The following is a 52,580-nucleotide window of genomic DNA, read 5'->3' as shown; positions in this document are numbered from 1 at the left end:
AGGAAAGCTGGACCCCTCTGCCCTCGAGAGCAGCTGATAACCCACTGGGCTGAGCAGAAGGCACAGACGTCACATCCAGATGCCAGTAGCGCCCACGTTTGCATTCCAGGAGCCACCATGTGAGTCCCTCCAAGGCTTCCAAGTCCCACTTGATTGTTTTCATCGTATCTCTGTATCATCAGAGACTTTATAGCTAATGGTATCTATGAGATCGTCTCTACTTTTATGAGCACACATGCTCCCTGACTTACCATGGGATGAAACTGTTCCAATAAACCCAACGTAAGCTGAAAATATCCTAAATAGAAAGTGCATTTGACATAATAGTTTCAACTTACAACGGGTTGATCCAGAGGCAGCCCATCTCGGGCCAAATAATGCACTGAGTGTGACTAGTTCACACCATCACAAGGTTGAAAAAAAATCACAGATGTAACCATTGTGAGCCAGGGACCTCCTGTATTGTGGCTCCTGTCTTCAAAGACAACAGAAACCTCTTCTTAGACAAGAATCAATTTATAATCCTCAGAACGTTAAACTAAAATTAGTTTAACAATCTACAGGTTCAAACAAAGCCAAAGTAGGCCCACAAGGCCATTTGTGCCATTCGCTAACACACATGACTCTGTAATAACCCTCACCACAGTCCCTCAGGGTGGATCCCAGAGGCGGCTGAGGCTTGTGGCTACGGACACTAATGACACCAAAATCAGAGTACGCAGGTGCAGTCAAGTCATATGACTTCCGCACTAGAATATGCACAAATGTTCATCAGCAAATCTGATCTTTGCTTTATCTCCCTCCCATGACCTAAAAAGGAGTCCACCACACACTCCCCACTTCAAAAACATAATTCATACTTGCATTCAATTCTGGGCATTCGGAATAGATCTAATGGGGAATTAAACCTCTCCTCCAACCCATTACTTAGTCTTCTTAGAGGATGAAGGATTTTGCATAACACAAGGCAGAATATAAAAGATCTTGTATAGAAACATACTTTCAAGTGGTCCTCATTATAGTAATTCAACTAATACACAAAGGACCCAACACACAGCACAATGTCTATTAGAAGAATGACTAGTTTGTTCCCCTAAAAATCCTAACATCTGCACAGAGAAAATACCCTATACACATTTTATTATTCTTTACCACTATAGTCATACAAAGGAGTATCACAAAAGCAAAAGAACACATTTGGTTTGATTCGCAGTTCTAAATTTAATATAAAATTGCTAAAATCACCAAGAAAAACATGACTATGAAATATTTAACGATCTTCACCTAAATTCAAGTCACCGTTCAACCACCAATACCTCTGCTCTCCTTACAGGAACTTTTCAAAAGTAAATCCTGGAATTAACAGGACAAGTTTTTCTGTGATAGAAATTAGGAAGAAACTGGTTGAAGGCGGTTCCTTGGCTGTCAAACTTTTTCTCAATAGTATTTTGTATAATAAAAGCATCAAACAGATCTTTACATTAACTTACAATCTCTCAAGCAATACTGGAGCAAGCTTTAAATATTAGCCACATTCTGTCAGGGCTGACTGACATTAAATCAGCATCAGTCTCATGTCTTGCAGCATCCACAGCTCGTCTTCTCAAAACCACTTAAGATTTCATAATTAACTCAATGAAATAATGTAAGTCACCTCTCCTTGATCTTTGACATGAAGGGACAATTTTCCCCCAAAATAGTACCTTTCCTTGACATGATTTAATCTGTGGTTAGAGTATTTAACAGGATTTCTTTCCTTCTTAGAAAATAAAATATACACCTTTCCAATAGGAAAAACACTAACTGATAATGCTATAGCTTAACCATGTCGAAAGCGTTTTTAAGTTAAAAAAAGAACCTAACTACATCTTTGGACCTTATGTGAGGTGGTGTCCAGGGTCACTGGGACCCCTGCTTGGTCAGTGCAGCGGGTTACCAAAGACAGAAACCCAAGCGTTCAAAGCCCCTTCCCAACGGTTCATCCTAGTGGAAGCCATGGACACAAAGGAATGCGGCATTCCACGGAGGGCTTTGGGGATAGGCTGCTTGAGATCAAAGTGGCTCACGCCCCCCGAATATGAAGCCAGTGACTGCTCCCAGCTTCAATGCAGGACCATCCACAGCAGCCAAGGTCCAGAATCACCTGAGCGCTCATCAACAGGGGATGAAGGGAATGTGGCCCGAACATACACACGAACAATACTCCACCACACAGCGGAGAGCTCTGTCATCCGCGACAGCATGGATGGAGCTGGAGGACATTACATTAAGCGAACGAACCAAGCAAAGAAACGGCGCATGTTCTCATAAGCAGGAGCTGAGAGCAGATCTCATGGAGGCCAAGAGTGGGTGGTCAACAGGGCCCAGCAGAGCCCACTCATAAGCAGGATGGGCAGAGGCTGGTAACAAGCACTAACACACAGCCTAATGGGAGCACAAGACCTACTATTGACAAATCAACAGGGGCATGGCAGTGGGTCATCTACTGTGTATTATCAAAACAGCTAGGAGAGAATAATTTGAACATTACCAGCACAAGGAAAAGAAAATATTTCAAGTGAAAGACATCCCAAGTACCCAGATTTGATCAACATAGGGATGAATCAAGATATCACATGCACTCTGAAAATATGTACATATATTATGTATCAACAAAAACAAAAACCAATGACAGAACCATTTGCGAAGCACGTGCAGGAGAAGAATGGGAAGCCTGACGTGGTGTGGCTGTGTGTCCCCACCCAAATCTCATGCTGAACTGTAACCGTGTTGGAGGTGGGCCCTGGTGGGAGGTGATTGACTTATGGGGGTGGTTTCTAATGGTTTATCACAATCCCTCAAGTGTTGTCCTCATGATAGTTCTCCCGAGATCTGGTTGTTTGGAGGTGCATGGCACCTTCCCCTTCACTCTCTCTCCCCTTCCAGCCATGTGAAGGCATGCCTGCCTCCCCTTCACCTTCCACCATGATTGTAAGTGTCCCCAGATGTAGAAGCCTATACAGCCCACAGAACTGTATGCCGATTAAACCTTTTTTCCTTATTACCCAGCCTCAGGTAGTTCTTTATAGCAGTGGAAGAACAGTACAGTCCTCAGGACCAGCAAAGTTTTCCTTCTACCAAGCGGCCAACAAGGGTCCCACACCCTAGCTGATTTTCCGAAGCCTTTGCCAGAATGCTGAGGCTGTTTTGGAGATATTAACTTTCCCCATCTCTGGCAAACCAGATGGGGCATCCTATTTGCCTCTTACCGCCTTTCTCAGAGAAACCCCACCTCTGAAACAGCCTCCGCCAGGGGCCTCCTTCAGCAGCAGCAAAGCTGAGTATTCCTTGCATTTTCCTTCTTCTGAACAAGTAAACATCTTAAGCTTGTTTTTCCATCTTCCCAGCTCATTGAAAAAAATATCTTATGCTTTCTATTTTCCTCACACACACACATAGAAGAGAGGTGCCGTGAGAGCAGGGGCTCTTGTTTTCCCGGATCTGAACCTGGCCCTCAAACACTAGTCGAATTCATACTAACACGATATCCAGAGGCAGAAATGCAAATATCCCCACCACTTCAAATACCCCTAAGGATCTAACAGGCCCAGTGGACCATGTAACTATGGTTTGTGCTGGGCCATTCAACTGGTGTCCAAATCCCTGTCCAAGCGAGCTCTTTAATTTTGAGACTTTTCAGACAGCTTTTTGGTTGTTGTTCTGTTTTTATTAAAGGGATCTATTACAATTACAATCAAGAATATCCCAGGCCGAGTGTGGTGGCTCATGCCTGTAATCCCAGCACATTGGGAGGTCAAAGTGAGAGAATCACCTGAGGTCAGGATTTCAAGACCAGCCTGGTCAACATGTTGAAACCCTGTCTCTACTAATACAAAAATGAACAAGCCATGGTGGCAGGCACTTATAATCCCAGCTACTCAGGAGGTTGAGGCAGGAGAATGGCGTGAACCATGAGGTGAGGCTGCAGTGAGCCAAGATCGTGCCACTGCATTCCAGCCTGGGCAACACAGCAAGACTGTCTCAAAAAAAAAAAAAAAAAAAAAAAAAGTAAACCAATACACCCACTTAGTTCTTCACCAATGTCAGATACATCGTTAAAAGAAAAATAATATGAAAGCATGTTTTTAAATTTCAGTGTTCAATTTAACTCTATCTTTTAAGATATGAAGATAGAAGTTCCCCAAGATTCAGGGGAGAAAAAAGCAGTTAAGAAAATTTTAAAACCTCTGGAGAAAAACGAGTGTGGGGTAAGACCTCAAGGCAAAACTTTTTCTTTGTACTTCGATTTCAAAAGAACAGGGATGCCCAAAATATGAACTCTCCCATCTGCATTTTATATTCCTCTATGTCCTTTGAAAGGCTGGAGATGGGATCCCAGGTTCCAAAGTGCCTGGCCATGGCTCACATCAGGTGGCATCCTTCACAGCCTTTTACTCCCCTGACTGTGCCTAGAGAGCTCTGTGGCCCAATTTACAGAAAAAGGTCCAAATTTACACATGTTCATCACTTTGAGCAAAGTCTCAAGAAATGAGACAAATATTGACACTCCACAGAAGCAAGTATTCTCTTCCGAAAAGTCAAGTGTCAGGTTCCCATGAGCCAGGCAGTTTGGTTACAGAAAGTCCTGGCTGACTTGCTGGTTTAGTGTTAAATGCATTTACAATGTTAAGTAATCCGGCCCCCCTCCCAGTGGGTGTGCGCGTTGAGCTGGCTGCAGTAGTGATGCTCACTGACCACGTTCTTTCCTTTGGTTTTGCTTCAAGCAGCGCACCCCACATCCAAGAAGAGACCATAGAATGGCATCGAGGTCTTAGGACAGTTCTAAGGAGAGCTGCAGGCCAACTGCCTTGTCTGCAAATAGTCTCTCATTTCAGAGGAAATCACTGAACAGAGTTCATAACACGTGAATTTTAAAAATTCATATTTCTAATTTCATACCATTAGAACTTTTGAAGAACAAATGTACACCTGCTCCAAGTCAGTGAGAGGACACTCGGACAGTCCCTCACAGGTCCTCGGCCTCCACCTCCCACCTAGAAAATGTCAGCTCAAGCCGATCACAGCACAGTGCGCTTTTCTGTAAATAATGTGCACGCTTGCATCTGAGCTGAGATGTGAATGTGTGGAATGTGCCTGCCAGGCCCAGGAGGAACTGCAGCAGCTGTGGGGACACAAGCCGCTAAGGAATCCGATTTGGAAGGAAATCAAGGCAACTAAAACCAGTTCCACGGTTTTTTCTTGGCAAGGCTTGACCAGGCAAACTGTTGTCACTGTTGCTAATTCATGGTAAGTGGGATGGGGACTTAACAGTAAGTGATTAGAGCAATTACTGAATTTGCTGCTCAATTACAATGGCAGAGATTCCTGAGAATGGAAGAACTGTTGCCCAGGAAGAGTTCAACAGGTCCTCCCCACGCCCCAGGAAACATGGCATTTCCTCGCACCTCCGCTTTGGTCCCCTGGCCACCACCCTCCTGATCTCGGCCATCTGATGGCATCACTCCCCACAGCTGGAAACACCTGACCTCTTGTCACCTTCCCATCTACCCTGCCTTCCTCCAGCCCAGCAGAGTCAGGGATGCCCACATACAGGACCAGGAAACCAGGGTTATCCTAAACCAGTGCCTGCATTCAAAGTACTCCACACAGCAGGACAATCACCAATTTCCAATAATCCCAGAAACTTCCACCTCAAAACGGGAGCACATTTAGATTCAAGCTGACAACACTGCATTCTCTTGGCTATGTACACATGGAGGCATGTCAGGTTCCACCTAAAGCTATCATCAGGTTCCACGCTGGCCAGGAGCCCAAGCCTAGTCACTCTGCATGATCTCAATTCACCACCCACAGAGAAGCCTGCAGTTTTCTTCTGGTGCACGGTGTGGATGGTGGATGCATTTCCCCTGAAGACTTGGATATGGGAGCCTGGCCAAGGAGGCCAGTCAGCAAGGCCTGGACATGCCCCTCTGCTGTCTACACACAGTACCCAAGTCTAGCAGTGCTGACTCTGTGGTGGGATCCATCTGGGCCTGCAGAGGACCCGGGGCACAGGAACCGTGCAGCCCAGCTGCAGCCAGAGGCCTAAGGGATTCCCACGAGGCTCTCCAGCCAAGGTGTCCTCACCACAGGCAGAACCATGCAAGAGAACTGCCTGCTCAACTGGAAAGGTCCCAATCTGCTCAGTCAACACTGAAAGACAACAGCCACCTACAGCTGCTGAGCCCCAAAACGTGGTCACTGGGCCTGAAGGGCTGAATCTGGAATTTAATCTGTGAAGTTCTTTTCAAATGTGTTTAGCTATGTAATCAAACCTTTATTCTAATTAAATTTAAAGGAGCCTCTGGCTATGGGCTCCCTTGTCGGGCATCACAGCTCCAGGGAGTAAGAATGGGAAGGAGAGGCCCAGAGCCTCTCCACATTCTCCATGCTAATTCAACACGTCATCATAAGGAAAGGCACTCCAGCAGGAGAGGTGTGCATGGGAAGAACTGGGTTGGCCCCGACAAAAGCATGACCCCCATGGCATCACAACTGCCTCAGCCAACAGGCAAAAGACATTGATGCCCACCTCGACAGGCCACCAGATGTGATGGCGCACCCCAAGCCCTAGTCCCACAGCAGCCAGAGACCACCCGCTGCTCGTCCCAGGTAAAACAGACAGAGCTGCCCGAGCCCTCAAAAAGAGGAAGAATTAAGGCAATTCCCGTGATTCCCATGAAATACATGACACTCCTCACAGACAGACAGACTTCACTGTGAATGTACACAGGACGGTGCAGTTCCTAGGTGGGCTGCTGCTTCCATGGATCAGAGAAGAAACCAGATGTTTCCTTGTAGGAGAATCATTTTTACCATGATTAGACAGAAGACAGCAGGTGGCTGATGTTATCAAATCACCAAGCACCGCACGGCTGCTTCTCCAAGGAGGACCTGGAAACTTGCAGCCACCCGTATAGAGGCCGCAGTGTTTACAATGGAGACATGGGTGACTGAGGTCTGGCTTCCTCAGGGAAGCTAAATTTGAACTTTCACCACTGAGGAATTGGTCATTTACAGTCACTCACCCTCAATGCAGAAGAGGGCTCAAGACACTGCACCAGACTTCAACACTCAGGGTTAGCGTCAGGGTTAAATTCACAAGTTTTACAAAATGTATTTACTTGGGATGCCAGAAGAGATGTAGCTTCACAAACACCGTCCCCCCGCCCCCCATAAGGGTTTGCTTAGCCCCTTCACCAGTGGATCTCACCAACAGATGACACATCCACACCTCGTCCATGGCAGCACAGAAAACCACTTGGAAGACAGCCACTCCCACCAAGCTTCCTGGATTTGGTGTTTAAAATCTGCATCTCATATGTGCACTCCTCATACACTCCTCTGAACATCAGACATTGCGACTGTCATTTCACCCAAAAAGGCTTTAGGAAATGACACATGGCCCAGACGCCAGAGGATGCCGGCTGTCTTACTGTAGCCTAATTCCTTTGTGCCTGTATGGAGGCTTCACAGATACAGCCCGGTCACATTAATGACCGTATGAGCAGCTCAGGGCATAGACGAACTCAGTACTGAATTTTTCCACATTTATCGCCCTTTTGTTTTATCCAGAAGGCAGCTGAGAAAAGCTGGGGCAGATCATCTCCTCGAGTGTAATGACTCCAACCACTTCTCTTCACCCCAGGTCACCCCTGTCACATGCTTTTGAGAAACCAAAGCAATTCTGTTCTCTTCACTCTGGGTTCCAAGTACCAAATTCCCCCGTTTTATCAATTAGATTATCAAGCAGCCATTTGTAATCTGGAACGCAATCTGATACAAAATTGAAAGTTAATTTAGGTTGCTGTAATAGTTCCTATTTACGTTATAGACAAGGCATGAATGAAAACTAATCTGTTTGTTCATAGGACCAATTTTGTAAACAATCCAATTATTCAAGCAATGCTTGTCTTCAGTCAGATGCAAATTTGCTCATAAAAGATTTTCCAGTAGGAATTTTTAAATCCATGGTCTGTATTTCCTGAGCGTGTCTCTGCACCTCCCTGAGTGCACAGCAGGACTTCCCAGGGCATCCCATCAGCAGGCCCACTGAACAGAGTAAGCCCGCAGCCCCCAGCCCGGGAATCAAGTTCGAGCCCCAGCAGCCGCTCGTCCAGCTGGGGCTTCCTCACCCAGCACAGCACCCAGAGGTCTTCCAGGTTTAATGCCACGTGTGTGGAAAGTAGAGTGCTGGAAGGAGCACAGTGGACATTCTACAAATGCAAATTCCCTCCTGGAACAGCCCAGCAACCCTCTGTACCTTCCTCAAAGTACCCACACCAGGCAGGCGTAGACAGTCTAATGGGGTGCCTAGGAATCAGCATTTAACATGATTCTGATGAATAAAAAAGTTTGAGAGGCCGGTCAGTGAGAGGCTGCCGTGGCCTCCACACATCTGCAGGCTCTGAAGAGACACAGATTCAGGTAACAGGCCAGACAGGACAAGGATGGGGAGGTGGAGGGCAAATTCCATGGACCACCAACCACCCCACCATCCCCACTGAGACTCTGTGATTTAAGGAGAGACAAAGCCAGGGAGAAAAGATGCCCGCACCACGCGAGGGACTGAGATTTCACCTGAAGTGCGCAGCATGTGTCTGAGGGCCAAGGTTGGGCAAGCCGAGAGCACAAAACGGGGTTCACAGGCCCAGAGGTGGCCCCCAGACCCCGCACAGATCTCCCAAGCACTGCCTGTGTCTCCTGCCTGGTTTATTTCCTGCCCCCCTTCTACTGTGTTGGTTTCTCAGCTGCCCCTGAAACGCACGACCTCCGCCCCCCCACCACCCCCCCCTCTCTACAAGTTTGGTGGACTGAAAACAGCAGGGGGTGTAAGAGCTGGGCTCTGGGGCCAACGTCCTGCCTGAGACATTAGTTCCACCCCACCCAGCTGTGATGTGAGCCCCTGAGAGTTCTCAAATGTGAGATGGGAAGGTTACTGAATCCACGTCCCAGAGCGGCTGTGGAGACTGAGATCACATGCGGCCACACCTCGGCATCCAGCACAGGTGGGACCCCAGCTGTGTTGCCCCTGATGGGAATCCCTCTATGCCCCCTCTGCCACCAGAGCGAACTCCCAGCAGTAGCTGTGGAGGGTACGTCCTCTATTCCCACTCCACTCACCTCCCATCGCTCCAGTCAGTGAACTGCCACGCAGCGGCCACCAGCAAATCTGGCCCCATTAGATAACCGGCCACCACCCCTCCCCCACACTTTGGGGCGTCTTCCACTTGCGGTTGCGAAGGGGGCCCAGAAACCGCCCTCAAGGGTGCTCACCTGTTCCTTATTGCACGTAATTACCTGCCACGCAGGACCACCAGCAAACCCGGCTCCACCATCCAGACTCCGGTGGATAACTGAACCCCACCCCATCCCCCACCTTGGGGCGTCTACCACTTGCGATTGCGAAGGGGGCCCAGAAACCACCCTCAAGGGTGCTCGCCTGTTTCTTATTGCATGTAATGACCTGCCACGGAGGACCACCAGCAAACCTGGCTCCACCATCCAGGTTGGTGGGTAACTGCCCCCCCTCCCCCGCTTCTTCCTGGGGTGTCTGGGAGGCTCAGAAACTGCCCTCCCAGGGCACTCATCTGTTCCTTATTGCACTAATACCTCGTTTACAGAAATCCACTTTGACTTCCAGCACTGCAGGTGTGACAATTTAGGAATCCTGCTTGCTTGCAAGCTCCAAGAACTTGAGGTCACGTCCGCCTCACCAGCATCCCAGAGATCCAGCACTGTCCCATTCTGTGTTTAAAATTCCAAAATACGCTATCAAAATGCTATTGGCATTTGGTTTGCGCATAAAATGCTAAAAACCTTCAACTGAAACAAGTATCTTCAATAGTTTGATTCAATCCTAACATGTGAGTTACACATTTGCCAAGTTGTAAAACCTCATGCATTTATAACACTATGTATGGTCAAATAGTTCATTAATGTAAATTACAAGAATCTCTAAGAAACAGGTTTTTTTCTGGCATTAGATGACCAAAGGAAAACTGGGTTCTGGCTGGCTTGCGGGCCTGTAGAGGCAGCCATATCTGCTGACACAACCAAGCTCCTTCCCACTGACGTGGCCTCATCCCAGGCCCCTCACCCCCATCCCCGCAGGCCCCTGGAGGAGCAAGCTGACCTGCCTACATTTCTCAAATGCACAGCTGTTGCTCATGCTGCAGATGGAACTCAAGGCACGAGCAGGCCACCACGCTAAAAATACCACGCAGCGTCCACGCCAGGTGACGGTGGTTTTCACTCCATCCCAAAGCCCCATGTATGAGTTTACAGCCGTGACTACTAAATGGAATTTTAGACCCCCAAGACATACTTTGTTTGCTTTTATGCAACAAAGTTAAAAGACTATCACTCAGATATAGGCTCTGAAGCTGTGGAATAATTATTTGGGAACAGAGCCTCTGCCACATCAGGATAAGTACTTGGGACAACACCCCGTGACCTCAGTCCACAGAAACCCATCCAGACCAGAGGCCTCCCACACTTCTCTGGAATTTCTGTGGATTTCTGTAAACGAGGTATTAGTGCAATAAGGAACAGATGAGTGCCCTGGGAGGGCAGTTTCTGAGCCTCCCAGCCACACGGCCACATTCAGGCTGAAGCCGCCCCACCTCCAGAAACACTGTCCCTTGCCGAGGTGTGCCTGGCTTCTCCCTTTTTCCAGAACTCAACAAAACCTGAAAGGACAGGTCTGTGTAGAAAAACAAACTACTTGCGATTCCTCTTCCCAGTTCAGGCTACAGGAAGCTCATTTCAGCCCTCACCGTGTTCTGACTGTGGCTTGGTTCCCATAAGAAAGTCAGAATTCTAGTCCCTGTCTCCTGGGCAGTGTGGCAGGCATACATACCTTCATTTATATGAGGAAAGGCGTGGCGAGGCCCCTTCCTTCAGTAAAACTGCACAGTTCCCCGAACCCTGATGTCATCCCCCTCACACCACTGTGAACACCGGGACAGAGCACATTTCAATGCGTGCACATTAGTGGGCTAGTTTTCTATTTCTCCACTAAATCACCCCTAATTTAGCGCCCTAAACACTGACTTATTTTCTCCTATTTCTGGAAGCTGGAGTCCAAAACAGGTCCTACCAGCTAACGTTGAGGTGTCGGCAGGGCTGGCTCTGGGGAAGCGACCGTCTCCTTTCCTCCCACAGCCTCTAGAGGCTTCCGCATCCCCTGGTCCATAGGGCACCCACTGTCTTCAGGACCCACAGGGGCCCTGGCAGAAATATCAGGAACCCGGTCTCCAGTGCTAGGGCCAAGCCTCCCCCACCCTCCCAGCTCCTCACGCACGCCCGTGCAAGCTAATATAGATTCCACTTTAACTAGTGTCACCTGTGTAAGTGCCCAGCAGTGAAATGGTTAGTCTTGCCCACACAGACCCCAGGAATAAACTCACAGGCCATGGACCACTCCACAAGCAATGAGTGACCACCTGCTCGGGGACCTCCATGGCCCAACAGAGCCCTCCGGTGCCTCCCTATGGGCTCAGGGACCAGCAGCCGGGGTCTGCAGGGCCAGAGGGCCCTGGACAAAAAAGACAGCTCCCATATCAGGAGGCACCTGCCCACGGTTGGGTTCCCGGTACTTTAAATAGCCCAGGTGGACAAGCCACGCCGCGTGCAACTCCATCACCAGAATAACGACTGCACGTAGTGAGTGCATGGGTGGCCACCCCTCAGCCCAGCTGGCCGCACTAAGCACATCACCGCCGTGACACCCAATCAGACTCAGCTGCTGGCACAGTCCAGGCATCGGCCCCCCAAGAACATTCTGGATCACAATTCACAGTAGTGATTGCAATCAGGGCCACACGTGGCTGAATGTATTTACAAGAGGATGCCGCAGCCGATCTGGCTGGACTGAGAGCATTTCCCACTGTACATTCTTACAACATCATTTTATTTGCACTTTATTAAATTTTTATGGCTTTTTTCTGCCTATCTACTTTATGGGAGTGTTTCTTGTTCTTATGACTGCAGTGATACTGCGAGCTACAACTATCAATGTGTAAAATTAAACATTTCACAAGCAAGCAGCCAGAGGTACCTAACCCGGAGGCCTGTTTTCTTCTCTGAGCCAAACCTACATTGGACTCAAAGAAAACGGCACACGGAGAGCGGCTGGATCTCCAGTGCCCATTCCTAGGGGGCCTCCTGGGGAGCAGATATGGAGGAAGAAGCCCTGGGCTACTGCACTGTCCTACTAAAGAAAAGTGCATTTGGGTAAATGTAAGCACCAGACTTAAGAGATTAAGCAAACCATGAAAAGAAACCACTAACCACAGCTTCTCCAAAACAGAACTAAACTCCCTTTAGTTTGAATTGGAAAAGCAGAAGTGATGATCAGGATACAAAAAAAAAATGACAAAGTATCTGAACACAGGAGAATAAACAAGGGCCACTGTCTCTTCCTGTGTCAGTGGGAGCCTTGCATCGAAGCTGGATTTAGAAGGTTGTTACTTTGGACTGAAAGTTATCCCCAACCCTAGTTAGTAAGCAAGTTAGTAAGAACGCTTCAATTATTTCAAGGTTTAGTGGTAAAGCTCTGCAACCCTCAAAACCATTTTAATCGGTGTGAATTTTAAAGTGACTCAATCTGTTGGTTGGAGTATCTAATGGCTTAACCACGGGATCATGTTGGAAAATTATTCCAATTGCTTTTGTTTTTCCTACTGAAGATGGATTTGAACATTCTCGCAGTTTGCAGTTGGCTGGTTCTGATGTTTGGTCCTGAAGAGGCCCAAGTACCCAGAGAGGAAGAATCTGAAACCTCAAGACACTCGAGTGCTGTCTGGGGAGATGGAGACCCCAACCACAGGGCCACTGATGGACTCAGCACGGGTGCAGGGCCGCCCGACGCAAGGGCCACATATTTGCCGCTTACAAAACAACATAAGCACACACCCTCAGGTGTGCACACATGCTCTGTACACGCTCACGTCTGTCCATGCCAATACCAGCACACACCCCCAGGTGTGCACACATGTTCTGTACATGCTCACGTCTGTCCGTGCCAATACCAACACACAACCCCCGGGTGTGCACACATGCTCTGTACACATCTGTCTCCGCCAACACCAGCACACACCCCCAGGGGTGCACACACGCTCTGTACATGCTCACATCTGTCCATGCCAACAACAGCACACACCCCCGAGGGGTGCACACACGCTCTGTACACATCTGTCCCCACCAACACCAGCACACACCCCCAGGGGTGCACACACGCTCTGCACATACTCATGTCTGTCCCTGCAGCCTGAGTCAAACAGTCACAGAGAGGCAGAGGAGGAGGAGGAAGGACGCGATGGGCACTGAGGTCCTTCCTGGGCCGGTTCCCCTCCCTACCTCAGGAGAGACGCCTCATGTGATCCTGCCATCACCCACCCTTCCGCCTCCATCCTCTGTCCTCCCACATGGATCGGGAGGACGCCCACTGCACAGAGCTGTGATGATCATGAACAGAAGATGGCAGGAGCTCATGCCAAGGTGCTGAGCACAGGGTCTATAGAGTGCTTCTTTCTGCTGTGGCTGACATCATCAAACAAGAGGCTGACATGGCTTCCAGAGAGAAAGTCACTCGCTGAGAAACTGAAACGTGTGACCTAGGAGCCTGTGAAGGTCTAAGAACAAACCAACAAACCAAACACTTTTGTTTGTTTTTCAAACACCATAGCCTGTTTTTTTCTTTTTTTCTTTTTTTTTTTTTTTAATGCTCTACCTTGGGTATCATTTAGTTTAATTTCAAAGTAAGTCCAATAAATACACAAAATCACAGGACTGAGCATGGAGCATTGTTTCACTTCATGTCCTCCAGCCTTTAGGACACATAAAGGAAAGACATGATTCCAGGATTCCCATTAGAAAGACTGCCCTGAGGCACCTGCTGGGACAGCCAAATTGCAGCTGTTGATGCTGCCCCCAAGCTGCTTGGATGAAGAAGAAGATTCCGGAGGTCTCTTCTCTTCTGTCCCTCACCCAGAAGAGAAGGTGGGGGGAGAAAGGTGAGAGAAGACAGGAAGGAGGAGGGAGGGAGGGAGAGAGGAGGGGAGAGGTAGGGAGACGGGGGGGGGGCACGGGGGGAGAGAGGAGGGGGAGGGAGGGAGAGGGGAGGGGGGAGGGAGGAAGAGAGGAAGGGAGAGGGAGGGAGGAGGGGCATGTTCCATCCACCAAGACAGCTGCACTGCAGAGAGAATGGAGGGTGTGTTGCCTCTCAGGACAGCAAGTTCATGCTGTTTATAACTGTTAGCATAAACAGTGACCAGCTGAGGACAGACTTGGCTTCCATGGAATTCACAGATTCCAGTCATTAAAAATCCCTTCTGAGTTTTCATCTGGAAAACTTTGCAAATGTATTTAGGGACAAGAGGCAGAAGATGAAGCCAACACAATTGGGCTCAAACCGCCGTCCTTTTCCTTCTCTCTGCATCCAGGACCCGCCCTGAGCCCCTGAGTGTGAGGACCCGGAGCTGCCCAGCCCAAGGGCGCGGCCCCTGACCAGAGGAGGGAGCTGCACAGGGGGGACCCCAGCACGTGGATGGCAGGATCTGTGCTATCTCAGTCCCAGGGTCCCAAGCAGAGAAGGTCTGGGGTTCCCAGCTGAAGCTTTGCTGTCTCCTCTGTCACCAAAGTCCAGAAGGACTGAGTGGGACCAACGCCGGACCTGCCGGTTCCTCGGTGGCTGCCAATGTGGCCCTCAGGTTGCGGGTGAGACCCTCTAGGGGAGCCCAGACAGCAGCGAGAATCACAGGCAGGAGTGCTCCAGGGGCCCCAAAACACAAGTGCAGCCTGAGGAAGGCAGTGCCCGCTCACATCCCCGTCCAGGCTTGTGTGCCACACTCGAGAGGCACACGGCACCAGAATATGGTGCTTTAAGTGGCTTTGTGGGGTGTAGGAACACAAAGTGGGGCCTCGAGTGGCTCAGAAGTCACTCCCACCAGCCCGCGGGGACCCGGGCGGCCCCTCTGGACGTGGCTGGCGTCTCTCCAGGGCAGGCTCCAAAGTCCCGCGGAGGAGGTGAGCGTAGGTCTTGCTCTGACCTGAGGGAGGCCCCTGACAAGTATCCTGAACATGCAGCCACACAGCTGGCTGACTCATCTGAAGGGACCTGCTGAGCCATGAGCCAGGGATGGCTGGAGAGAACTCGACTAACACACGATCCCTGCCCAGGCGCCCACGTGGGGCTCCCACGAGAAAACTACGGAAGCTGTGAAGACGGAGGTGTGCATGGGGCTGGGAGAACCCAGGGAGGAGCCGCAATGGGGACAGGGAGGGACAGAGGGCTGGGCCCCACAAGCAAACGAGGGAGGCCCTCAGTGCCATGAAGTCCCCCTGCACCCACCGCTGCAGGCCTGGCTGGCAGCACGACCTTGGCTGCGGGGGCCCAGGAGCACGTGTGTTTGGCAGGAGCTGCCCTCCTGGAGCCGCACTATGGGTACCATCATTTTACAGGCAGGTACCTGATATCAATGATGACAATCAACCATGCCACCCTGAATTACAGCCATGTCCTCAGCGGGTCACTATTTACGCTGACAATTACAAAGAGCTTGAACTCGCTGTTCCAAGAGGCAACAAGCCCTTCATTATCACGGCAGCAAGCCTCTGTGCGGCCCTCCGCCTCCGCCGCTTCCCGGGGGCAACCTGAAGTCCCATGACGGTGACTCAGAGCCAGCCCAGTAGCTTCAGTGCAGGAAAAATCACAAAATCTCAAACACATCCTAAACATGGGCAGCTGGTAGGAGCTGATTCCTAAATTAAACCTGTTCGGAGGCTTTCTGGGCTAGCACAGCTCTGAACACAGGCTTGCGCTTTCTGCTCCCTGTGAAGGGCTGGGCTCTGCCATTCTGCAGGCTCCGCTAGGTGGAGTCCGCCCTGTGGCCTCGGTGGCCTGTGCCAGACAGTGTGACCGTCGCCCGCAGTGAACACTCGGCACAGCAGAGCAGGCTTGGGGAAGAACAGAAAGTGACCTCTAAGCCTGCAGAAGACGCTAAGCCACGCATGGCCTCACGCGCACTGTGTGTCAACCACGGCCTAAGCAGGAAACAGTTCTTAATAGTTCCAGTAAATGCAAAGGCCGCCCTGGAAAACTGCGTGAACCTTTTTGACTCACAGGTGGAGAGCCACTGCCTGACACACAAAGGTAAAGAATTAACCTGAAACTGCATATTATAAAACTTATTTTGAAATGATGGTACTTAATTTAAAAGACTCCCAAAGAATACTGCATTAGAAAGTGACAGAGTGAAACTGTGAGGCTGACCACAGGAGTCCCTGGAAATTTCACCAAATGTTGTGTCAAAACTGGGAAACAGAAGAACCGCACCTGACGAAACATTCGATTAATCACTCGAGTCCTCCCCACATACGAAGCTATGTTAAAAAGTGTTCCCAGAAGGTAAAGTGAGCAGGAGGGCTGTGAACACATAAAGAAAGAGCCACTTCATCCACGGACCACAACAAAAGAAACGCTAACGAGTGCCGACGACACGCTGGAGTCCAGGACTTCGGGAGCAACTGTGAAGGTGACACTCAGGGTCCCACTGTCCAGATGGGAAGTCAGGGTGGAAACACCAGGGAGCCTGTCTCAGGGTGCAGAGCCAGTGAACGGTGGTTCATACTGGGCCAATCCCAGCTGCCAGGCTTTGGGGCTCCTGGGGACAGAATCCTGTTGACTTCACTCTGGGGTGCGAGAGGTGGCAGCATCCCCCAAAGGCATCTGGAGAAGTGGTGTTACCCTCCATCCCCTGTCCCCCGCGCTACCCTCCGTCCCCTGTCCCCAGGTTGCTCACCATCCTCCTCACCTCCAGGCCCCTCTTCCTGTCCTCCCTCATTTTCCTGTTCACCCAGAGCACGTCACATGACTCTTCCCTTTTCAAGAGGCTCAGCTGCACCCAGAGGCATTCCAGCCTATTCGGGATGGGACACACACCCTGAGGAAATGCCAGCACAGGGCCAGAAGGGCCTGAGACCCTCTCACTGTTGCCCAGGAAGGATGAAACAGCCCACGGTCATGCTGCTTGTCAGGCAGGATGAAAACTTCTGTTTCCAAAATGTTCTTTCCACTAGAACTGTTCAGACCATTCGTGAATGAACCAGTTAAATACCAACAAGGGCTATTCCCACTTATTCTCTGGCTAAAGTTTTCCACCCATCAGCAACCACACTCCTAGGACTTATCCCTAACGAAGTATCAGCGCCTTGTACCTTTTAGGAAAACCTCTTTCTCTCCAGCTTTGTCTTCCTTCCATAAAAGGTGCCTCTGACTGCCTCACTCGCCGTACCAGCATTTCACTCGGCTACAGAGGAAAATCTGCATGGGGCTCAGAGGTGGTTGGTCCCCGCATGGGCAGCAGCTCTGTGACATCCTCTGAGGAGCCTGGCCCAGGCCTGCCCCACAGGCCAAGACTCTGGCTTCTGGCACTTGGGTCCCCAAAGCTGCTTTCCCTCCAGGCATCATGCCCCAGGCAAGACGGCCGGACAAGGGCTCAGGGCTGCTGTGGGTCAAGAAAGCCTCCCGACACCTCCCACTCCAGGAACCCCCATCAGCATCCCAGCATCTGGACCTGTGTCACCAGCCGCTCCGCCGTACAAGAGAATTGGATTTTCAGCTGGGTGTGCTGCTTCCCTAAACAAAGTAGGGTGTTGTTACTGAGGAAAAAGGAAAAAGCTGGCATCTTCTTGGCAACCCCATGACATCCAGCCACCGGTTTTCACCACCCCAGAGATGTCCACCCAGGGCAGATAGTGTCTTCAACCAAGCGCCACTGACCCAGAAGTGCAGTAATTAGTACACTTTCACCAGAGTCACCCACTCCTTCACCTTTACACCCAAGAAAAACATGTTTGCCAGGCAAATTAGATGTCTGGGAGGTGTAAGGAAACCCCAAGCCTGCTTTAAGCCTCAGACTTTTGAGACAGTTGAGGGCCGTGCACACAAGAGCAAGGCTGCACCCGAAAGCTCTGCTCCTGCCGGACGTCATGGAAAGACTGCACGGCTCAGCCACATGGACCCTTCCAGGACTTCACCAGAGGGACCTCCGTGGCACACACAACGACAAGCACTTTGTTCAGCCTCGAACAGACCACGCCCTCGTTCCAGGGTCGGTGATCCACCTCCTGCCATCACCTCACCGAGGGTCTGCGTCTGCCTCTGTCATAACTTTGCTGTTTTACCCGGGTACTAAAATGCAACATCGGAATGTTTAAAGGTCTTTACCAACATTCTGGGTGCAGTTCTTGGCACTTTAATGTGGTCACTCGATGCAGGCCTCACAATTCTGAGGTAGCTCATACCTTTCCTACCTAACCAAGGAAAAAACAGAGGCATGGAAGGTCTAGCTCCAAAGGAGCAGGTTAGTATTCAAACCAGTGATCTTCATCACATGCTGACCTACCTCTCAGGCTGAGATAAGGTTCAAAATTAACCAGGTAGAACAGTGTTCCATAAATCAGCTGGAAATGGTCCTTGTGGATGGGCCTGTGGTTATTCCCTGAAGAACAAGACCATTCGCCCAAAAATCCACCTGTGTCACACTCAAATGTTTACATATCCAATTATTTTTAAAATACTCCAATCAAGCATGTTTACAGCCATTTAGAGCCATATAGATTGTCTGCTTTGCTGACAATCAACCCAAGACCTCTGTCAGCAAAGGACACGGTGCCAGGTCCAGAGAAGGTGGGACAGAGACACAAACAGGAACCGCTCCGTCCCTGGGAGCCTCGCTCTGATGGGCCCGCGAGGACATGTCACAGACCACGGGGCACAGGCAGACGGCAGGCCAGGAGAAGGGGCTGTGCTGCCGGGAGGCAGTGCTTTGAGCTCTAATGGATGGAACACTGCTAACCAGCGAAGGTGGAGAGAGGGCACCCGTCTGAGAGGATGAAGAGGCAGCAAAGCACAGCTGGCCTCGGGGAACCAGAAGCCACAGAGATATCAGGCTGGGTGCTGCTATCTGCGGGCCACTGGCTGGGGGACTGTACTGGGCCTGGAGGGACATCCCTGACACTCTCCACTGGATGCCAGGGGCACCCCCAGCCCCAGGTGAGAACCACGGATCCCATGGTGAATGAGGCCAGCCTGTGGGAAGTGGGGCTGGGACAGCTCTGCACAGCCTAATACGAAAGTTGGGTTCTATTTTGTGGGGCTTTGGTGACGCCAATGGCTGGTCAGTGCTGTCCGTCAGGAAGTGATTTGATGACAGACTAGAGAAGGGGCTGCCAAGGCCAGCGGGGCACTCGCTGCCTGGGTCCAAGGAAAAGGAAATGAAGGCTGGCGATGTGACAGTGTCGGGGAGCACAGAGGGAAGGAACTGGTGGAGACACAGGGCTGGCCCTGCCCAGGGCTACGAGCAGGTACCTGGGGGTCGTCCTATTAATTCTTCTCAGGGCACCAAGAGGCAGCTGTGAGGATCCCTCTCCTGAGGACAGAACTCTCCAGAACCACACAGCGAGGATCCACAGAAGCAAGATCCAGGCCAGCTCCACAGCGGGCGATCTTGACCCCTCACCCGTGGTCCTTAGACAGGGATCAGAGCCCCCTGGACACACAGACGCTCCCAGGAACTGCAGGAAGGGGAAGCAGAAGCCCAGGACCAGCGGCAGGACCCAGGGATTCTGCCCTCCAGGTCACATGGGGACCAGCCACTGCACAGGTGGACACACGGTGCTTTAACTCGCGCTGGAGGAAGGAGCCCTCGCTCTCAGGGAGGAGACCGCAGCTCGATTGGGCCGGCCTCCCTGCTGGGCACAGCCTGAGCCACAGGACCAAGGCCAGAGAGGATTACCAAGGTTCACCTGGCCCAGCTTCCGGCAGTCCCCAACTAGGCCACTACCCTCACCTGAACAGCCCGGTCCATCACCAAGCCCCACCCTCTTCTGCCAGCCCTGCCCCCACAAGGCCCCGCCTCTCGCATGCAAGCCCCGCCCCCAAGGCCTAGCTTGCCTGCAGCCCCGCTCCACTGGCTTCACCCCATCTCCTGCAAGCCCCATCCTCAAGGCCCAGCTCACCTGCATCCCCACCTACTAGGCTTCACTCCTCACCTGCAAAGAGCCACCCCTCACTAAGCTCCTCCCATCACTTGCACAGCCCCGCCCAACATAGCACGCCCTTCTAGAAACCCTAGACACACTAGGGTTTCTGCCGCCAAACCTGATGATTCTCTGAGTGTGAGCACGAAGACTCAGTGTCCTGATCTGTTCAGTCAGGTTTTGCCATCAAATAGTTTGCTCTGAACTTCTGCAGAATCTTTCAGTTTTCTGAGCCATTTGGGTTTCAAAATTATAATGAAGAAATTGTGGACCTGTACTTACTTGGGTTTATATTAAAATGGATTCATTTGTTTTTTTGTTTTGTTATTTGCTTAAACCTTTTCCATTTTTTTTTTTTTTTTTTTTTTAGTATAGTAACTAAAAATGACAACACTTCACATATTTGGCCAGCTGTTGGCTCTGTGCTATGCTTGATGTTGTAGCAAATGTAAAAGATAAACAGCTTACTGTCTAGAAAGACTGATGCGGCTGTGACTGGAGGCACATAGTGGATGCCATGCAGAGGGCCAAGGACAAGGGCGGGAGGAGGAGTGGGAGCTGCTGCTGCTGGGGGGAGAGGGAAGAGCTGGAGAGGGTGGTGTGAGAAAGCAGCTGCCTCTGTGCAGGGCTCCAGCAAGGGAGCCAGGGAAGTGACTAGGGGGTGCCAGGCAATGTCCAGGCATGGGTGTCCTGACAACAGACTTAGTGCCTTTGTGAATCTTGCAAAGGCCGGGCAGACACCTGGGTTTATAGTACTGGCTACTATTAATAAGGGCCTCACCCAGAGTGGTAGATTCTTCTCCTTTATTTTTCAAATTGTATAGAAATGTACTTATTTTTGAGACTGGGACTCACCCTGTCACCCAGGCTGGAGTGCGGTGGCATGATCTTGGCTCACTGCACCCTCAAACTCCTGGGCTCAAGCGATCCTCTCACCTCAGTCTCCCAAGTAACTGGGACAAGGTGCCACCACGCCTGGCTCATTTTGTGTGTGTGTGTGTGTGTGTGTGTAGGTGGAAACTTTGTTGTCTAGGCTGGTCTCATCTCCTGAGTTCAAGTAATCCTATTGTCTTGTGTATTAGTCTAATCTCACACTGCTATGAAGAAATACCCAAGACTGGGTAATTTATAATGAATGAGCTAAAAAGTAAGGAAGTTGAATTGACTCACAGTTCTGCATGGCTGGGGAGGCCTCAGGAAACTTACAATCATGGTGGAAGGCACCTCTTCACAGGGTGGTGTGGAAGAGAATGACAAGTGAAGGGAGAAGCCCCTTATAAAACCATCAGATCTCATGAGAACATACTCACTGTCATGAGAATAACATGGGGGAACCATCCTCATGATTCAGTTACCTCCTACCAGGTCCCTCCTACAACATGTGGAGATTATGGGAACTACAATTCAAGATGAGATTTGGGTGGGGATGTGGCCAAACCGTATCACCTTGGCCTTCCAAAGTGCTGGGATTAAAGGTGTGAGCCGCTGTGTCCAGCCATAGAAACTTATGATAAGTCACGTTTCTTGTTTGAGAAATAGCTACCATGAATGCTATTATTAAAGCTATATATTATTAGAAAGCAGACATCTCACTGTATCTGCTGATTTTAAATGCATTGATCATCTGATACAAAGTACGGTAAGCTTGGAAACAAGTAATTTAACAGCGGTAGATAATGCAGGTCGTAGTGGGCCGCTTTATGCATGACTGTTGGATGGCAGGCTCCCTAGATTGGGCTGAGGAGACCCGAGGTCTCACCTCTGCCAGTGACTTGCTGTGTGTGCTTGGCCAGGTGACTCATGGCACCTGGACGGAGGGAGTGGCAAGTGGTGCGGTGATCACAGGGACGTGGTATGTGATTGCGGGAGAGGGCTGGGCCGGCTGGCCTGACTGGAAGAGAAGACAGTTTCTTTCATACCAAAGAGTATGGACACTTACCAGGAGGCTTGCCTAAGGTAGGAGAAGATCTTCCACCCTGCCCCAGGAGTGGGGAGTCTCATCTTTTTGGGGGGCATTTCTATCCTCCCAGCCCCTCCAGCTGTTCTGGAAGCCCCAGCTTAGTGCTTACAGCTACGACCGAGAATCCATCCCAAACTAGGAGAAGCAAAGACTGATCCTGGACCCTCTCCCCGCTGTCGCCGGCTAGCCCACTCCAGCATTGCCCGTACTGCAGGCCCGTGCTTCGCACTACAGGAGATTATATGCACAGAAACAGGAGGCACACAGCCGATGTTGGAAGGGGTGCTGTGTTACTGAGGTGCAGTACACAAAAGCAGGAGGCACTCAGCAGGTGTTGGAAAGGGTGCTGTGTTACTTAGGACTTAGGTGCAGCACAGTACCGTGGGAAGGGCAGACACCAGGGCGAATCCTGGCTCTGATTCGGGCAGCTTGTTTCATCACCCTGAGCCTCAGTTGTTTCATCTGTAAATGAGGATGAGAATACCTCCGTCACAGGATTCTATGTGACATGATTAGAAAATGCCTAGCCAAAAAAGAATAAAAAATTAAAAAATAAAAAAATGGAAAATACCTAGCCAGTAATAAGCACTCAAAAATATACATATACACACACACATTCTCATCTGCCTTCTTTAGGTCTTTCTTTCCTTGATTGTAGGATAAGGGACTTGGACAGGATGGTTCTGTTCTCTCCAGCTCTGAAATACTGGCTTCCCGGCATCATCTAATTTCAGGCAGAAAAGCCAGTTTTCTCAGTGTGTCGAAGATCACCATTTCACAGGCTATTTTGTCTACGTTTAACTGCTCGTGTTTTTCTGGTTAACTCAGGTGACATCTGTTCCCGAGCTGTTCCTGATGGCCATGAAGCTCAGCCACGATGACACAAGAGCCAGGTATTTACACCTGGCCAGAGAAGACAGGAATAATCTGTTCAGGTATGTCGTGCATTTTAAGAACATGGGTTTGAAAGTTTTATTTAAATCAAGGATTCCAATCTTTTGGCTTCCCTGTGCCACATTAGGAGAACAACTGTCTTAGGCCACACACTAAATACACTAACACTAAGGACAGTTGATGAGCTAAAAATAAATAAATAGAGGACCTCAATGTTTTAAGAAAGTGTAGGGATTGTGTTGGGATGCATTCCAAGCCATCCTGAGCATGCGGACTGCAGGCTGTGGGTTAGACAAGCTTGGTTTAAAGCACTGACTGTACGTTATGTGGTTTAAATATCATCTCACTAGTATTTTTATTGACAGAGCATCTTGAAAAATACGGAAAAGCTTACATGGACTTACAATCTCATCAAAATACAATCTTATAGTCTGAATCAATAATTTACATTAGAGTTGGGAAACCCTGGGTTGGAGGATTGTGGTGTCAGAATGATTTCTAGTAGCCTGAGGTGATGATGCATCTGGGAACTGTGTCCGCAGCACTAAGATGAACGTTTTGTATTCTAGTCATTCTCCTTCCCTAGCGTTCTGTTCCTCCCTGTCCCTGGCCTTCTGTTCTTTGTTCCTCCCCCTTCCCTGGCGTGCCGTTCCTTCTTCCCTAGCGTGCAGTTCGGCACCACTCCCATGGACAGTACCGGTGTTCCTCACATTCTTGAGCATACCATCCTTTGTGGGTCTCAGAAATATCCGTGCAGAGACCCTTTCTTCAAAATGTTGAACCGGTCCCTCTCCACGTTCATGAACGCCTTCACAGGTAAGACCAGCATCCTGAACGGAAAACCGTGTTTGGGTTTGCCAGGCACACCCACTGGAATTCAGTTAGTTTCTGAGAAGGGATGACAGGAGTGGGCAATTAATGTTCTAGAAAAAATTTTACCTCTCTCTACTTGAAGGACGTCAGAAATTTCATTCTTCAGGAAAGCCACATGGTAGCGAGATTATAAAAACTGGCGTTTGAATAAAACGTACGTGAACTTTTCCCAGAAAGGTTCAAAACAATATTTTCTTGGGGATATCATTACAATGCCAGGCCTCCAGAGTTACCACTAACATTGATGTTTGACTTTTAGTAAGACTGACGCTAGTGGATAGGGTGACGATGAACAGTGCACTCTGTGAAGGAGTGACATCGAAGAGCAAGTTAAATCCATGCTCTTACAGAATGAGGTCATCTTTGTAGACGTGTTAAAGTCTCTGGAGACACTTGAGAGAGTTTAGATGTTCGCTGCAGAAAGACCTGGTGCCCGTCCAGTGCAGATCCTGAGATGGGATGGGAAAGCCGGCACTCAGGGTGATGAGCTGGGACAGCTGCTGAGGTCGGAGGCCAGAGCATGGAGCCACTGCCCCATCTCAAGAATAGCTACAATTTACTGTCCTAGGACAAAGGGGAAATGAGGCTTGAGATTCAATAATTTTAGTAGAAATCTGTTAAATTTTACAATTTCACTTTTCCTTTGTACCCAGCTAGTGATTATACTCTGGATCCATTTTCCACACAAAATCCCAAGGACTTTCAGAATCTCCTCTCAGTGTATTTGGATGCCACCTTTTTCCCAGGTTTACGTGAGCTGGATTTCTGGTATGTCATGAGTGATTAACTAGTTGATACAGACTTTAGTATTTGAGTCACTGTCCGCTTATAATTATTTGTCCTCAGGCAGGAAGGATGGCGGCTGGAACGTGAGAACTCCAGCGACCCCCAGATGCCCTTGGTCTTTAAAGGAGTCATCTTTAATGAGATGAAGGGAGGGTTTGTAAGTTTTCTTTTTTATGTTGTGTTCAGCTTACCTTACCCATGTACCGTATCATGATATAGACACATCTGAAAGATGGTTGCTTTTTCTTCAATATTCTCATTATAGGTGACATGTTCTTGGATTAGCTGGGGTCAGTGCTGTGAGCAGAAGCCAGGGGGTAGCAGGGCCAGGCTGCTGTTCTTCCCAGCAGGTCTCAGACCATGTCTGACGACCCCCGTGTATGATCTGCAGTGAGAGAAATGCTATTTTCATACCACTATCAACACATTGTCTTTTTCACTCATTCTTGCCCAAGTACATGGTGTACTTTCTAGAGGCTGCGTGGTGAGGTGTGTGACACACAGCAAGCTGGATACAGAGCAGATGGGGGAGTCCAGCTTCACCTCTGAGCCAGACACTACAGAGATTTGCAAAAAAGGCAACACAGCATCACTCTAAGTAGTCGGTTTTTTACTTTGTTATGAGAAGTATTTTTCAAACATATTTATATTAACATGTAATGATGGCTTACCTTAATGCATAAGTATTTTTAATACTTTAATTTTTTAATCAACTTTAATTTAGAATATAGAAAAATTATATAAACACACACAGGTACCTACATAGGCAAAAAAAAGCCCACATAATCAAAAGCTGTTTGGGTCCTCATTAAAACCCATTTGTGCCTAGTGTTCCATTATTGGAATCCTAAGCTTCTGGGAGTTATTTATATCCTACAGCTCAAGGTCATTGCCAAAGTCTGATTTTTACAAAAAAACTTGCAACCTCAGGAATAAATGGGTTAATTTTTCAGAGTGTAAAGGAATCTTGAGACCATTTTGGATTAAGAGCTGCTGTCCTGGGCCAGTGTCTTCATGTCCCCTTGTGACTTTGACAACCTGCCTGTGCTGGTGTCCCTGAGGCTCATGGGTGGCCTGCTCTCTGATTTCCGTAGCCCCCCTCAGCTGGTGAACTATTTCTTACCTTTTCATTCTCAATTTGGTGGTCTTTTCTTCCAAGGAGTCTTCTTGAAACTCAAGTTGGGGTGACAGCTTCTCCCCACTTCCCTCGTGGCTGGAAGGCAGACCTGGTGATCCCTCCGATTTACAGCCCTCGGCTATGCGTTTGTTGCAACACACATCAAAAAGTCCATTGTTCTCAATCCTTGGGTCCTGTGTGTTGGTGATGAGTGATTGAATACAGTGTTAAACAATGCCTGCAGGGGTGTCTTTTGTTTGTTTGTTTGTTTTACCATTAGAAGAGTTTTATTTGCAAAGTATTACAGGCATATGCACCAGAATGTGATCAATTGGCTATATTGTAAGTAATGTAGCATGTGTGTATTATATTATATATACATATTCTTATTTATTTACTTCACATTTCAAGACAGACAATGAGAGGATATTCTCCCAGCACCTTCAAAACAGAGTTCTTCCCCACCACATGTACTCAGTGGTCTCTGGGGGTGACCCACTGTGCATCCCGGAGCTTACGTGGGAGCAGCTTAAGCAATTTCATGCCATTCACGATCACCCAAGCAATGCTAGGTAATATTTTGTTGGAAATTTTGATGGTGGATTGTGAAAAGTTGACTTGTTTGTGTTCTTACATTTTCATGACATGGCTTCTCTCACATTTAGCGATGCTTAAGAAATATCTAAGTGTAGGTAAGATTCTTGGCCTAAGTTTGCCTATCTTACTTGGACATTGATTTTGGACATTTACAATGATAGTCTTCAGTGGGCTCAGCATGGTGGTTACAAACACGGTGTTTAGAGAAGCCCAGAGAAGGGTCCTGGCCCCCAGCTTCTTGCCTCACTTCCAGCTTTGTTGCATGGAGAGTGGGGGTGCATGGATGGTGCCCACTCCGACATAGGGTGTGTGAAGCTTCGAGCCTGTCCTTGGCACGGAGAAGTGCTCTTCCGATAGTGGATGCAGTCACAGAACCTTAATCACATCCTCACTTTCTGATACATCGCTTGTTTCTTATGTCACTAATATAAGGTCATTATCATAACAATATAGTTATATGTATTATATAAAATACTAATAATTTCCATATAAATGCTAATGTAAAAACATATTTCCAAGATTATTTTACGTAAAAAGAATTATGAAAACTTTCAAGCATACAGAAAAGTAGACTAGGATAATGAGCCCCTAAACACTTATCACATAATAGATATCCTTTTCCTTGTGAACTTTTTGGAAGTAAATTATGAATGTCATCATTTACCCCTAAATATTTGAATTTGTGACCCTAAAACATGAGGATTCTTTCTTACATGAGCTAATGCCATTTTCAGTTTTAATAGAATAAACCATACTTTCTTAAAACTGCCTATTTCTTATTCCATATTCAAATTTTCTAGTTGGCCTCAAAGTGTTTGTGGCACAGGGTCCCACAGATCACAGCTGGTCAGCCCGGGTCTCTCCCGGGCACCCTCTCGGACGGCAGAGGAGTGTGCAGGCCGGGTTTCCTCCGGGCGCTCTCACTTTCCAGGTGTCCTGGCTGCTCCTGTGTGGTGTTGGGTGCCATGTTCCTGTGTTTCCTGAGAACTGGAACTTAGATCCAAAGACTTAGTTTGAGTCAGGCTGCGCCTTTTGAAGCAGAGTCCCTCGTGGGGAGCTCTGCATAGATGGCCACATCCTACCTTCGTGTGAGGCCTGCTTGCCTCCACTGGGGGGTCTCACGCCAGCGGGGTGCATGCTGAGAGTCGGCCACTGTCTTGTGAAGATCTGCCTTCTCCCTTCAGCCACGGAGCAGCTGGTGCACTTGAGTTTCTGGTGTCCTGTGATAATGAGTTCCTCATCAACCTATTAATGGTTTTCATATTCATTGAGGATTATTGCCTGAATCATTTATTAGAGTTTGTGAAGTTTTCAAATTCTATAATTCTTCATTCGTTTGCTGGACTTCTTCAAAGAAGAGCTCCACATCAGCTGGGGCTGTCGGGTCATCTTGAAATATGGTTCTGTGGAAAAGGCAGGGGCGGCTGCTCTCCCCGGGAAGTCCAGTTTGAGGAGGAGTTAGGGTGGTGCAGGAACTACCTCTAATGATGACAGAAGAGGCTGTCTTTTTTTTTTTTTTTTTTAAAGACAGGGTCTGGTTCTGTCCCCAAGGCTGGAGTACAGTGGCATGGTCTTAGCTTACTACAGCCTCAGCCTCCTGAGCCACCTCAGCCTCCTGAGTAGCTGGGACTACAGGTGTGCACCGCCATGCCCAGCTTGTGCTTATATTTTTTTGTAGAGACAGAGTCTCACCATGGTGCCCAGGCTGGTCTCGATCCCCTGAGTTCAAACAATCTGCCCACCTTGACATCCCAAAGTGCTAGGATTACAGGGGTAAGCCATTGCGCCCAACATGGAGAAGAGAGTTCTTTCTTTTCTTCTTCCCCCCGCCCCAGTCTTTTGTTTTGTGTTTTAGTACCCCTGTGACCTCACAGAAATATTTCTGTATATGTACATATTTGAGACTATGTGATCAGATGGAATTTCGTTTTATGCCCACATTTGCCCCAGCTGTTGGCCCGTTTTGGTCTCACTTCTTTGGTTTCTACGCCCCCACTCCCACTTCCCTAAAGCATGCACAGCCAGGCCCTCCCTGCTCCAGAGGCTCAACTATCTGTTTCCCAGGGAGCTCTGATTTCTGTGGCTAGTGGGGAAGCGCCTTTGGAGAGTAGCATCTGGACACTAGGGGTGGTGATTGCTTCTGGATTCTCTCAACCCCGAGAGTGTAAAGTTTGTTTCTAAATTCTAGAATGAGAAATTTCTGAAGGTTCTTTAAGATACCAGTTCCCCAAACCTTAACCATAGCTCAGGCAACATAGTAAAGAAAAAGATAAATTCTGTCATTGTAACCTTTTTCCTCTGGTTGAATAAATGTTATCTGTATTAACATGTATAACCTTGAACTTGTTGCCAAAAATGGAGTTTTGTGAAACTGTCAGTTGGATTACTCTTACTGTACTAGGGTTATAAAGTATTTTAACAAATACCTCATTTGGTTTTTGTCACATCTCTAGATGAAGTTTAAAGTGAAAGATCCATGTTTGGCTAGGTGTGGTGGCTCATGCTTGCAAATCCAAGCACTTTGGGAGACCAAGATGGGAGGATTGCTTGAGGCCAGGAGTTTGAGACCAGCATGGGTAACAGTGAGAACCCATCTGTAAAACTTAAAAATTAGTCCACTGGGCGTGGTAGCTCATGCCTGTAATTCCAACAGTTTGGGAGTCCGAGGTGGGGAGATCACCTGAGGTCAGGAGTTCAAGACCAGCTTAACCAACATGGTGAAACTCTATCTCTACTAAAAATACAAAAATTAGCCGGGCGTGGTGGCAGACGCCTGCAGTCCCAGCTACTCAGGAGGCTGAGGCAGGAGAATGGCATGAACCCGGGAGGAGGAGCTGGCAGTGAGCGGAGATTGCACCACCCACACTCCAGCCTGGGTGGCCCAGCGAGACACTGTCTCAAAAAAAAAAAAAAAAAAAAAAAAAAAAAAGGCTGGACATGATACACAAGGTGACCCCAGGAGACTCCTGTGCAGAGTAAAAACGAACCGCAGCACTAAACTCAGTCCCTGAAGTCCCTGCGGGATTCTCCCCACCTCCCACCCCTGGGTCCACCTGCACCCGCCCGGAAAGAACAGTGACATCACCCCACAGCAGGAGATCACCAGCGGTGGCCGCCGCACCCCAGGTAGCTGGGCCATCCCCAGGGTTTCACAGGTGGAGAGGGAGCCTGGGAACTTGCATTTCTAGCAATTTCCAGGTGACAGGGCACCACACTTAAAAATACACAACACTAGGTCCTGAAAGGACGTCTATTCACTTGCACGTTGGTGGGATGGAGCCCTACATTGTGAAGGGCTTTTCTTCACGTGTCGTCCTTGAGCTCAGGGGCTGGCAGCACTTGGTGGGACCTACTAGGGTGTCCCTTGCTGACTGCACACCCACAGCCAGAGTCCTCACCCGGATAATTCTCACAGGAAGCCCGCAGAGCTCCTGACACCTCGCTGGAGGGATGAGAAAGCTGAGGCTCTGAGGGGGATAAACTGATTACTGGAAGGTAACGACCTTAGTGAAGTGGTGAAGCTGCAGTGTAAACCCTAGTCTTATTTCATTTTAACTTTCAAGACTTCCTGATTTCCTCTATTACAATGCCTGTGCCTTAGAGTCACCAATGGGAACTTGAAGGAAAATAATGCCTGAGGCCAGATGCTCACTTCATTGCCTGGGGGTGGAGCCTGTGTGGTTCTAAGCCCTCCTTCTGAACTTCTGAATGGTGAGGACTGCAAATCAGCTGCCTCCTGCTGGGCCCTGCAGGGTGAAACCTGAGGAAGCCCCAGGAACATTCAGTGAGGGGTTAGGATGGAGAAGAACATGGTCGGATGAAAAGTAAGAAGGAAATGCACCAGCATTTACTGGTGGGCTCTGTCACCCACAGGACAGGGAGGAAGACATGCACACCTGCAGTACGGGCTTTCACAGCCTGGCAATGAGTGCTTTCAGCCTCACAGGTAAACGTCACCTGTTTCACCATCTCCTTAGGGCTGTCTAGGGCCCCAGCACACAGCTATTTGGGACAAAGGGCAGTTTCAGTGTCTTTCACTCCACACTCAAGCTACAGATTGTCCTTATAGCTCAGGTATCCTGGGGATAATCCAGCTCATTTCGTTTTGGTTTTGGGAGCCCAACCCCAGAACCAAATAACTTTCCTAAGGATTTCCAGGAGAAAACATCTTCCCACCAAAGAAGAACATTACCATTTGGAAAAACACCTCTTCGTCATTTGCAAAAACCCCAGTTTTCAGGGAAGTGATAATCTTGTCATGAGAACCAAAGATAAAGTTGGAGATGAGGGAGTGGTTACATAGGAAATACGTGGTCATTACTCTGACCAATTATTAAATCACTTTCTTCATATGACATACTTTTTAACAGCTTCTTACCAAACCACAGTGTGGGTAAGACAGTCACAAGACCGCTTCTTCCTTGAGTCAGAGTCATCCCCGGCCCACATCAGGGCCAGCAAGAATAACTTAGGTCACCCTTATTTCCTGGCTACTTGGAGGAGCTGGATTTCCCAGTTTACAAATCTCAGTTTCCTGGGATTCTGCTCTGATAAAATCTAAACTGTATTTAAAAAAAAAAAAAAAAGGAATAGGCTGGCCGCGATGGCTCATGCCTGTAATCCCAGGGCTTTGGGAGGCCAAGGCAGGCAGATCACGAGGTCAGGAGATTGAGACCATCCTGGCTAACAGGATGAAACTCGTCTCTACTAAAAATACAAAGAAAATGGAGCCGGGCATGGTGGCATGCGCCTGTAGTCCCAGCTACTTGGGAGGCTTAGGCAAGAGAATCGCTTGAGCCCGGGAGGCGGAGCTTACAGTGAGCCGAGATTCCGTCACTGCACTCCAGCCTGGGTAACAGAGCGAGATTCCATCTCAAAAAAAAAAAAAAAAAAAAAAGTAAGAATAGATGAACTCAAATGAAATAATCTTGTTCTATCCTTTTACCTCCTCCGTTGTCTGGAGTACTAAAGCTCCCTACCTCGCCCTCTCTCACAGCACTGAACTGCCTTTCTTGAATTTTCCCACACGCTGATCACTCACTTGTTAATTTCGATGCATACATTCTTTTTGAGAAATAAAGTCAGTTTGCCGACTGCTGCCACTGGTTTGTCAGAAAATGAGCTTGCACTGCGTTGATCTCACTCCTGCTGCCAAAGCTCCTTCTAGGCGTCTCTCCTTTGACAATGTAGGGATTATGTAGGCATGGGGAGGGGGGATACCAAGGGGGGATTCTGTCAACGTACTGTTCCCCCCTCCCTACCCCCGCCGGGTCAAGGTCATCGAGCCGGGGGCCTCTCTGACTATCTGGACCGTGCAGACCACCGTGTCTTCCGGTAGGGTCAGGGGAGGGCTTGAGATAAACCTGTAGTGCCCTTCACTCAACCACCGGCTCACTGTCCACCTCAGGTGCCCCAAGCGCCATCGCTGCCGGGCACTATGTGGATGCGTCGGTGACAAAATGGAAAGTCTCTGGTCCTGGCGGGAGCTTGTTCCAATCAGGAGAGACCCGAAAGCAAGAAACACAGTGAACAAATGCATGATGCCCAGGGGTGGATGGCCATAAGCACTCAGGAGAAAAATAACAAGTAGGGTGGGGGTGTTAAGAGGGTGGGGAGGGGAAGGGCTGCCATTGACAATCGGAGAGCCTGCAGACTTGCCTGAGAGTGACGTTTGGGGAAAGAAGGAAAGGGAAGAAGGTGAGGGAGGTTAGCTAAGTGGACATCTGGGAAAGAGCTCAGGCAGCAGAGGGGCTGGGGCGTGGGTGCGGTGGCAGCGTGCTGCATTGAAGGGTCCTCTGCGTGGCTGGGAGGGTGTCGGCCGTCCCCTGCACATCCCTCAGGGCCTTCGCAGAAACACCCACACGGGGACCTTCTACATACAGGCAGGACACGCCACCCATCGCCGTGACCACACTGTTCCTCAGAGGAGTCGCTGGCCACGTGCACCCCGTCCACATGGAGATGAACTTTAAGATTCTTTACACAATGGATTTCAAAGACTTAGTATGGAAAACGGTGTAAAATATTAATCAACACAATAACTGATTGTTATCAAAATAGTGGGCTGAATGCTGAATATAAAACAGTTTCTTTTTTTTTTTTTTTTTTTTACTTTTTTTTCTTTAGATAGGGTCTCACTCTGTTGCCCAGGCTGGAGTGAACCTGTGCAGTCACAGCTCACTGCAGCCTCCAACTCCTGGGCTCAGGCAATCCTCCCACCTCAGTCTCCCACGGGGCTGGGACTGTAGATGTGCACCGCCACATCCGACTCATTGTTTTGTATTTTTGGTAGCGGCTGTGTCTCTCCATGTTGCCCAGGCTGGCCTCAAACTCCTGGGCTCAAGTGATCCACCTGCCTTGCGCTCCCGAAGTGCTGGGATTACAGGCGTGAGTCATGGCACCCAGTGTCCCCCTGTCCCGGCCCGCCTTTCTTTAATGTGGCAACTAGATCATTTAAAATTTCATATATAACACAGGCCACCCATGCAGGCCCCAATCCTGGGAGATGCTCCCGTTGGAGAAACCTCCAAGAAGCGGATCTGCTTGGATTTGCAAACGGCCCCTCTGGCCCCAGGGGGATCTGCTGTGCAGAGCTGCTCTGGAATCGGCTCTTCAATACTGCCCTTGAGTGTACTGTGCACCTCCTGATTTTCGACCAGCACAAAGCTCCTTATTAAACGCTGACAAAAATTCCTTCCATTCCAGGTGCCATAATGGATTCATTAATCTCCTATTGATAGTTTTTTGCTGGTTTTCCCAGTTCCTGCTATTCTAAGCACTGCTGTGAAGACTCTCCTTTTACCCCACCTGCCTTTGTCTGCCGCAGCTCACACGCTCTGCCTTCCAGCTGTAATAGCTGAGTGCCCATTTACCCCACACCCGACACACTCAAGTCCCTGGGTCTCCTCGGTGGGGTGTGTCTGTGGGCACAGCGCTGCCCTGCCACATGCCCCACCCCATAAGCTTCCATCTGTGGCCGCTCCTTGTGAGACCCTAAACTCACGACCTCCCCTCCTGTCCTCTCGTCTCCACAGAGCCACCCTTATCGGAGACAGTCAGTCTGCTTCCCAGTCAGTCGGCTTCCCTCCACCTGCTTCCCTGTTCCCCTATGGCAAGTCCAAAGTCCTCCTCTGGCCCACCCTCCTCTAACGACTCCTCCCTCACCGTGGGGTCAGGTCAAAGGGCCCCAACTAGAGGCTCCCCTGGGCCCTTTCATAAGACAGGAGTTTTTCTTCTCAGGTCCAGCTACACGCACATTGTACCCGCCTCACCGCAGGAGTGAGAGCTCCAGGGGCGGAAGGGGCTTGGTTCTTTTGCCTAAAGCCTGCCCCGACTCACCGATGTCGATCCGTTAATGTGCGAAATGATTACAGAAACACTGAAATAAGGCTAGGTGTGGTGCCTCAAGCCTGTAATCCCAGCAATTTGGGAGGCCAAGGCAGGTGGATCACTTGAGGTCAGGAGTTCGAGACCAGCCTGAACAATAGGGTGAAACCCCATCTCTACTAAAGATACACACTCACACACACACACACACACACACACACACACACACACACACACACACACACAAAACCCAGGTGGGCATGGCGGCACAAGTCTGTAATCCCAACTACCTGGGAGGCTGGGACAGGAAAATCGCTTGAACCCAGGAGGTAGAGGTTGCAGTGAGCCCAGATCAAGCCACTGCACTCCAGGCTGGGCAACAGAGGGAGACTCCATCTCAAAAAACCCCACACACACAGAAACAAAATCTTAATTGTAGTAAGACACAGCTGAAAATATATGAAGGAATGACTCCCCAAGTCTACTGCATGCCAACCTTTCAATCATTTTCCATTCAGAAAACTTCAGATCAGATCATTTACACATGTATGTTAAGACAAGGGGTCCTATATTAACGAATCTTCTCCGTCAAAATCCTGGTCAAAGTCAGAAAACAATCCCAAAGGACTCCGCGGAGCATCTCACTTTGGAGAAACCTGGAGAAGTGGAGAAGCTGATCTGCATGATTTGCAAACCGCCCCACTAGCCCCAGGGTGACCCGCAGCACCGGCGCCTCCCCGTGAGAGTCCCAGCCTCACTCAGACCCACACAGTCAGGATCTGCACCTCCAAAGGCTTCCCCAGGCTGCTCTGGGCACATGGAAGCTGGGAAGACAGCAAATGGGCCCTGGGGTTGGGGGGTCCCGCACAGTCCAGCCTTTTCTCTTTTGCCTCCTGAAAACTTTCACTGTAGATGTGTGTTAGGGAAGAGGGGAGTGAAGAAAGAGACAGGGAGAGAAGACAGAGACTGAGTGATGCCTCCATTCTGCAGAGGAAAACACCGAGACCCTATCTCAGCACTCGAGACAGCAGGGCCAGGGCGGGACTTATGAGTAAGTCTCTGCCTCTCAGTGCTCTGGTCTGCCATGTGTCTGGCTGCCTCTTCCATCCTGACAAGCACAATGACTGTAATTCCAAACAAAGGACTTGGAGTTGGGGGTGAAGATGGAGAGAACCGAGGAGTGGGGAGGGAAACGGCAGCCTCTGGGCAGCTACTCTCTAATATACACAAACACACCAGAAAGGGCTTGTAGAAAAGAAACACAAAATGCAACCCAACTACTGACACATGGCCCTCTGTTCCATATTCACCCGCACGTTGTTAGCAGAAAGGCAACTGTGAACGTGCAATCTGGTATCCTGAGGTTTGCCCTGACCACGTTGTTACCGTATCTTCATCTTTCTAATTTTAATTGTTTCTGACGGCCCATCAGATTGGCAGAGGTAATTTAAAGAGCCCTGATTCTCCCTGATAAAAGGTCGGAGTCCTGTATCAAAAGCTTTTAGTTTTCTGTAACCAAGAAGGAAAACATGCTTCTTTTGAAAGATGAGAAAATGTCTAGCTTCGAAGGGTCCTCCGAGTATGGCGCACCCAAAGCAATTTGCATTCATAGAAAATGATGCCATCACACAAATCTCCCACTGTGCCACGGGGTGACACCATCACTCATCATCTGCCTCCCAGACCCAGTAATTTCTGCAAAATCAATTACTGCACTTTACCCTGAAAAGATCCCATCAAAGAATGTGTGTGCACAGGATGGTGAGGGGCGCCGGAGCTGTGTGAGGCGAAATGGCACTGTTCTCAGTTTCCCCTTCCATCCTACTGGGCTCCGAAGCATTGCTTCAGAGATTTTCCATTGTATCTTATAATTAAATAATATGAACTCTACTGGGGGAAGAAAAGCAGCCCATCACATTGGTACTAAGCCTTAATGTCATTTTTGCCATCTTGACTCCTATCGCTGTAAAAAGTCATTTTCCGTTGCCCTCACAAAACCACCCAAGGAATATTGCTTCAGACACCAAAGGTGCCCGTGTTCGGATCAAGCCTGGTGTCCAATAAATATGTGTGTCATTGACCTAATGCATGTCCAGTCAATTGAAACCTCACACTTCTGACTTTGGTTTTAAGGTACTAATCTTGAAGTCTTTACAGTTTATACATATTGACCTGAGGATGTTGGGTAAGAATTGTAAAGCTCCTAGTATACAAAATATTTTCAACGAATGGTAGCTACGGTCATTTTAATATATGGAATTTTACCATAATTTCACATCTGACAGATAATTCCCCTGAAGTTAATACTTGAATGGGAATGTGTTCTCTGATCTCTAGCTACAGGCAATAGTCTTCTACGTCAGGGAAAATCAAGTACTAATATAGAATCAGAATAAAATGGCAAAAAGAATGGGGGCACAACAGATAAATTCTCGAGGAATAACCTACTTACTGTAAGAATTTGTAAATCTGTGGCAGCTAAGACCAGGCCCTCTGAGCACATCTGGAGGTGAACTTCCTTAAAAGAAATGCGTCCAAATGCTCCAACAGGTTCAAGATCATATCTTGGAAGGGTAAAGCTCTTTAGAGTTTACAAAAAATTGTGACTTCGGCTCTGCCAAGGAAAGAATGCCCAGGCGACCTGCCGTAGCGGGCTTCCCCAGGGACAGCCCAGGTGTGACCCATGTGGGCTCGAGGCCACCGTATTTGATGCCACCTGCAGAGCTGAGGGCAGCTGTCTCCCATTAAGCCGAGGCTGTACCAACCAAGCCACGTTCCCACATAATATTGGTTTCCAAAATACCTTTTTCCCCAGAAGAGAAGAGGCGTTGACTTACAAACCTTCAATATGTGTAACTCCTCCCAGGTGGCAAAACCAGGGTAACAGAGAACACCGCGATTCTGCCACTGTATCCTAATCTCACGTGCCTGTACGCGAACTCCCAAGCATTTTAGCAAGCTTTTGGACATGGAGCTCAAAAGAATGACCCATAAATATTTTCCAATACATACAGCATCTTAATGTGTTTTTCTTTCTTTCTTTTTTTTTTTTTATTTTTTGTAGACACAGAGTCTCACTATGTTGTCCAGGCTGCTCTGGAACTCCTGGGCTAAAGCGATCCTCCTGCCTCGGCCTCCAAATGCACTGGAATGACAAGCATGAGCCACCGTGCAGGAAGCACAGCACCTAAATTCCAAAATAACCTTGAACCCCTGACCTTCCACCCGCCCTGGTGACTTCCAGAGATCGTTTCCTGTTCCCGTGCCAAGCCAAAGGTTTCTCGTCTTTCGCGCCCCGGTAAAGTCACTCAAGATGTTCCCTCTGCTTCTGAAGGCCTTTGACTGAGAAGCCACTCTGGGTCCTATCCCGACCCCAGGCGGTTCCATTCGTACTCGCACATCTCCGGGCTGGTTTAAGTCACGCTGGCCAGGCTATTTCTACTTCACTCTGGTAATTTCTCCAATCCCAGCGTCTGCTGCATCACCTTTTTTTTCTCTGAGAATCCAACCCTACAGGAGGAATGCTGATGCTGGAGGGGGGGGTCCTTTTACTAAAACGCTAACGCCAGAGCACTTCCCAGGGGCGCTGGGGGTCGGGCTGCGGGGCGGGGTCTGGCGCTGCCACCGGGGTCTCCCGCGGGGGGCGCTGGGCCTGGGGAGGTTGCGCTGCGGGCTCGCGGAGCGCGCGGCATACGGATGTCCGGGCCTGGGCACAAGGAGACGACGGACCTGGCATCACGTAGGCGCTCGCGGCGGGCGGGGCGGCGCCCACAGCGCCCCAACCTACAGCACCCGCGCCCGCCCCGCGCACTCAAGGGCGAAGGGAAGGTCACCGGGGCCGTGGGCGGGGGGCTCATCCCCGCTCCATCCTTGTGCAGTGCGCGGTCCCGAAACGGCAGGAAATCCGCCATCCGGGCCTTTCCACGCATCTGCGGCAGGAGGAACCGGGAAAATAAAAATCAAAACCCAGCTCGGGGCGCGTCGCGTCTCCAGCCCTCGCGATCGCTAAGGCTCCCAGGTAGCGTTCGCCTGGGAAGCGCAGATCTACCCGCCAGGGGCTGCAAGGATCGGGGCGCTCCACCGTCCAGGCACAGGCGCCCCCACGTGCACCCGGGGCCTGGGGCGCGCAGTCTCCACCACCTCCGGCCCGTCAATGGTAAATGTCCTCCCGGCGCGCCCGCGTCGTGGGCCCAGACTCTGGCCCCTCCTGGAGAGCCGCCTCTACATTGCAGGGCAGGGGAAGCCCAGAGCCCGCGCCGTGGCGCCGCTGACGTCCCGGAGTCCCCGCTTCCTGGTCCTTCCCGTCCGCGGAGGCTGGCGGGGAGGGCCTGGGACCCATTTTAGTTTTCGGTTTTGTCACGAGGCGAAAAGCGACAGCACATGCGAGCGCAGGAAACCCTTTTTTAAACTCTTCCAGCGGAAAAGCGACGGGCTGCCGGACCGCCTCGGAGTCGCCAGGCGGGAACCCAGAGCACCCCCGCTGCCAGCCGGGACCCCACCCACGCCGCGCAGGGCATGAGGCGACAGAAGGCGCGCGGGGACCTGGCCGTTTCTTCCTCGACGTGCTGGGAGGTGACGTGGGGAGGAGTTAGGGGGCGGGGGCTACTTAGGAAGTGATCGCGCTGTACCCACGCTTCGGAAGGGAAGCCCGGCCCCTTCCTACAGCTCTGAGGGAGAACGACCCCCGAGGGCGCTCCAGGCGACCCCCTCTGCCAGGCTCAATTTAAAACATAAACTGGAGGGGGTGGAAAGCTCACTCTCTTCCGGATGGAGGTTCCTACTGCCGTGTCCCTTCCTCCTCCGCCCCACTCGGCAAGGACCCCGGGGCTGCCTTGCCGGCTCAGGCCGCCCCGCAGGGACCCCTGCCGCTCCGGGTCACGGGCTTCACCCCAGTTCACCCCATCGCTTCCCCGCTCGTCTCCCCGGTTCTTCCCATCGCTTCCCCACCTTTCCTCCGGTCCTCCCATCGCTTCCCCCCTTCTGCCCCGTTGCCACATCCACTTCGCCCTGTTCTCCCCTTCTCCGTCAGTCCCTCCCTCGCCGCCGGTAGGGGCGCGCGCACCTTGAACATCCCCGACGCTGGTCAGCATGCCAATGGCCTTGCGGGCCCCGGAGAGGTGCTTCAGAAACTTCCGCAAGGAGCCCTTCGGGGCCCGGGAGTCGTCCGCGTTCATGGCGAGAAGGCCGAGGGCAGCCGCTAGTCCGGCTGCGCAGCAGGCAGTGGGGACCCTGCCCGCGCGCGCCCGACTCGGAACGCCGCCAGGCCCGCGCCCCTGCTCGGCCCCAGCGCCAATGGGCGGGGCCCGAGCGCACTGGAGGGGCTGCGGGGGCGGGGGAGCGGCTAGGGGCAGGGGCACGGCTAGGGGCAGGGGTAGGGGCAGGGGCTGGCGGGGGGACACGTGTGGGCAGGAGGACCTACGCGGGGGTCGTCGTAGGTGGGGGCCGCGCTAGCGGTGGGGAAGGCCGCAGAGGCGGGGGTAGAGCCAGAGGTGGGCGAGGTCCCTGCGGGTGGGGCCGCGTTGCTGGTGCGCGAGCCTCGCGGGTGGGTTGGAGGACTCTGGTTGGGGGCTTTAGAGATGCCCCGAGCACCACAAGTGGGGACAGGGGCAGCGTCCTGGGGAGGGGAGACTGCAGAGGGGCGGGGTCACATCGTTTACCGGGCGCGGCAGGGCGGGGCGGGATAGAACGCGGGGAGCATCTCCCGGGGGCGGGGGGGGGGGCGAGGGAAACCCTGAGTGGGCGCGAACGCCAGGACGGGTGGAAACCCCGCACTTGCGGGGAGCGCCGATGGCGGGGTGGGGTGGAATTGGGGCGCGGAGACCCCACCTGGACGTGGAGGCTCGCGCCCGGCCGCGCGCACAGCTTCTTGTTGCCGGCAGGATTCCTCCTGGGGCTGCGCTGGGAGCCTCGGGGCGCGGCTTCCTCGATCCCCGCCAAGTTTTCTGTGCAGCCTGAGGTCGGGAAGGACGGAAGGAGAGTGGATCCTCCAGGCGGTGAGAAAAGCTGAGCACGGCGGGCTTAGCTTTGACGAAGCTGCGATTTCCCGTGCCTACGGAGGCTGTGGCGCTCCTGGGCCCCCAACCTGGCCCTTGGGGAGAAGAAGCCTTGGGGTGGAGGAGGGTATCGGGGCGCGACCCTCAGAGACGCCTGGGTGCGCGAAAGTCAGAGTGAGGCAGGAGGAGGCGCAACAGGACTAGCCTGGAGGGGAGGCGGGACGACCCTTCCTCCCCACGGACAGGCCCGCTGCTGTACGCTGTGCCGACCTCGGCCGGCTTCACTGGCCAACTCCACGTGCTGAAATACGCACACCCAATGGGATGTGCGGTTGCCCATCCGCAGCTTAACAGCCTGGTGCCAGTTACCCTGCGATGGGAGAGGGGGCAACCCCCACAAAAGCACGGGCTTATGGGGCCCCGGTTCCTTCAGGGCTCACCCCACGAAGAAGGGCTCCCAAACGGCCCCACTCGACGGCTTACCGGAGGATGGTCCTGTGCAGTGGGTGTTTGTTGAACAGATAAGAGACAACAAAAGAGACTAAGAAGAGGTTTGTTCTATGAACCAGGGAAAGTGAAGCAGTCGCAAAGGAGAGTCTCCCCAAAGGGCAATCCTGGGGAAAAGATGGAGAGGCATGGATTTTTCTTGGATGTGTGCCTCATCCTGGGGCTCATCCCGCTGAGAATCAAATATTCATTGCAAAAGAGGGAAAAGAAATATGCTGCGGACTATGCTGGATTGTCTGATCTCTCCCTTGGCCAGAATTAACAGGACAATTCCTAACCCCCTGTGGTCCTCAGAATCACCTGGCCTATGCACACCCCCACTAAACCACTGAAGTCCAGTTTCTGCGAGCGCAGCCAGGGAATGTGTATTTTTAAACAGGCCACCTAGGTTACTCTGATGAATGCAAAGTCGGAGAGCTCTGCTCCCATGCACTGAGCCTGAGCTTTATTCTATTAATAAAAAAGAAGAGGAGAATCCTGGGTGTCTTAAGGTGGCAGTTGAGTGGCCTTTGCCTTCTGGCGGGTAGGAGAGGAGACCGGTGCTCTAAGCACCCGCACCCACGGCTGGGCTCAGGATCTGTGCTGGAGAATAGAAGGGCTAATTTAATTACTCATGCCTTTTTAGAGCATAGTACATGTGGAGAAGGTGGGGCACGCTGAATTTTATTTTAGCCAAATACCCCTTATCTCCTTATATAATTGATATTTTATATTGAACATTAGGGGATGGGTCATTTGTCATCAAATTGCCTGTATTACAAAAAACGATACATACAACCTAACAGTTCAAACATGATGAGTTAAATAAATGATGGTAAAAATAGACGCTGTAATAATATTTAATTGCTGTTACTGCTACGAGGATAAATGTCTACTGATGTGGAAATATGTTCAGGACATACAAATAAGTGAAAAGGCAGTCCTAGACACAGTGTGAGCCTGTGCGTGTGTGTGTGAGTGTGTGTGTGAGTCTGCATACATATGTAAATGTTTCTGAGCATTTTATTTCCTTTCTTTTGCTTAGTACAGGTAATGCTATTTTTCTCTCCGATGAACAGGTATTGTTTAGGGAATAGAAATAGTTAATTAAAAACAATAAAATTTAGAGTGTCAAGACCCCCAAGGTTACGGCTTATGTTGAAAAGTTTGTGTGTATGTAAGGGCTGGGGTCAGGGTGGTCACTGACGGTCCTCACACATCTGTTCTCATGCGTTTGGCCCATTGCTCAGTCAAGGAATTAACATATATTAATATATTCCTGTAGCTAAGATGGAAGAGAATAGCTATGGCTCTTTTATAGTTTTTTTGTTTTGTTTTGTTTTTTGCAAGTCATGTATTTTAATGGTGCTACAACTAGAGGTATTTTTTTTTTAATCGTTGGCCTTAGCAATGAATCTTCTAATTCAAGAGGAAGATATTACATGCCGTGCTGACCGTACAGCTTCCACCCAGTAGGACCTGAGGTGTGTGTTTGTTCTTTATTGTCCCTTGACAGATTACTCCAAACTGTGGCCCACCCACACCAGCACACAGTTATACCACAGGAATGATTACTCCTGGGGCCAGGAGTGCAGGCTTCACTGAGCCCTCTGCCCCAGGGGCTCTCCGCGGCTGCAGCAGGTGTCTGCCCAGGGCTGCCGTGTCTTCTGAAGGCTCAGGCTCATCAGGGGAGGAGCTGCTTCCACGCTCGCTTCTGTGTTGCTGGCGGGATTCTGTTGCTTACAAGCTGTTGGACTGAAGGCCCCAGTCTCTCCGTGGCATCAGCTTCAGGCCGCCCTCTGCCCTGGGCAGGTGACTGGCTTTGCCAGAACTAGCACCTATCAAGAGCCAGGGGGAGAGTTCCAGTGGACAGAACTTGCAGCGCCCCGCCAATTCAATCTCAGGAGAGACCGCCATCTCTTTTGCCTGGTTCTATTCATTAGAAGTGAGCCGCTGAGTCCAGCCCTCTTCGAGAGTCTGTCTGTGAACACTAGGGGCAGGGGCCAAGGGGAGCCACTTGGGAGGGGAGGTGCTGCCTGGGACCTGCCTAGGACAAGGTGAAGGAGAACATGCATAGGCACAGATGCCTTTCCCACTTCCCCTCTGTGGTGGGCACAGGAGCTGCAGATGTGCCCTAAAGGAGTTGTGGCATCCCAGGAGGGAAGCAGCTCCCAGCCATGAGGGCACCAGGACCCAGTGCCCCAGCATGTCGGGCTGCCCATTCCAGGGCTACCTGAGCTGCAGCCTCTTCCCCTCCCCTGCCGTCTCTGCCTGTGCATGGAGTGGGCGTCTCAAATCTGCAGGGGCCACACTGAGCTCAGGCCTCTGCACCCCCGCACAACCCCCCACCGCTCAGTCTTCCTCACCTCAGCTCCTGGTGACTCCATCCTCCCGGGGACTCAGGCTGAAACCTTGCAGTGCTCCTCCACCCCGGCATCTAAGTCCCTCAGGAAAGTCCCTCTTGGCTCTTCATTGCATCTGGAGCCACTGGGGCCAAGCCACCACCTCTGACCTGGACCGGCACAGGCTCCCTCCCCATCCCCTGCTCTGCCCCCACCTCCACCCCACCTCCATGCCTTAGGTGTCCTCAGCTTCAGAGTCAGGGTGCACCTATCAGGATGTAATTCAGGCATATTCTCTGCTGACTCAAAGTCACAGGCCCCACACGGCCCACTGGCCTGTCGTTTGGTCCCATCAGATCCTGGTGCTGCCCAGAGGCCCATGCGGGCACCCGACAACCTCAGGCCCCCGACAACCTCAGGCCCAGCCTGCTCTTTCCTCAGGCCAGGCCCTCCTCTCCCTACCCACTCTGCCCACCTTCCTCAGGTCTGTCCTGAAAGGTCTCCTGCATGGTGAGGCCGAAGCCTGTCCCCTAGTGGCTGACATACAGTGGTGACACTCTCTGTGTGGGGGAAAGAGAGATCAGACTGTTATTGTGTCTATGGAGAAAGATGAAGACATAAGAAAGTCCATTTCGATCTGTACTAGGAAAAATTCTTCTGCCTTGAGATGCTGTTAATCTGTAACCCCAGCCCCAACCCTGTGCTCACAGAAGCATGTGCTGTATTGCCTCAAGTTTTAATGGATTTAGGGCTGTGCAGGATGTGCCTCAGTAAAAATGTGTTTGCACCTCCTGGGCTCCGGGCTGCCAGCTGCCTGCCCAGGGTCTGAATGTCCTACTGTGACCTGTTTCCTCACCTGGCCCAGAGGACAGATAGGGAAGGCTTGTTTTGAGGATTAGGCAGGGTAATCCCAGTCAGCCCTCATTGGCTTGCCTATCCTCCAGGTCTTTTTGATTTCTTTTTTCTCTTCTTTGTTATGAAACTCAGAGAATTGTCCTCCAACATGTCTTCAGCTGGGGAGGTGGAAAGACAGGACCGTGCCCTTGACTTCAGGGCCCTTTTTGTTCCCCTCCTCCTAGGGTTTTTAAAGCATTTACTTAGCAACATACCCTGTACCTGAGGGAGCTGCAGAGAACGTCCTGCGTGTCCAAACCAGAACACTTTGTTCCCTGACCCCAGGCCCTCATCACACCCCAAAGCCCAAATACTTTCATGTGGCCAGCTTCAGACAAGAGTCTGAACTCAATGCTTGTTTTCTGGGGTCTACACAGGCCCGTATGATGGGGCTACCTCCATTCTACCCTTGTGCCTCCTCCAATCCATTAGGGGCCTCAACTCCAGTGATTCCTAACTGGAGCAAGGTTCCCCAGGCAAGGAATGCAGCCCTCCCCAGGATGCTGGCCTGGCCGTGTCCCAATGGACATCAGTCCTGGAGCAAGAGGTCCAAGGCAGGGAGTTTCACCGCCCATTTCACCAGGTGTGGTGACGTTTCTGGGTTCCTAGCCTTTAAGATGGGATTTTTACACTGTGCCACAGTGGGGGAAACCGAGGCACAGGGCCGGTGAGCAGTAAAGAAAGAAAACCTCTGTGACTAGGAAAGGTGTCACTTGCCCAGCACAACCGCTCCAGGATAGCACCCTTTGGGATGTACCGCTGAGCTGTTCCTGGCACGTGACATGGCACTGTGGTGGAAGTCAGCAGCCAGTGGAGTTGGGGGGTCGGGGTGCTGGCAGGAGCGGGTAACTTTGCACCCACCATGGGGAGGAAGGGGACGTTGCCCCTTTCCTCACACCTTGAGCACAGCAGTAATTTTCTTCTCTGATGTGTGTGGGCACCAATGCCTATATAGGTGTGGGTGCATCCTCCCCTTTTGTTGATGAGGAACCTTCCTGCAGCCGTTGGGGTGGGTATGGGCACCACACGTGCCTGGCAGCAGGGTGGTGCCTGCCGAGGCTTGGCTACTCTATGTCTCACTGCCACCTCTCCAGGGGAAGCAGACCCTGTGCCCTAGTGCCCCTCATACCCAGTCCCTCACATTCTTCACTTGGCATCTCCCTACCTGATTCTCCCAACTCAGCCCCTGCCAGGTTTCTCCAGGCCCTGTGGGCCCTGGGATGGGATCAAAGGAGGCAGCAACTGTGCTGTCTGCCTCTGCCTGAAGTCAGGGATCCCTGGCCGCTACTGGCATCTGGTGGGCAGGGTAGGTGGGGAGGTCAGGGCTCAGCTTTTCCACTCCCCAGCCTGCACTGGCGAAGTCACCAGGTGTAACTGGCCTGGAGGCTGATCTGTGTCCTCCACAGTCCCTTGATGTGTTATATTGAAGCCAATCCTTGTGTGAATGACTTGACCTGTTGTTACTGCCCAGATCAAACCAGAAGCAAAAGACTCTTGCACTTGGGCCCAGAGCCTGGGGCTGAGGCCGCCATGACCACCCTGTTCTCTTCCTTCTGGGTTCCCTAGGAAGCTCCCAGGACTGAATGATCCCCACAAAACACAGTGGCCAGGAAGGGAGGGCTGGAGGTCAACTCCCCCCACCTCTACCACCACAACCAAGAATCCCCATGGAGGTTGGCCCTGAGCTGTGGGTCCCTGTGGGATGCAGGTTCCCACGGATACTTCGGGGGGTGAGCATGGGTCCTCCTGGCTGATGGGAGACTGGTGGGCACTGGGTTTGTGGGGCCTGTGTAGGTGGGCTGGACAGCACTGGGCCTAGCCAGGGAGCCGGGGACTGGTGTGGCCAAAGTGGGTAACAATATGTTGCCAGAACAAAACTACAGTGCAACCAGCCCAGATGGCAGGGAGAAGGAGGCCTGCCTAGCAGGACCGTCCACCCCTGTCCTGGCACCAAGCCCAGACTGCCTGCCTGTATTGGACATTGCCTGGTCCAGGAGGCCTGGGCATGAGGGTCAGGTGGTGTGTCCCTGGTTTTGAGACTTTGGTGGTCCCTTGGGAGCTGAGTATCCTCTGGGCAGGAGGAGGGCCAGCGGTCCACTGTTTGCATCGGGCCCTGGGGGTGTGCCCCTACCCCAGCTTCTGAGCCTGCACAGGGACGTGGCCAGGGCTCCTCCCCTGCTCTATGGCTCCAGCTCTGAACAGCTCACTGATGACTCTGACAGCTTCCTCCCAAAGCTTGGGTCCTCATCTGTGGGAATGGGGTGTCCCAGGCCCCCTGCAGGCAGGAACCCACCCCAGCCCCTCTGGTGGGCCCTCCTGGGTTTTCTTACCTACTGGCTTGTGAGACCCAGTTGGCCAAACTTGGTGTCCTATTTTTATTTTGCCTTTTTCTTAGTGTGTGTTTTCTGTAACTACTGCTGTGTAGATCTTCTATTTGAGTTTTAGGTAGAGAATCTTGCCCACCCAGAGAGCCCCCACCCCACAGAGCCTCCACTTCAGCCCCCCCTGGGCTGGTCCTGCCTGTGCTCCGCTTGGTGTGAATGTTGAGTGTGATGGATCCACACGGCTGCTTGACCCTGCATCTCCTTCCTTCTTGTTGCTGAGGCCTGTTCTGTTCCTTCTTTCTCCACCTGAGCTGCACTTGAAGCCAAGATGAAGGATGAGAAGTGGTTGCTACGAAGGACCCTCCTGCAGCGAATCTGCTGTGAGGAGGCTGCACTGGCCCAGCCTGTCATTTCCTTCTCTAAGCTCATTCCAGAGGTCGGCCAGGGGCAGCCCGTACCTGCCTGCTCTTGTGGCCCGTGAATCAAGAATGGATTTTACATTTCCAAATGGCTGAACAAATGAAAAAAATAACAATTCATGACACTGAGAAGTGTCCATGTCCATAAGTAAAGTTTGATGTGGGTGCAGTCATGCCCATCTCTTCACAGGCCACCTGCAGAAGGCTGCTGTGGTGTAGCCATGGCAGAGTTGCATTCTTGAGGCAAAGATCAGTTGGCAAAGCTGAAAATACTGACTCCTGGCTCTTTAGGGAAACAGTTTCCAGTCCCTGGTTTAAAGGCTGTGTGGCAGGACCCAGGATCTTGGTCAGCTTGTTCCTCCCTCAGGGCCTGCTGTGGCCTTCGCTGGTATGTCTGCAAAGTCTGAGTGCTATGGTGCCTCTCATGGGGGCATTGAGCTCTGTCGTGCTAGATTTCACGATGTCTGCCTCATGGTCACCTGTCTCACCAAGAGAGACCCTGTGGCCAGATTCAAACTAGCAGGAGCAGTTGGTTTTTGGAAGCAGGGATACCTTCAAGCTGAGCTGCCACCCGCCCTGAGGTGGTCCCATGACACTCACTGTCTCGGTCAAGGTTGGGGCAGGGGTGGTGTCCTGGACTGCCCTGCGATGTGGATCGTAATAGCCAGGGGGGAGAGGGGGTTGCTATTACTCCCCATATCATGGGGAGTGCCTCACCCCCTGCGATGTGGATCGTAATAGCCAATTACTCCCCCCTGCAATGTGTGTCCATTATTAGCAGTCTCTTTTATTCAGGATATTAGGAACAATTTCACAGGTTGTGTATACACAGCCTGCGACAGGAGAACGAACAACATCCTCTGCACCTCCGGATATTAGGAACCATATCACACAATGAGTGTACACTTTTTGGGAGATTTGAGGTAATGTCGCCCTGTGTTTCCCTGAATATTCGGAGACATATCACAGGCAGTTGTACACCCACTACTCTCTTGGCAGGAACATCATACTTTACCTACTGGAAATTAGGAGCAATATCACAGACTGGGTATCAAGCCACTGTCATACTGGAAGTAATATCATGCTCTCCCCCACAAGTTATGAGGAATAATATCACAGGGGGTGTGTACCTTCTCCGGTAGTGGGAGTAGTATTATCATGTCTTCCTTTAGATGACAGGAACAATATCACAGGGTGGGCGTACACCCTGTGTGTTTTTGGAAGCAATGTCATTCGCTCTTCTTCTACGTTTTAGGATTCATGTCAGAGGCAGGATGTACACCCTTGTTATATTGGACGGAATCTCATCCTCTTTCAACCTGTATCTTTAGAAAACTATCCCATGGGGGTTGTCCATCCCTTCAATATTGGTACTAATACCATCTTCTCCTTTCCTGGACATAAGAAATAATATCACAGGAGGGGTGTACACCCCTTGCAACGTTGGTAGTAATATCACCTCTCCCCTGTGGTTATTAAGGACAAAAATCCCAGGGTGGCTGTACGGTTCCTACTTTATTGGGAGTAATATCATCCATTCACCCCCTGGATAAGAGGAACCATATCACTGAAGAGGTGTCCACCCCCTTCGATATTGTCAGCCATGTCATCTTCTTCCTGCCTGGATATTAGGAACGATATCCCAGGGTTGGTGGCCCTGTATACCCCCTGTGATATCGAAAGTAAAATCATCCTCTTTCCCGCTGGATATTAGGAGCTATATCACAGGTGTATGTGCACCTTCTGGGACATTGGGAGTACTCTTAGCCTCCACCCCGCTGCATATTAGGAGCAATATACAGGGGGCAGGGTGGTTACACCCCCTGCGATATTGAGAGCAATATTCTTCTCTTTCTCCTGTACATTAGGAACTACATCACAGGGGCCTGTACACCTTCAGCGGTATTGGGATTCATGTTATCCTCTCCCGCACTGAAAGTGAAAAACTATATCACAGAAGGGTGCACACCCCCTGCGATATTGCCACTGGTATCATCATCTCCCTCCCAGGATATAGGGAACAATATCCCAAGGGGGTGTACATCCCGTGCAATATTGGGAGTAATGTCTTCCTCTCCCCGCTGGCTATTACGAACAATGTTACAGGAGTGTACACCCCCTGCTCTATTGGGGGTGATATCCTCTCCCTCCCTGGATATTAGGAACAATATCACTAGGCAGTGTACATCTCCTGCAATACTGAGACTAATCCTCTCGCCCCCTGGATATTAGGAATCATATCACAGGGGTGGTGTACATCCATCGCGAAATTGGAAGAAATATCATCATCTCCACCTTTGGATGTTAGGGACAATATCACGGGGGAGGTCTACAACCCTGCGATGTTGGGAGTCATATCATCCTCTCCAACCCAGGATATAAGAAACAAGATGACCGAGGAGATATACACCCACTGTGATAGTTTCAATAATGTTCCCCTCTACCCGATGGCTATTAGGAATAACATCATAGAGGGGTGTACACTCTCTTCGATGTTGGGACTAATATCATCCTCTCCCCGCCGGATATCAGGAACAAATCTATTAATTATTAATATTAATAAATATAATAAAAATTAATAATAATCATCGATATTAATAATCATAATAAAGATAGTAAAAATTAATACTGGTTAAAATGTTGATAATTAGTATTAATAATTAATAATAATATCACTATTAATAATTAATGACATCAGCAATTAATATTGCTTAAGTCAATAGTAAGAGATGTTGGTAATAAAATAATGATTAATATTAAGAACTAATAATATTGTTAAATGACATTAATATTAATAATTAATTTAAGTGTGCATAATCATGTATGTAAAATAATTATCCATAAATAATAATGGTATCCTATTAATTAATAGTGTCATTGATAATTATTAAAATCAATCATTGATGTTTAATAATTAATCATATTATTACTCCTAATACCGCAAGGGGTGTACACTTACCTATGATGTCGTTCCCAATATTCAGGGACGGACAGCATGATATTAGTTTTAATATCGTAGTATGTGTACACTCACGCTGTGACACCGATCCTAATATCTGGGGTGATACAGTATGACATGACTCCCAACATAGCAACGAATGGACAGCCACCTGGTGATATTGCTCCTAATATTCACGGAAGAAGCATATGATATCACTCCCAATATCGCAGGGAGTGTACAACTCTTCTCGGATATTGTTGCTGGTATCTGGAGGGGGAGAGGATGATAATAATTCCAGTATCGCAGGCTGTGTTCAACCGCCCTGTGATATTGTTATTAACATCCTGGAAGGGAGAGGATGATATGACTCCCCATAGAGCAGGAGGCGTACACCCAGCCCGGGATATTGTTCTTAATATCCATGGAGTGGAGAGGCTGATATTACTCCCAATATGGCAGGGGTGAACATTCACCCTGTGATATTCTTCTTAACATCTCAAGGCCGAGAGGTTCATATTACTCCCAGTATCGCAGACACTGTACATCCCCGTGTGATACTCTTCCTGATATCCGGAAGGGGAGAAGATGGTATTAAAACCCATATCGCAGGAGGTGAAAACACACTCTGTGATATCTTTCCTAATTTGCAGGGGGAGACAGGATAATTTCATTCCCAATATTGCAAAAGATGTACACACTCACCCCGTGATATTGCCCTTGATATTCCAAGGCACAGAACATGATGTTACACCCAATATCACAGGAAGTGTACACCCCCCATTGATGTTGTTCCCATGACCCGGGAGGGAAGAGGATGATACTATTTTCAATATCGCCGGGGTGTACACGCCACCGGTGATACTGTTCATAATTTCCACCTGGGAGAGGATGATATTACTCAGAATATCGCAGGGGTTATAAACACTACTTTGATTTTGCTACTAATAGCCAGGCAGAGAGAGGATGATATTCCTCCCTATATTGGAGAGGGTGTACACCCGTCTTTGATACTTTTCGTGATGTCTAGAGGAGGACATGACATTACACAAAAAATCATAAAAACGCTGTGGGTCCATCGTGGATTCTAATATCCAGGCAGAGATATTACACATCACGTCGCGGGGGAGTGTCTACTGTGGCTCTCATATTGTTTCCTATACCCAGTGAGGAGAGGATGACTTCACGACGAATATCGAGGAAGCCAAAACGCCCCCTGTGATATGGTTCCAAATACCCACCTTGGAAGAGGATGATACTACCTTCAATAAAAGGGTTGTCCAACTCCCCGGACATATTTTTTCACCTATCCAGAAGAAAAGAAAATGATACTACTCCGAATATTGCTGGGGGTGTCCTCCGTCATGTGATATTGTTCTCAGGGCTAAAGGGAGAGAAGATAATGTCATTCATTGAACTACAGGTGGTGCACACGCAACCGTGATATTGGCAGGGGGGTGAGCCACCCCCCTGCGAGGTGGGGACCAATAGCCACCCCCTCTCCCCCCCTTGGCTATTGGGAGCCACCTCGCAGGGGGGGTGAGCCACCCCCCTGCGAGGTGGGGACCAATAGCCACCCCCTCTCCCCCCCTTGGCTATTGGGAGCCACCTCGCAGGGGGGTGAGCCACCCCCCTGCGAGGTGGGGACCAATAGCCACCCCCTCTCCCCCCCTTGGCTATTGGGAGCCACCTCGCAGGGGGGTGAGCCACCCCCCTGCGAGGTGGGGACCAATAGCCACCCCCTCTCCCCCCCTTGGCTATTGGGGAGCCACCTCGCAGGGGGGTGAGCCACCCCCCTGCGAGGTGGGGACCAATAGCCACCCCCTCTCCCCCCCTTGGCTATTGGGAGCCACCTCGCAGGGGGGTGAGCCACCCCCCTGCGAGGTGGGGACCAATAGCCACCCCCTCTCCCCCCCTTGGCTATTGGGAGCCACCTCGCAGGGGGTGAGCCACCCCCCTGCGAGGTGGGGACCAATAGCCACCCCCTCTCCCCCCCTTGGCTATTGGGAGCCACCTCGCAGGGGGGTGAGCCACCCCCCTGCGAGGTGGGGACCAATAGCCACCCCCCTCTCCCCCCCTTGGCTATTGGGAGCCACCTCGCAGGGGGGTGAGCCACCCCCCTGCGAGGTGGGGACCAATAGCCACCCCCTCCTCCCCCCCCTTGGCTATTGGGAGCCACCTCGCAGGGGGGTGAGCCACCCCCCTGCGAGGTGGGGGACCAATAGCCACCCCCTCTCCCCCCCTTGGCTATTGGGAGCCACCTCGCAGGGATTGAGGGTGAGCCACCCCCCTGCGAGGTGGGGACCAATAGCCGACCCCCTCTCCCCCCTTGGCTATTGGGAGCCACCTCGCAGGGGACACCCCCCTGCGAGGTGGGGACCAATAGCCACCCCCTCTCCCCCCCTTGGCTATTGGGAGCCACCTCGCAGGGGGGTGAGCCACCCCCCTGCGAGGTGGGGACCAATAGCCACCCCCTCTCCCCCCCTTGGCTATTGGGAGCCACCTCGCAGGGGGGTGAGCCACCCCCCTGCGAGGTGGGGACCAATAGCCACCCCCTCTCCCCCCCTTGGCTATTGGGAGCCACCTCGCAGGGGGGTGAGCCACCCCCCTGCGAGGTGGGGACCAATAGCCACCCCCTCTCCCCCCCTTGGCTATTGGGAGCCACCTCGCAGGGGGGTGAGCCACCCCCCTGCGAGGTGGGGACCAATAGCCACCCCCTCTCCCCCCCTTGGCTATTGGGAGCCACCTCGCAGGGGGGTGAGCCACCCCCCTGCGAGGTGGGGACCAATAGCCACCCCCCTCTCCCCCCCTTGGCTATTGGGAGCCACCTCGCAGGGGGGTGAGCCACCCCCCTGCGAGGTGGGGACCAATAGCCACCCCCTCTCCCCCCCCTTGGCTATTGGGAGCCACCTCGCAGGGGGGTGAGCCACCCCCCTGCGAGGTGGGGACCAATAGCCACCCCCTCTCCCCCCCTTGGCTATTGGGAGCCACCTCGCAGGGGGGTGAGCCACCCCCCTGCGAGGTGGGGACCAATAGCCACCCCCTCTCCCCCCCTTGGCTATTGGGAGCCACCTCGCAGGGGGGTGAGCCACCCCCCTGCGAGGTGGGGACCAATAGCCACCCCCTCTCCCCCCCTTGGCTATTGGGAGCCACCTCGCAGGGGGGTGAGCCACCCCCCTGCGAGGTGGGGACCAATAGCCACCCCCTCTCCCCCCCTTGGCTATTGGGAGCCACCTCGCAGGGGGGTGAGCCACCCCCCTGCGAGGTGGGGACCAATAGCCACCCCCTCTCCCCCCCCTTGGCTATTGGGAGCCACCTCGCAGGGGGGTGAGCCACCCCCCTGCGAGGTGGGGACCAATAGCCACCCCCTCTCCCCCCCTTGGCTATTGGGAGCCACCTCGCAGGGGGGTGAGCCACCCCCCTGCGAGGTGGGGACCAATAGCCACCCCCTCTCCCCCCCCTTGGCTATTGGGAGCCACCTCGCAGGGGGGTGAGCCACCCCCCTGCGAGGTGGGGACCAATAGCCACCCCCCCCTCTCTCCCCCA

At 51.1% G+C, this 52,580-nt stretch overlaps 1 protein-coding gene, 1 long non-coding RNA gene and 1 pseudogene across 2 annotated transcripts; all 3 read right to left on the bottom strand.

Moving 5' to 3' along the window:
• Positions 1-14,610: 14,610 nt before the first annotated feature.
• Positions 14,611-15,654, bottom strand: LOC139361251 (uncharacterized; annotated as a pseudogene).
• An 8,092-nt stretch (positions 15,655-23,746) lies between these two features.
• On the bottom strand, positions 23,747-38,912 carry LOC139361247 (uncharacterized). The gene is made up of 4 exons (XR_011618806.1): positions 38,701-38,912; positions 25,722-25,909; positions 24,790-24,983; positions 23,747-24,376 (listed from the first exon to the last, which is right to left on the bottom strand). It is a non-coding gene; the product is annotated as an uncharacterized lncRNA (long non-coding RNA).
• LOC139361246 (sterile alpha motif domain-containing protein 1-like) lies at positions 32,553-38,549 on the bottom strand. The gene has a single exon (XM_071089831.1). The coding sequence runs from the start codon at positions 37,565-37,567 to the stop codon at positions 37,190-37,192; it is 378 nt and encodes a 125-aa protein (XP_070945932.1). The 5' UTR covers positions 37,568-38,549; the 3' UTR covers positions 32,553-37,189.
• Positions 38,913-52,580: the final 13,668 nt, after the last annotated feature.

The sequence above is a fragment of the Macaca nemestrina genome, unplaced genomic scaffold (genome assembly GCF_043159975.1).
Source record: "Macaca nemestrina isolate mMacNem1 unplaced genomic scaffold, mMacNem.hap1 Scaffold_118, whole genome shotgun sequence".
Lineage (NCBI taxonomy): Eukaryota > Metazoa > Chordata > Mammalia > Primates > Cercopithecidae > Macaca > Macaca nemestrina.
This window is presented reverse-complemented; position numbering and strand designations above follow the sequence as displayed.

Excerpts from the sequence above, each read along its gene's own strand:
- LOC139361246 (XM_071089831.1), bottom strand. The coding sequence starts at position 37,567 with ATGCGTGGAAAGGCCCGGATGGCGGATTTCCTGCCGTTTCGGGACCGC.